The sequence below is a fragment of the Schistocerca gregaria genome, chromosome 6 (assembly GCF_023897955.1).
Source record: "Schistocerca gregaria isolate iqSchGreg1 chromosome 6, iqSchGreg1.2, whole genome shotgun sequence".
Taxonomy (NCBI): Eukaryota; Metazoa; Arthropoda; class Insecta; order Orthoptera; family Acrididae; genus Schistocerca; species Schistocerca gregaria.
The window spans coordinates 588619676-588691764 of NC_064925.1; the positions used below are offsets into that span (position 1 = coordinate 588619676).

The window sequence follows — 72089 nt, forward strand, 5'->3', positions numbered from 1 at the left end:
TAACGATCTGGCTTTAAGTCGACTCGATAACAAATGACGACAACGGACGGATTTCTCAGTTTTTTACTAGATATGAACACTTTTCACATTCTCCCGTGCACGCGGCTTCTAGTCCTCCATTCATGCAAAATCTTAAGGTCCTAGCTCATGTCTAAGGCATCAAAGCCGGCTAAAAAGTCAATAATCGATAACTAAAACTTGAATTGCACTGTTTCTTACTGGCTAATACACGAACTTAGAAACTTCTTCTGTTTTCTGCTATGGTGCATTTAGTGTCTCTGCATACCGCAGCACTCGACATAGCGTTGCAGACGATAAATGTAACCGTTTCAGAGAGGAGAGCGGACAATGTGGCGAACTGATTTTAGTCGATTCGATAACAAATGACGAAAACGGACGGATTTCTCAGGTTTTTCCTACATATGAACACATTCAAATATCCCCGTGCAACGCGGCTGCTTGTCTTCATTTCATGCAAAATCTTTAGGTCCTAGCTGTTGTCCAAGGCGCCAAAGCCGTCTAAAAAGTCAATCATCGATAACCAAAACTTGAATTGTACTGCTTCTTATTGGCTTTTACATTAACTTGGAAGCTTCTTCTGTGTTCTATTATGGTGCTTTTAGTGTCTCCGTATACCGCAGCACGCGACGCAGCTTTGCAAACGATAAACGTAACCGTTTCAGTGACAAGAGCGGCCAATGTAACGATCTGGCTTTAAGTCGACTCGATAACAAATGACGACAACGGACGGATTTCTCAGGTTTTTACTACAAATGAACACTTTTCACATTCTTCCGCGCAACGCGGGAGCTAGTCCCCCTTTCATGCAAAATCTTAAGGTCGTAGCTCATGTGCAAGGCACCAAAGCCGGCTGCAAAGTGAATAATCGATAACGAAAACTTGTGTTTTACTACTTCTTACTGGCTGTTACATCAACTTAGAAGCTTCTTCTGTGTTCTACTATGGTGCTTTTAGTGTCTCTGCATACCGCAGCACTCGACATAACGTTGCAGACGATAAATGTAACCGTTTCAGAGAGAAGAGCGGCCAGTGTGACGATCTGGCTTCAAGTCCATTTGATAACAAATGCAGAAAACGGACGGATTTCTCAGGTTTTTACTACAAATGAACACTTTTCACATTCTCCCGTGCAACGCGGCTGATAGTCCTGGTTTCATGCAAAATCGTAAGGTCCTATCTTACGACCAAGGCACGGATGCCGACTAAAAAGTCAATAATCGATAACTAAAACTAGAATTGTACTACTTCTTACTGGCTATTACGTCAACTTAGAAGCTACTTCTGGGTACTACTATGGTGCTTTTTGTGTCTCCGCATACCGCAGCACGCGACATAGCTTTGCAGATGATAAATCTAACCGTTTCAGAGACAAGAGCCGCCAATGTTAAGACCTGGATTTAAGTCGGTTTGATAACAAATGACGAAAAGGGACGGATTTCTCAGTATTTTACTACGTATGAACACTTTTCACATTGTCCCGAGCAACACGGCTGCTAATCCACCTTTCATGCAAAATCGTAAGGTCCTAGATCGTGTCCAAGGCACGAAAGAAGGCTAAAAATTCAATAATCGATACTTAAAACTTGAATTGTACTACATCTTACTTGTTATTGCATAGACGAATAAAAAGTCAAAAACCGATAACTAAAACTTGAATTGTACTTCTTCTTACTGGCTATTACATCAACTTAGAAGCTTCTTCTGTGTTCTACTATGGTGCTTTTAGTGTCTCCGCATACCGCAGCACGCGACAGAGCTTTGCAGACGATAAATGTAATCGTTTCAGAGAGAAGCGCGGCCAATGTGACGATCTGTCTTTAAGTTGATTTCATAACAAATGACGAAAACGGGCTGATTTCTCAAATTTTTACTGCATATGAACACTTTCAAATTTTCCAGTGCAACGCGGCTGCTAGTACTCCTTTCATGCAAAATCATAAGGTCGTAGCTCCTGTCCAAGGCGCCAAAACTGTCTAAAAAGTCAATAATCGATAACTAAAACATGAATTGTACTACTTCTTACTGGCTATTACATCAACTTAGAAGCTACTTCTGGGTTCTACTATGGTGCATTTGGTGTCTCCGCATACCTTAGCACGCGACATAGCTATGCAGACGATAAATGTAACCATCTCAGTAACAAGAGCGGCAAATGTAACGATCTGGCTTTAAGTCGATTTGATAACAAATGACGAAAAGGACGGATATCTCAGGTGTTTACTACATATGATCAATTTTCACATTCTCCCGTGTAACGCAGCTGCTAGTCCTCCATTGTTGCAAAATCGTAAGAACCTAGCTCATGTCCAAGGTACCAAAGCGGGCTAAAAAATCAATAATCGATAAATAAAACTTGCATTGTACTACTTCTTACTGTCTGTTGCTTCAACTTAGAAGCTTCTTCTGTGTTCTGCTCAGGTGCATTTAGTGTCTCCGCATACCGCTGCACGCGACATAGCTTTCCTGACAATAAATGCAATCGTTTCAGTGAGAAGAGCGACCAATGTGACGGTCTGGCTTTAAGTCGATTTGATAACAAATGACGAAAATGAACGGATTTCTAAGGTTTTTACTACAAATGAACACTTTTCACATTCTCCCGTGCAACGCGGTTGCTACTCCTTCATCATTCAAACACTTAAGGTTCTAGCTCATGTCCAAGGCACCAAAGCCGGCTAAGAAGTGAATAATCGATAACAAAAACTTGAATTGTACTACTTCTTACTGGCTATTACATCAACTTAGAAGCTTCTTCTGTGTTCTAGTATATAGCTTTTAGTGTCTCCGCAAACCGCAGTACGCTACATAACTTTGGAGACGATAAATGTAACCGTTTCAGAGAGAAGAGCTTCTAATCTAACGATATGGCTTTAAGTCGATTCAATAACAAATGGCGAAAACTGACGGATTTCTCAGGTTTTTACAATATATGAAAGCTTTTGACATTCTCCCGTGCAAAGCGGCTGCTAGACTTAGCTTCATGTAAAATTTTACGGTCCTAGCTCATGTCCAAGGCACCAAAGACGGCTATAAAGTCAATAATCGAAAACCAAAACTTGAATTGTACTGCTTCTTATTGGCTATTACATTAACTTGGAAGCTTCTTCTGTGTTCTACTATGGTGCTTTTAGTGTCACCGTATACCGCAGCACGCGACATAGCTTTGCAGACGACAAATGTAACCGTTTCAGAGAGAAGATCCGCCAATGTGACGATCTGGCTTTAAGTCGAGTCGATAGCAAATGACGAAAACGGTCGGATTTCTCAGGTTTTTACTACATATGAACACTTTTCACATACTCCAGTGCACACGGATGCTAGTCGTCCTTTCATGCAAAATCCTAAGGTCCAAGCTCATGTCCTTGGCACCAAAGCTGGCTAAAATTTCAATAATTGATAACTAAAACTTGAAATGTACTGCATCTTACTGGCTATTACATCAACTTAGAAACTTCTTCTGTGTTCTACTATGGTGCTTTTAGTATCTCCGCATACCGCAGCAGGCGACATAAGTTTGCACACGATAAATATAATCAATTCAGAGAGAAAATGGCCTATGTGACGATCTGGCATTACGTCGATTCGAAAGCAGATGACGAAAACGGTCGGATTTCTTATCTTTTTACTGCATATGAACACTTGGCTGCTAGACCTCCCTTCATGCAAATTCGTAACGTCCTAACGCATGTCCAAGGCACCAAAGCTGTCCAAAAAGTCAATAATCGAAAGCTAATACTTGAATTTTACTGCTTCTTACTGGGTATTACATGAACTTAGAAGCTTCTTCTGTGTTCTACTATGGTGCTTTTAGTGTCTCCGCATGCCGCAGCCCGCGATATAGCTTTGCACACGATAAATGTAATCGTTTCAGAGAAAAGAGCGGCCAATGTGACCTTCTGGAATTAACTCGATTCGGTAGCAAATGACGAAAACGAGCGGATTTCTCACGTTTTTAGATGTGAACACTTTTCACATTCTCCCGAGCGATGTGGCTGATAGACCTTCCTTCATGCAAAATCGTAAGGTCCTAGCAAATGTCCAGTGCATTAAAGCCGGCTAAAAAGTCATTAATCGGTAACTAAAAATTGAATTTTACTGCTTCTTACTGCTTATTACATCAACTTAGAAACTTCTTCTGTGTTCTACTATGGTGCTTTTAGTGTATCCGCATTCCGCAGCACGCGACATAGTTTTGGACACGATAAATGTAACAGGTTCAAAAGAAGAGCGGAAAATATGACGATCAGGCATTAATTCGATACGATAGCAAATGACGATAATGGGCGGATTTCTCAGGTTTTTACTAAATGTGAACACTTTTCACATTCTCCCGTGCGATGTGGCTGATAGACCTCCCTTCATACTAAATGGTAAGGTCCTAGCTCATGTCCAATGCACTAAAGCCTTCTAAAAACTCAATAAACGGTAACTAATGCTTCAATTGTACAGCTACTTACTGGCTATTACGTCAACTTAGAAGCTTCCTCTGTGTTCTACTATGGTGCTTTTAGTGTCTCCTCATACCGCAGCACGCGACATAAGTTTGCACACGATAAATGTACCCGTTTCAGAGAGAGAACGGCCAATGTGACGATCTGGCATTACGTCGATTCGAAAGCAGATGACGAAAACGATCGGATTTCTTAGGTTTTTACTGCACATGAAAACTTTTCACATTCTCCCGTGCAATGTGGCTGCTAGACCTCCATTCATGCCAAATCTTAAGGTCCTAGCTCATGTCCAAGGCACCAAAGCTGGCTAAAAATTCAATAATCGATAACTAAAACTTGAATTGTACTGCTTCTTACTGGCTATTACACCAAATTAAAAGCTTCTTCTGTGTTCTACTATGGTGCTATTAGTGTCTCCGCATACCGCAGCACGCTACATATCTTTGCAAACGATAAATGTAACCGTTTCAGAGAGAAAACGGCCAATGTGTCGATCTGGCATTACGTGGATTCGAAATCAGATGTGAAAACGGGTGGATTTCTTAGGTTTTTAGTACATATGAACACTTTTCACATTCTCTCGTGTAACGTGGCTGCCAGACCTTGTTTAAAGCCAAATCGTAAGGTAGTCGGTCATTTCACTGGCACCAAAGCCTGCTAATAAATCAATAATCGATAGCTAAAACCTGAATCGTACTGTTTCCTACGGTCTAATTACATCAACCTAGAAGCTTCTTCTGTGTTCTAGCGTGTTGTTTTTAGTGTCTCTGCATTCCTTAGCACGCGACATAAGTTTGCAGACGATAAATGTAACCGTTTCAGAGAGAAAAGCTGCCAATGTAACGCTCTGGCATTACGTCGAATTGATAGCAAATGACGAAAACGGGCTTATTTCTTAGGTTGTTACTACATATAAACACTTTTCACATTCTCTCGTGTAACGTGGCTTCTAGGCCTCCCTTCATGCAAAATCTTAAGGTCGTCGGTCATGTCCAAAGCACCAAAGCCGGATAATAAGTCAATAATCGATTACTAAAACTTGAATTTTACTGCTTCTTACTGGCTGATTACATCAACCTATAAGCTTCTTCTGTGTTTTACTGTGTTGCTATTAGTGCCTCCGCATACCCCAGCACACAACATAAGTTTGCAGACGATGAAGGTAACCGCTTCACAGAGAAATTTTAAATTTTATGTTTGTGTCTACTGCCTGCTCATATTGTTTAAAGCAGGTTGCTCTAAATGCCCAGTGGATCTGATTCCCTTGATACCCATTCTAAACAATCTCGGATTGGGAAAGACGAAGCTCTGCTTATACTTATAGTCTGGAAGGTTGACATATCTTAGACAGTAAAAAAATGATGGTTAAATATGTCCACTGAGTATTCCCATATTCACTAAAGTTAGCTTTGAACAACAAATTATTAATTGGCCACCTACTCTTGACTCAATAGCTACTAAGATCTTTCACTGGTGAAGGAGGCGACGACGTTGTTACGTCCTTTAGATGCTTCTGTAGTTTGCTGAGAATGATGTGGTATAATTGTGCCTTGTGATTTTCTGCGGAGTTCCAGAGTAAGTTCTGCACTGGTGCAGGACATTCATTCCTGCTGTTCTCATTCGAGGCAATCCTCTGTTCTGAATCTCAAGCACCAGAGGATTAGAAACAGCAATGGAACCTCTGTCTTCCTGGCTGTCCACTATTTGAAAGTGCTGTGGTTGACAGTCTCTTCTCGTTATGCAGTGCTTTTAGATTATTGTAAATGGATAAACTACAATGTTTAGAACATCTCATTCTAAACATTCTAAACTTTCTAAAGAACGAGACTTTTCTGTCACGACCACTTTTTGTGTGAGGTGATAAATACCAGTAATTTGGTTATATTTTGGGAACCTAATGGTGACATACATTAGTGTCTTTGTAAATTAATGGAACTGGATTTTTCCTGGGGTCGGCAGTTTTCCGAAGATCGGCGTTTTTCCCCGAGGTCGGCGTTTTTCCGTAGGTCTGCGTTTTTGCACCGAGGTCGGATCGGCGATTTTTTCCCCAAGGTCCAGAAATCTATCGATGTATTGAAAATCCTAAGTATTTTCATATATATCGAACTATACTGATATGTCATGTCATCTTGAAACATATATCCGACCACTAGATATCGGTATTTATCGAGATAGCGATATATTTCGAGAAAAGTTTTCGAGACGTCCATTTTTTCCCATTATCGATTCATTTCGATATATCGACTTATGTCGAGGCACTCATTATATCTAGATGTCGATTTATTTCGAGATATCTATCTATATTGAGGAGTCCATTTATTTCGAGGTATCGATTGATTTCGAAGTATCCGTTTACGTCGTGATATCGATTTATTTTGATATACCGACACAAATCGGGTTGCCTATATATTTAAGGTATCGATATATTTCAATGTATCGGTGTCCATCAGATATCGATTCCTTTCTACATATCGATATATTTCAAGAATCCTCTATATCTCAAGTAATCCATTAATTTCTAGGTATCGTATTTTTTAGAGATATCTTTATATTACGAGGTACCAATATATTTCAAGATATCGATAGATTTCTATACCTCGATTTATCTCGAGAGGTCCTTGAGTTTCGAGATATCGATCTATACGGTAAGCTGAAATGCGTCTGGATGTCGATATATTTCGGGATATCGAATCATTTCGACGTAGCAGTCTTTTGGAGGTGTCGATTTATTTCGAAGTTTCGATTTTTTCATGGTGTCGATTTATTTCGAGGTTGCGATTTATTTCGGGGTGGCGATTTATTTATAGGTGTTGATTTATTTCGAGGTGTCGATATATTTCGAGGTGACGATATATTTCGACGTTACTTGTCGACTGCATCAGCTTAGGACCTATTTCGTACAGAGTGGTGCGACTGCATACCTCAGAAGGCGACATTAATATCCAGACGACGAATGTAAACGTTTCCGAGAGAAAAGCGTCCAATGTGACGAATTGGCACTACGTCATTATGAAAACAAATGACGGAAACGTGAGGTTTCTGCCACTCAAAGTGCTGCCAACTTTCACCCCACCCCCTCCTCACTCTCCCCAGTCGTGGCGATCAGCTGGTGTGATAGAAATGGACACAGGAAAGTAATAACGTTCCATGAAATCCCATTCTAGGGACGTTCAAGGGTAAATGTTCCAGACGGTTTATTTGCATTAAGACACGCATACTGCACATCTACAATGTCACATCTGCCAGATTGTTTCTATTGTCAGCAGTGGAAAACAAAACAGCGTACTGAAAAAGCCATAGTGAGACGCGGATTTTGGTAGACGAAATAATAGGAATACTCTAGCCACTGATAATGATGATCTAATGAGAATTCTGGTATTGTTTTGAAAGATGCATTTAAATATGCATTGAACGTAGCTCCAAATTATTTTGAGAATTATAATTGCGGTATGATGAATCTACACTGGAGATTTGGTAATGCAAAATATTTCGATCTGAGAATACTTTACGTGATAGAACGGCATTGACCTTGTGTGTCATTAGGGTAAAGTTAATTTGCCGCCATTACAATAAAATTTATCCGCCATTAACATAAAATCAATTTTTCAGTGCACTTCAATAAGGACTCACTTCAGATGATTGGACAATTAAAGAGAACTCAAACCGTTATTTTAATAGTATTCGTAGGTCCAATGCAGCATTTACCGTGGACAGTCCCTCAGCCAAGACTGGCAGTTTTATGTAGGGAGCACTATTTTAAAAAAGCACTCCGTGTTCAGGCCACAAGTGGCCAATCAGGACCATCCGACCGCCAAGTCATTCTCACTAAGGGTGGAGGAGGAGCTGGCTCTCCCACTCGTTGTGGTAGTTTCCTTTGACTGGAGCCGCTACTATTCGGTCGAGTAGTTCCTCAATTGGCATCGCAAGGCTGAGTGCAACCCGAAAAATGCCAACAGCGCATAGCGGCCCGGATGGTCACCTATCCAAGTGCCGACCACGCCCGAAAGTGCTAAACTTCAGTGATCTGACGGGAACCGGTGTATCCACTGCGGCAAGGCCGTTGCCCCTACCACTTTTACATGATATTTTTGATTGTAGATCAGGTCTGATGGCTGGAAAGAATGGACGTTAACCATGTTATGCACATTTATATTTTCACTACGTCGACACAGCTGGTCCAATTTCGACCACAGGTGATGGTAGCCATAATGATGGAGCCAAGCATCCTGTGTACATTAGTTGCACCCATGTGTGTGGGGATCACAGCATTCGTGACATTTAAATTTGTTACTTCTTTGCTACTATATTCGCAATAAATTTTGCAGACAGTATCCGCATATGACGCTGAATGTACCTACAAAATAATATCATTGTACGACACATGTTTCAGGAGATACGTCATAAAAACTCAGGACAAGGCCAGACGCTGCATAGTACGGACGTGGATGCACAGCTGTAAATAAATGCCTGGTCAACACCAAGCTTTTCCGCTTGTCATCTATAAAGATAAAAAATCCCCAATATTGTCCACCAGCGTATTTTTGAAAAACCTTTATTTTGTCATTCATTTTTTTTCCTGTAAAAATCGTAAAAGCCGCATCATTGTGTTTTTAAAAATCGTTTCCTATTGTCATCTCTTTTTATGTATTTTAAACCATCTATCGCTTGTGTAACCTGTGGCTACAAGTCCATTCCCTTTATGGGGTAATCGAAATAATGAACAACGGAAAAAGTGTGGGTCAATTTCTTCCTCATTTTTCGGAACTTCTGATAATAGTAAATCGTTGGCTCTTTGAGGGCGTGGTAGGTACATACAAGAGATTAGTGTAAAATTAGAATTTGGGTTAGATACGGTGCCAGGAGGTTCTGTTTCTATCTGGCTAGCTTCAGAGTACTTCACCGTCTACTAAGTGATGCGTTTCATTGTGAATGGTGTGTTCTGTGCTAGGTCTACCCTTTACTCCACAATGCTGTTCCTTCGATGCTATTAAAACCAGGATGTTACCAAAATATATGCACAGTGGCAGACTGGAGTCTGCAGAAATATTTCCAGTAGTGGGGAGGGGGGAAGGCGCGTCGGGGCTGGAGTGCATGATTCTGAAACTGGCACTCTGTGTACAAATCAGCTGGTCAGTTACGAGGTGCATCAAGCTACAAGACCCTAACTCTATAAGCGCTACAACTGGTCAAAGCTAAGGTTTAGCAGTATTGTGGAGAATTCTTATCTGGAAGAGTATGAGTATACTGTAACGAATAAAAACTCTTCACTCCAGATTCCAAGGATGGTTAGGGGCGATGGGTGAAAGCTCCCTTTTGCCTATCCTCTCCTGCCCACCTCCTCCTCTCCACCTCCCCTTCCACTCCCCTCCCCCTCCCCTCCCCCTCCCCTACCCCCTCGCGGACGCCAATGGCTGGCCCGTTCATTTTGAGAACATCAGAGCTGCAGTAACCTTTCTGAGACACTGTTCTAGATGTCCATGCGCGTCAATCTTACCACTCACAACAGCAGTGGGAATGTCGGTTATCGCTGAAACAACTGGTTTTCGGCTCTTATCAGTTTCCCAGCCTCACTTTAACCTAATTGTTAAAGCCCGTCACAATACCAGTTCTTGTAAAAACCGATTTTCAGTCTTTTATTTACATTATTTCCTCTTGTAAACGTAGAAATCAAACAAAGATTAAAAAATTTTTACTTTCTCAGTTTCTTGATAAATGGAATCAAAACGTCAAATACGTTTATGATGACCTGCAGCCGTCCAGAACAAAATTAGAATTATATTAATTCCGTCAGCTGCTCACGAGTGTCGATATATATCGACGGGGACAGATGACAATGTGTGCCTGTCTGCGACTCGAACCCGGGATCTCCTGCTTACATGGCAGGCGCTCTGCCCATCTGAGCCACCGAGGGCACAGACGATAGTGTGACTGCAGGTACTATCTCGCGCATGTCTCTCGCGAGACTCACATTCTCACCTTGCATGTCCACACACTACATTTGTAGTGTCCCACACCAACACACTCATTACTCGTGGAACACATTCTTACCAAGTCCTGTAACAGTTTGGGGAATACTTGTGCATCTTCATAGAAGAAGGTCATGGCTGGTATTGCCAGAACCATATATTTATATGGATATGGACATGTCTTCCACGAGGAATGAGTGTGTTGGAGTGGGACTCTACGACTGTAGTGTATGGACATTCAAGGTGAGAATGTGAGTCTCGCAGGAGGCGTGCGCGAGATAGTCCCTGCAGTCGAACCATACACTGTGCCCTCGGTGGCCTAGATGGATAGAGCGTCTGTCATTTTAGCAAGAGATCCCGGGTTCGAGTCCCGGTCGCGGCACACATTTTCACTTGTCCACGTTGATATTTATCAACGCCCGCGAGCAACTGACGGTATTAATATAATTCTAATTTCTTTAAATTAAATAGTCCAATAAAACTTTGTCCGATGTTCGCTGCTTCTCTCAAAATATAGCGAGTGCTTCTATACTACAGAAAACTGCCAGTATTATCCTACTGATTTTAGTTTTTAGAACTCTGCTCAAAAATTATATTGAAATCGGTTATCACAGCACTATGCGGGCATTACGTATAGTCCAGCGATAAAGAGTGAAAACTGCGGCAGGAGAACTCTCTTTTTCGTTTTAATTTCTCTGTTAAGGGCTAAAAGCAGATAACGGCATACTACGTAGACACAGGCAGCAGATCAGGCACTTTCTATTTTTATCCTGAACTATGAACGATTTGTAAAATTTTAACTTTTTTCCTTGTATGATGTCGCAAGTCGACCAAATCGACCATTGTGCTTCAGACGTACTGCATATCGTAAAATACTTCCAGGCTTCCAGATGGTGCCATTCTGTGTTACAACTGACGTTCGACAACAACGAGAAACTGCGTCCATTCTCGCGCTCTGCTTGTATAACAGGCACAGTATTGTCTCGGCAATGTTGGACCAATTCATTTGTTGCTCTTTTCTATCAGCAGTGTTATTAAAATGACATACATCACTTTTCCCATTTTTTCTGTAATAACGCAGTATTTCAGTGCTATGGAAATCTTACGAATAAAAATTACTCGTCTTTTTTAAAAAAGGTTTATTTGAAAACTAAAAATTTTACTATGACAGCTGTGGCTAATTGGTATATCTGTCTTTACGTGGTTATCAGGAAAAAATAAAAAGATACTTGTTATAACCGAGGGCAAACAAATACCGAAAGAAATCGGTTATTCAGAACTAAAATACCCATGTCGTTTTAACTGATCGGTTTTTCTATCTCTAAACTGCAGTGTCGCCACAGAAAAGTGTGTCGTTCCATCAATGTCCATAGCAACTTTGAGATATGTAAGTGTTTATGCGCAATATCGGCAAATGGAAACACGAAGAGGTAATAAGCACCTGAGCGATAGAATTTATTTCACAGTCAGAAAAGCCATCAATGTCCATAGCAACTTTGAGATATGTAAGTGTTTATGCGCAATATCGGCAAATGGAAACACGAAGAGGTAATAAGCACCTGAGCGATAGAATTTATTTCACAGTCAGAAAAGTCGAGTGACAGACAAGACTGAATCACTGTAATAGAAATTATATGGAAAGCTGTGTAAAGGAAAATTTCCAGTTCTTTCGTGGATTCCAAAATTGAAGCAAATTCCGGGACATCAAGGTGACATAGTCTTATACGGATAGTATTCCATGACTAACGTAATTGGCCCACATACTGTACTGGTATACTGATAATATTACACTACTAAGGTAATTTACCTGAAATAATTTACAAACATGTTACTATAACATTCGCTACTACTCATTACGCTAATTGACCTTCAGCCATTAAGCGCAAGCGCAGATCTCAGTTATGATACATGCGCCATCCAAAAATTTATCAAGGTGGTAACTCAACACAACTACAAACGATCATTGTGTGCAAAATAAATAGAACACCTCACAAGAAGAACATGACGGGTTTGAATCATTCCCACCGCAAAGGATGAAAAATTCAGGCTTGCACATAAGACCACTTGATAACTAACCAGAAATTCAGATTAGTTGTAGCTTCGGTGACAATCGCTTTTTTACATTTTCCCCGTAAACTAGATAATTATGAAACGTAACAACTACTCTAAAATATCTGCAGCAACGGACTTGCCGCGGAGGTTGCATCGGTTCACGTGAGATCACCGAAGTTAAGTGCGTTGTCGGGCGTTGAAGGCACTTGAATGGGTGATCATCCAGTCCGCCATGCGCTCTTGCCATTTTTCGGGGTGCACTCAGCCTCATGATGCCAATCGAGGAGTTACTCGACCCAATAGTAGCGGCTCCGGTCAAAGAAAACCATCATAACGACCGGGAGAACAGTGTGCTGACCCCCGCCCCTCCTGTTCGCATCCTCCACGGATGATGACACGGCGGTCGGATGGTCCCGTCCCAGTAGGCCACTGGTGGCCTGAAGACGGAGTGCTTACAAAGCAAACTACTCTCCAGTGGATGGTCGTACTACTGAGACCTTGATGCCTGGCATCAATAACAGATGGCAGCACAAGAGGTTGCCTTACGCCTACTGCCGAATTTTGCGATCTGTCGTAAGCCTGCGTAAGTACGTGGGGCCTTCCGTCTTAAGTGCAAGCATATCCATTGCGTTTTCTGCCGCGCGACTTGGGTGGAATGTTTCATTATTTCTGAAATATTATAGAAATGTTTTTCGTTGTATATCCTCACCATCGGTACTGAATTTACTGTAAAATTACTTGCTCACTTTTCGGAACTTCCGTTCATAGTAAATCGATACTATTTGAAGCCGTGGTAGACACGAGTCTAGTGTGCTTCACCTTCAGCACCTTCTGTGTCAGTCTCGGTTCCTATGTCGCTGATTTCACAACGAACAGTTCGTTGTCTACTGAGTATACTGTCTGTTGCACGACACTATCCCTCCCACGCTGCTAAATGTAGGTCGTCGGCAAAATATGACTGCAGTGGAACAAGGGCGTCTGCAGAAATTTCTCCAGCAGGTGGTGGTGGCATTGTTAGTGGTGTGTGTGTGTGTGTGTGTGTGTGTGTGTGTGTGTGTGTGTGTGTGGAGGCCATTACTATGAAATTCACACAGTCCAGACCGCCAAGGAAAATAAACCTTGTGATTTGGAAAGGGTGTTGATCTTATACCGCTTATACTGCATATTTCGAAATTCCACCTCTAAGGGGGATACACAGGAAATGAAAGGATTTTTGAAACATGTAGCTGTTAAGGTAATTTTGAAGCTAGGCAGACGAAAATTTGTTTCTGGTTTCTAGGTCAGAAATAAAGAAATATGTGTTCCAGTATTATTGGGAATTTAACCTCTATGAGGTGAAATAGTGGATGAACATTTTATTTTGAGATAAATAGTTATGGAAGAACTATGGAAGTATTTTTAGGGCTAAATCTACGAAAATTGGTATTTGACTTCAAGATTACAAATAAGAAAACACGTATTTCCGTGTTTTTGGAAGTTCAACCCCTAAGGGGATGAAATAGAGTGAGCTGGTGCGTTTCTGGCGCCAGTTTCCGTCGATCGTTGTTTCGATCTTTGAGTCGCGGTCCAGAGGACACTGCTCCCTAAGCGACTGTAGTAGTTCTCTGTGCAGCCCAACATCGGGCTTACCGCGCTTACACTGGACACAGTTGCCAACAAATCGCCTGCCATCGCCATATAGGTTGGGCCAAAACATGTGTTCCCGAACTCTGTTCAAGGTCTTGTAGAACCCCAAATGATCCCCTACCGCCGAATCGTGGAAATATCTGAGTGCCATGCTAACTCGTTCCTGTGGAATACAGACCTTCCCTTCACCACGGTTGTCTTCCCCTTTACACAAGACCCCACCCCCGAAGACCTCGCCATCCGCCAACTGCTGCCGAATCGGTCCCCACCCGGGGTCCTCGGCCTGTTTGCCGGCTAAGTCGCAGAAGAAGCCGGGAATCTCGGAGAGAAGGAAATTCACCCCAAGATCCGGCTCCACGTGGCCCTTGCCTTCCCCAGACTCTGCCGCGAACATACGGCTGAGAACGTCGCCAATTCATTGTCTCTGCCACTAATATGCCGAACCTGGAGATAAGTCTTGGCATCTTAACTTCGGTATGATTTTTAGCGATCTTATTAATCAAAGTTTAATGGCTGGCACTGGCCAAGTAACTCACGGAGGCTCATTGGTTTCAGTGCAGTTGCATTGCTCACCTGTTCTCCAGATAAGGTTGTGTAGTTTATGTCTCAAAAAAGTGTCTGCCCATGATGTGTTTTGTGTTAGAGATAATTGGCAGCGGTCGACGCTAGCATACAGGGAGCAGAGCACCACGGCGGCAGAGAGATATTTAAGGCCATGTCCTCTCCTTTACATCTTGGGTTATGTTGTCACTTTTGCGTGATTCCATTTTTCCGGTGCTGAACTATAGCATCCAAAGTTCAATTGCATTGCCAAGTTGAGTATATTTCTATGTCATTTTGTGCCTCGTGGATCTCTTGTATTGATTTGAATCCTTGGTCTGCTCGCGTCTATCGCCAATTCACACGAAATATTGAAGCAACCTTATTTTAAGGGTATTGTCATATAGTCATGTTATAGTTGTAATCTTTCTAAGAATATTGTTGATTAATCAACTGAGTAAGTAAATTTGAAGGTCCGTTTGGTCGAAATTAAAGGACCCCCTTAATTGTTTTAGTCACTTTTATATAGTTTTGTTTAGGAAAGTTGGCTATCCGAACGTTAAATTGCTGTATTCTTACGCTTAATCTGTTTCTCCCCTGATTGCAAGTAGTGAGAGTTCTGCTATGAATTTTATGGACATTTGTGCTATTTAAGTAAAGTTTTACCTAAGTATTTTTACCTAGTCATATTCAAATTTCAAGTTTTACGGGTCTCGTTCCACTTAACGAAATTTATTTATTATTTGTCCAACTGATCTGGCCTTGTAAGGCAGTCTCCTCTATTATTGTGATTGTGATTTTATAATGCTTTTGATTGTAATAAAATATGTAGCAACTACAACGGATTACTATTGTGATTTTGGTGTGTCACTACCATACCCCATTTCATAGAGGATGAAATGTTTCATGAAATATATGAAAACCTGTTTTTGATACATTCAACCATTAAGACGGGTGGAATGTAGGATGTAATGTTTTATGAAAGTATTTCAGTGCGAAGGAATTTTTAAAGCAAAATCTATGAAAATTGTGTTATTGAAAAATACGTGTTTCACTGTTTTTGGAACTACAACCTCCAAGAAGGTGCAATAGGGGCACAGGTTTCACTGACCCATAGCCTTCCAGCCCAACCTGCAAAGTATACGGACTTGAAATTTGTGGAAGGTGTAAATCTTACGCTGAAAGCGTCATTTAAGAAGAGATTGTTCGAAATTTCACTCCTAAGGAGGTGAAATATGGGTTGAAAGATTTTTTTGAATATGTCCCTATGTCCCTATTGAAGCTATAACTACAAAACTACGAAAATTGACATTTGGTGTCTCAGACAGAAACAAAAAAGAAACAGGATTTTAGCATTTTCCGAAATTCTTCCAGTGGGGGATAAAATAATTAGTGAAGGTTTTTCGAAAATAAATCATTATTAAAGAACTACTGAAGCCTTTTTATAGCTACATCTATGAAAATAGGTACTTGACATTTCGGTTGGAAGTAAAAAAAATGTGTTTCGTGGCTTTTGGAAATTTATCTGACTAATAGAGTGAAATAGGGGATGAAAAGTTTTATGAAATATTTCACTATGAAAGCATTTTTAGAATTAAATGGATGAAGATTTGAATTTGGCTCCTCGGTTCTAAATAGAAGAATACGTGTTTAACTGTTTTTGAAAACCCAACGGTGTGAGATGTTTCAGAAAAAGGTTCATTATGAAAGCATTACTAAATATATCAGACAATTCGTATTCGGCTAATGTGTTACAATTTTTAAAAACTACGTGTTTTTCTGGTTTTGGAACTTCGAGCATAAGGGGATGAAAATTTTAATGAAATATTTGTTGCGTTATATTAAAATATTTTAAATCTGCATCTATGAAAACCGGTATTTCACTTCTCAATTAGATATAAAGAAATATGCGTTAGGGAATGAAAGACTCTATGGATATCACCACAAGAATACAAAACGGCTTGATTAACAAAAACCTTGGACTCCAGCTGTCAGCATTGCCTTTTGGGCATTCAGTAAAAGACCATGCTTCAACGGCGTTAAGTTTAGAAAGTTTAGAAAGTGTTGCAGTTTATAAAAGACATAAGAAAACGATTAAAGAAAAAATTCTTTGCAGACCATGAACGGTCTATGCAAGTAAAGAAGCGGATGATAAGCTAGCTCTTTATGCAAATGAGTTGGTCAGTTTAAGTTCCGAGACATGTCATGCAGCAGGAACGGAATCCTATAGTTGCTACGATTGGCTAAAGGAAAAGTTTTGCAGAATCACGCAAAATCACTTCTGCAAGTGGCTGAGAATCTCGTAATGAATAAAAATTCTGTACTGAGAATTCCAAGGTGGGAGATGCAAGATTCCTCCCCCCCCCCCCTTCCCCCTCCTCACAATGCTATCCTTCTTTACCTACAGCAAAAAATAAATAAATAAATAAAACTAGAGAAATTTCTACTGTGAAACTATTTGCATACAAGAGAACGGCCCTTGAAATTTAACTCTTCAAAGTTTTAAGCCCTGATCATTCCGGATATTGATCAGAAAGTGTTAATCCACCTGTGAAACCTGAGTATATAATCCCTGTGACATTTGATCAACGGTGTTCCATAAGGACAGGTTCTCATTCAAAACGTTCGAAAATTCAATTTCTTTGTAGTTGCAATTTTTAAAGGTGTACTTGTCTAGATCCTTGGAACGGAAAGGTTTTTATTTTTTTAATCCGTGCTTTACAAAAGTTTCTACAGCCCATTGTTTGAAGCAGTGTCATGGCCGCCATGAGCCGCGCGGGGTACCCGCCATGTCTCCAACGCCTTGTCACGGTTCGCGCGGCTCCCCCCGTTGGAGGTTCGAGTCCTCCCTCGGGCATGGTTGTGTGTGTGTTGACCTTAGCATAAGTTACTGTAAGTAGTGTGCAAACATACGGACTGATGGTTCAAATGGCTCTGAGCACTTTGGGACTTAAGATCTGAGGTCATCAGTTTCCTAGAACTTAGAACGACTTAAACCTAACTAACCTAAGGAAATCACACACATCCATGCTCGAGGCAGGATTTGAACCTGCGACCGTAACGTTCGCGTGGCTCCCGACTGAAGTGCCTACAACCGCTCGGCCACATCGGCCGGTCTATCATGTATTCTAGAAGAGCTGCACGGTCGTCAGTGGCGCCTGTTCTTTCGAGAACAGTTACTATCTTCATATCTATGGTTAAACGTTTCCCAGCCATTGACCTTCGTCTGTGCGAATGCGCACAGGCTGCCGGAACTCTTACGGGAATCGTCACCTTAGTGTGAGCCAGTAATGAGTGGATGGACAAATACCTATTAAGTACATTACTTAATCGGATTGTGGACGGTTTGGGATGTGAGTCTCACGGGAAGCGTGCGAGGGATGAATTCCTGCAGTCGTGCTGTTCATTTGTGCCCTCGATAGCTCAGATGGATTGAGCGTCTGCCTTGTAAGCAGGAGATTCTGGGTTCGAGTCCCAGTAGGGGCACACTTTTCAGCTGTCCCCATCGAAGTATATCAACAACACCTGTCGGCAGCTGAGGGTTTCAATTAATTATCAGTTGTGAAGGTGATTCGATGAACCCTTTGCCAGGCACTTAAATGTGTTTTGCAGGGTATCCATATAGATGTAGATGATAACTCGTCCCGTGTCGCACGTGCTCAAAATGATTCATACTGCAGAATGCATGCAAACATACTCACCGAAAATACGGACGAATATCAAGTGCAGGCTGCCGAGTGCTGCATATCCAGCTTTGACAGATCGGCTTTTCCTGCCAAGAAGAACAGGAAGTTGCTGTCTAGGAACAATCAGAGGTAGAGGAAGGGTTGATAAATACTCCTTGACTTGCAGACTAAACGTAAATAACGAAAATACATTTTTGGTAAAAATTGGTCAAAACATAATCGGTTGCCCTCCGTATTGGATTAGCTGTTTTGAATATTGAAAATCTGACTTCAGATTCGTTTTCAGCGACATTAAAAATATATATGTAACACTCAGTTCATGCAAATCGAAGTAATAATATAGCTAAATGTTTTCCCTAAACTTTGAACACATTTTTTTCGGGTAACTATTTTCTCAGAACGGCATGCAGCATAAAGTAAAAGTGGTTCGTTCTCTTAACATCTACCTCTGACCCCTAAAAGTAAACACTTTTCTTAGGAACTTATAGCTATAATATGACATTTGTTAATATTAACTAATTTTTGTGTAGGCATAAGGAGTGAAACAAACCCTCAAAAATCGAACTCAAAGTTCGAATTAGCACTGTATCGTTAAATTTAAGGTTGTTTCATTGCGGTTAGGTATACGCTCCCATAAATTTTATGTTTTATCGACTGATGTTGTCCATTTTCAATTTCAGAGGAATAATGTAGTATCAACTGATGTTACCCATTTTTGAATTCAGGTAACATATGAGGTGCCACACTGCACGCGCTCTGCGTACTCCAGTCTCGCAGGCCCTTGATCAAATCATAATTACGGGCGCCATTTTTTATTGAAAATCTAAAATTAAGCTCATAGTATTATCACTCGTAATTCCCAAACAGATCTTTCGAATGTATTTTCATTGTCTCAAAATGAATTTCAAATGTACCCTTTTTTGCTCATTTGTATGAGAACCTGGCCGTAACGCCGGAATATAGTCACGAGATTTTTTTTTCAGAGACGCTGTACGTTCGCGAGAAGACTTTCGTTCTGCGCGTGTCGAAGGACATTCCTCAGATATTACTGTGTGTGTGCTACTCAGTCGTGCCATTTAAGTGTACATCTTTGCATAGTTTTCCTTTCACGATGTAAACAGTGTTCCGCTCAGTTGCTAACTGGCCAGTGAGTGGTTCCGAAGGTATCGGATGTGCGGTGCGTTCGGTCTGCTAGGACAACAGCAGACTAGCGTGGTGCGATGGCAGAAGCAGACACTGAGGGAGCTAGCTGCTGGGACGCCAGCGAACAATTTATGCCAAGTAAGACGAAGAGGACTATTCTAAAATTACGAGCCGTCTCAAAAGTGTTTACCATTGGTAAATCTTGCTGTTGAGTCTGACAAAACTGGCAGTTTTGCCTAGAGATACATTAGAGAGAGCTACAGGAAATCCCCCCACCCCCCTCAATGAATTTTTGGTTGTGATGACAGGCCGATTGGTAGTGTAGCCCGAGATCTAAGTTAGGTTGGAAGGTGGTAATTTGATTGAGAGTTGTTTACGCCAACGATTATGAATGCCGACTAAACGTTGTGCGAGCAGATTGCCCTGTAGCGTAGCCTAGCGTTTCCGTCCGCGCCACATTTAACACACTTTCTCTAACTGTGTACAAAAGTCTCACAACAGCCACGATAACTACGTTTCTGGTGGGGGGAGGGTAGAGTCCACTATGTAACTTTCACTTTAAATTTTAGTAACCGCATAAACTAACCGAAATAGAAGCGTAATTTTAACTATATTTCCTTTTGTGGGAAAATAATGGTTCTCCTCTTTTGGCAGCAACTGTAATATGTAGGCGACTTATTAGTTTTTTTTAACTCTGAATCATGATCTCAATAGACGCAGTGCTTTTTTTACGTTACTTGATTTGTGGTCTATAGTAAACAATGCAACGAATTGGTAAATTCTTTGAAGTTTGACGTGTGTTACATAGACGACGTCTGCAATGTTCGTAAGGCCAAGTTTGCATATATTCGGTATCTGTTTTTTTGGCCATGTACTGTATAATTAAAGGGAGGAGGATTATGTTCAAGGAGCAGTGCATTAGCGGTCTATGGAGAAATTGAGAATTTGGATCTAAAGAACGGCATGCTCGGGCTGTTCGTGCTATTCTGTTGACCACTGTGTAATTCGGACACAGTGATCATTGCCTCTCCCTCGTAACCAGGGGACTCGGGTGCTAATCCTGGTCTGGCACAAATTTTCAACAGTGCCCATTGACTAAAGTCTGTGCCCATTGTCAGCTAATGTCATTGTTTCGGTGTTAAATTGTATTTTGTTCACGATACGTAGTTTGGCTTTTTCATGGATAACAGCTTTGAAAAGCGTACAGGTTATATTGATATTTGCTCGTCGTTAGTCCAAGGCAACTATAGCGATTTATAAACACAGTTGTAGTTCGTATTAAGCCTACATACGTAATTGTGTCCTGTGTTTCTTTACCAAGAACTACTTCGTAAGTAATTCCCCTGTAGTGGTATTTTGTTTAAATATTTATAGACTGCAGGCTTGGATGAAATATGAAACACATGTCCGAAGTTCCTGTTGATACTGCAGATACTGTTTCATCCGTACTAGGGGCCAAAACATTTCATCTAATACAGAAGGACACAATTTGTCTCGAGATTTGGCAATTTTTCGTAATAGAGGCCTTGCTTCGATATATTTTTCTCTAATTCTTGTTTGGATTTAATCTTAAAACACACTAACTCTTCCACCACTTATTCGATATGTGGTTTTATCCATTTCGTAGCCTAGAGTTCCTAAACGGTCGATAATATTAATGATTTCCTTTCTGAATTATATTTTCTGTAAATCTCCTGTTTATGGTTATTGCTAACATGTTTCACGTTCTCACTTTTATTATTTTTATTTTTCTAGTTTTGTGCCTTGTAGCCAAATTTTCTTTGAATCTGGTTTTTAATTCTGAAATAGTAACAGTTGAAGGTCAAGAGAAGATTGCGGTCTATTTGAGGAGAGTGGCTTGGAGATTTTTTATAACAGACGTATACAGGTCATGGGGATCCTTACATATATACATTTACTTCGAGTGTGATGTAGCCCATTCTCTTGTCATGATCTCGGCTGTATCGTAGCACATTGTCTCGGTTAGGTTGGAGATTTCTGTTGAGAGTTGCCGAAGGCAACGAAAGTGATTACAAAGTAAAGACTGTGCTAACAGAACGATCTGTAGCGTAGTCCAACACGTTCTTTCTGTCCTTTTAAAGCCTCTTTTAATTAAAAATAACTAAAGCTGCAAGATACAATCACAAAAACTGTATTACGTAATAGAGTAATCCCAGACTATTGTTGTGTAAGTTGTGTGCGTACACTATTTTTTTTGTCAGTGAATATACATTTTTTTACTCATTTGCTGGGTTTCAATTTTCCCCGTTTTCTGGCAAAAAACCTTTTCCTGTGAAGGGCCCATTTGCTTGTCGGTTATATTTGTGACTTTCTCGATGGTCAGTAATTTCCTGATAGTCCATCCACCGGCGTCATTGTTAACATCGGATATAGATTTTAGTATTAGGAAGGCTAATATGAAGCTAATGCATAAGTAGGTCTAATAATTAATAAAAATAGGAATGCGGGTAAGCTACTACAAACAGCATAGTGAACGCATTGTTGTGGCCAAGATAGCCACGAATCCCACGCCTACCAAAGTCGTAAAAGTAGTCCGCAGATGATGAAGAAATTGATGAAATGTGTGATGAGATAAAAGAAATCATTCGGATAGTGATGGGAGATGAAAATTTAATATTAATGGGTGACTGGAATTCGACAGTAGGAAATGGAAGAAAAGGAAACGTAGTAGGTGAATATGGAATGGGGGTAAAAAATGAAAGAGGAAGCCGCCTGGTAGGTTTTTGCCCAGAGCATAACTTAATCATAGCTAACACTTGGTTCGAAAATCATGAAAGAAGATTGTATACGTGGAAGAGACCTGGAGATACTGCAATATTTCAGATAGATTATATAATGGTAAGACAGATTTTTAGGAACCAGATTTTAAATTGTAAGACATTTCCATGGCCAATGTGGACTCTGATCCCAATATATTGATTATGAACTGTAGATTAAAACTGGAAAAAGGTGGGAATTTAAGGAGATGGGACCTGAAAGAACTGACAGAATCAGAAGTTGTAGAGTGTTTCAGGAAGAGCATTAGGGAACGATCTACAGGAATGGAGGGAAAGTAATACAGTGTGATGGAGGATCTGAGTGGTGTACTGTCAAGGGGGAGGGGGTTCCTCAGGGATCAGTGTTGGGGCCGCTCCAGTTCCTTATTTATATAAATGATATGCCCTCAAGTATTATGGGTAACTCTAAAATATTTCTGTTTGCTGATGACACTAGCTTGGTCGTAAAGGATGTTGTGTGCAACATTGACTCTGTTTCAAGTAGTGCAGTACATGACCTCAGTTCATGGCTTGTAGAAAATAAACTAACGTTAAATCACAGTAAGATTCAGTTTTTACAGTTTCTAACACACAATTCAACAAAACCTGACGTTTTAATCTCACAGCATGGGCATATGATTAGTGAAACTGAACGGTTCAAATTCCTAGGTGTTCAAATAAATAGTAAGGCTTTGTGGAAAGCCCACGTTCAGGATCTTGTTCAAAGACTTAATACTGCCATTTTCACTATTCGAATGGTTCCGAAAGTGAGTGATACTTCGACAAGTAAATTAGTCTACTTTGCTTATTTCCATTCACTTATGTCGTATGGTATTATGTTTTTGGGTAACTCTTCCCATTCTAGAAGGATATTTTTGGCTCAGAAACGGGAGGTTCGGGCAAAAAGTGGTGTGAGTTCACGATCCTCTTGTCGACCTCTGTTCAGGGAGTCTGGGTATTTTGACATTGGCCTCTCAATATGTATATTCCTTATTGTCGTTTCTTGTTACCAATATTAGTTTATTTCCAACAATAAGCAGCTTTCACTCGGTTAATACTCGGCAGAAATCAAACCTCCATTTGGATCGGACTTCATTAACTCATGTGCAAAAATGTGTGCAGTATACTGCTGCATCAATTTTCAATAAGCTGCCACTCGAATTCAAAACTCTTAGCAGTAATCCACGCGCTTTCAAATCGAAACTGGAGTGTTTCCTCATGGGTCACTCCTTCTATTCTGTCGAGGAGTTAATTGAAAAATTAAGCTGATTCTCATTGTACTGCTGATAGCGTTTGCTTAAACTTATCCACTGATTTTCTCTCAGGTTCATGAATATGTATTTTTATCTGTTATTACTTTTATGTTGTAAGTTCATGTGTCGCCCTAACCGCCGTCTGCTTCACGTCTGCTGTGCAGCGAGCTACCTTAATTTAAGTATTAACTGTATTTTTCTTACTTGTCACTTCTTCTTCCGTGTGTTTTTGCTTTTAGGAAGCTTTAATTGTCGAGTGCTAGTAATAGAGTTACATAGATTTCGTGTTTGTTTTGGATACAGTCAGAGAGAGTCCTTGTAGTCAGCCATAGTGCCAGTAGTGCTAGTGTTTGTTTTGAATACAGTCCAGAGACAGGTAGTGCTATTTTCATTGTTTTCCACAAGAAGTGGTTAGCAATCACAGTTTAGTCAGTAATCAATCGCCTTTAGTGAATTAGCAGTCTACTTAAAAGTTGATTAAGTCTCTTCGGTAAATTGATTCCTTAGGATGGATAGGATGTGTGACTGCTGTGTACGGACGCTGGCCACTCTTCGCGAACAGCTGAGCGTGTTGATGGCCGCGGTCAGCCGTCTTCAGGCTGCTGCCTCGGAGTGTAGCGGCAGTGGGGAGTCTGGTGTGTCACATGGTGCACCCCAGGTATTAGATGCTTCACCCACTGTCCCTGCTGTCGAGAGATCTTCGCGGGTACCGGGCGCGGTTGGGCCACCCTCTCCCCAAGGGGAGTGGCGGGTTCAGTGGCGTTCGCGGCGCACGAGGCGGAGGGCCAATGTGGAGGCTGGCCGTGTGGCATCGCCCGCTCTGCCTGTGAATGGACATGTGGCTGCTCCTTCAGCAAGGTCCGAGCAGGCACACGGGGGGAGGGGTTTATTAGTTATTGGGAGCTCCAACGTTAGGCTAGTGATGGAGCCCCTTAGGGAAATGTTATAGTTCTGGGAGGAGATTTTAATTTTGCTGGATATAGACTGGGAGACTCAAACGTTCATAACGGGTAGCAGGGACAAAGAATCCATTGAAATATTTTTAAGTGCTTTATCTGAAAACTACCTTGAGCAGTTAAACAGAGAACCGACTCGTGGCGATAATATATTAGACCTTCTGGTGACAAACAGACCCGAACTATTTGAATCAGTTAATGCAGAACAGGGAATCAGCGATCATAAAGCGGTTACTGCATCGACGATTTCTGCCGTAAATAGAAATATTAATAAGGTAATAAGATTGTTCTGTTTAGCAGAAGTGACAAAAAGCAGATTACAGAGTACCTGACGGCTCAACACAAAAGTTTTGTCTCAAGTACAGATAGTGTTGAGGGTCAGTGGACAAAGTTCAAAACCATCGAACAATATGCGTTAGATGAGTATGTGCCAAGGAAGATCGTAAGAAATGGAAAAGAGCCACCGTGGTACAACAAACGAGTTAGAAAACTGCTGCGGAAGCAAAGGGAACTTCACAGCAAACATAAACATAGCCAAAGCCTTGCAGACAAACAAAAATTACGCGAAGCGAAATGTAGTGTAAGGAGGGCTATGCGAGAGGCTTTCAATGAATTCGAAAGTAAAGTTCTATGTACTGACTTGGCAGAAAATCCTAAGAAATTTTGGTCCTATGTCAAAGCGGTAGGTGGATCAAAACAAAATGTCCAGACACTCTGTGACCAAAATGGTACTGAAACAGAGGATGACAGACTAAAGGCCGAAATACTAAATGTCTTCTTCCAAAGCTGTTTCACAGAGGAAGACTGCACTGTGCTTCCTTCTCTTGAAGTCGCACAGTTGACAAAATGGTAGATATCGAAATAGACGACAGAGGGATAGAGAAACAATTAAAATCGCTCAAAAGAGGAAAGGCCTCTGGTCCTGATGGGATACCAGTTTGATTTTACACAGAATACGCGAAGGAACTTGCCCCCTTCTTGCAGCGGTGTACCGTAGGTCTCTAGAAGAGCGAAGCGTTCCAAAGGATTGGAAAAGGGCACAGGTCATCCCCGTTTTCAAGAAGGGACGTCGAACGGATGTGCAGAACTATAGACCTATATCTCTAACGTCGATCAGTTGTAGAATTTTGGAACACGTATTATGTTCGAGTATAATGCCTTTTCTGGAGACTAGAAATCTACTCTGTAGGAATCAGCATGGGTTTCGAAAAAGACGGCCGTGTGAAACCCAGCTCGCGCTATTCGTCCACGAGACTCAGAGGGCATTAGACACGGGTTCACAAGTAGATGCCGTGTTTCTTGACTTCCGCAAGGCGTTTGACACAGTTCCCCACAGTCGTTTAATGAACAAAGTAAGAGCATACGGACTATCAGATCAGTTGTGTGCTTGGATCGAGGAGTTCCTAGATAACAGAACGCAGCATGTCATTCTCAATGGAGAGAAGTCTTCCGAAGTAAGAGTGATTTCAGGTGTGCCGCAGGGGAGTGTCATAGGACCGTTGCTATTCACAATATTCATAAATGACCTGGTGGATGACATCGGAAAGTCTCTGAGGCTTTTTGCAGATGATGCTGTGGTGTATCGAGAGGTTGCAACAATGGAAAATTGTACTGATATGCAGGAGGATCTGCAGCGAACAGACGCATGGTGCACGGAATGGCAATTGAATCTCAATGTAGACAAGTGTAATGTGATGCGAATGTATAGAAAGATAGGTCCCTTATCATTTAGCTACAAAATAGCAGGTCAGCAACTGGAAGCAGTTAATTCCATAAATTATCTGGGAGTACGCATTAGGAGTGATTTAAAATGGAATGTTCATATAAAGTTGATCGTCGGTAAAGCAGATGCCAGATTGAGATTCATTGGAAGAATCCTAAGGAAATGCAATCCGACAACAAAGGAAGTAGGTTACAGTACGCTTGTTCGCCCACTGCTTGAATACTGCTCAGCAGTGTGGGATCCACACCAGATAGGTTTGATAGAAGAGATAGAGAAGATCCAACGGAGAGCAGCGCGCTTCGTTGCAGGATCATTTAGTAATCGCTAAAGCGTTACGGAGATGATAGATAACCTACAGTGGAAGACTCTGCAGGAGAGACGCTCCGTAGCTTTGCATGGGCTTTTGTTGAAGTTTCGAGAACATACCTTCACCGAAGAGTCAAACAGTGTATTGCTCCCTCCTACTTATATTTCGCGAAGAGACCACGAGGATAAAATCAGAGAGATTAGAGCCCACACAGAAGCATACCGAGAATCCTTCTTTCCACGTACAATACGAGACTGGAATAGAAGGGAGAACGGATAGAGGTACTCAGGGTACCCTCCGCCACACACCGTTAGGCGGCTTGCGGAGTACGGATGTAGATGTAGATACTGACACGTTCCATGACCTTGAAGATTTGCTCCTCAATTTGGGCCTACGGAACTTGACATGCGCAGAGAAAGAGGGTAACAGAAGATATATTGAATTTAATTTATGAAAGGAGAAAATACAAAAATGCAGTAAATTAAGCCGGCAAAAAGAAATACTAATGTCTCAAAATGAGATCGACAGGAAGTGCAAAATGGCTAAGCAGGGATATCTAGAGGACAAACGTAAGGATGTAGAGGCGCATATCACTAGGGGTAAGATAGATACTGCCTACAGGAAAATTAAAGAGACCTTTAGAGAAACGAGATTCACTTGTATGCATATCTAGAGCTCAGATGGAAACCCTGTTATCAGCAAAGAAGGGAATGCAGAAAGGTGGAAGGTGTATATAGAGGATCTATACAAGGGCAGTGTACTTCAGGACAATATAATGGAAATGGAAGAGGATGTAGATGAAGATGAAATGGGAGATGACATACTGCGTGAAGAGTTTGACAGAGCACTGAAAGACCTTAATCGAAACAAGATCCCGGGAGTAGGCAACATTCCATTAGAACTACTGACAGCCTTGGGAGACCCAACTCTGACTGAACGTTACCGTCTGATGAGCAAGATGCATGAGACAGCCGAAATACCGTCAGACTTCAAGAAGAATGAAATAATTCCAATTTCAAAGAAATCAGGTGTTGACAGATGTGAAAATTAGCGAACTATCAGTTTAATAAGTCACAGCTGCAAAATACTAACGCAAATTCTTTACAGACGAATGGAAAAAATGGTAGAAGCCGACCTCAGGGAAGACCAGTTAGGATTCCGTAGAAATACTGGATCATGTGAGGCAATACTGATCCTACGACTTACCTTATTAAGTAGATTAAGGAAAGGCAAACATTTGTAGACTTAGAGAAATCTTTTGACAATGTTGACTGGAATACTCTCTTTCAAATTCTGAAGGTGGCAGGGGTAAAATACAGGGAGCGAATTCAATTTACAATTTGTACAGAAAGCAGGTGGCAGTTATAAGAGTCAAGGGATATGAAATTGAAGCAGTGGTTGGGAAGGGAATGAGACAGGGTTGTAGACTATCCCCAATGTTATTCAATCTGTTTATTGAGCAAGCAGTAAAGGAAACAAAAGAAAAATTCTGAGTAGAAATTAAAATCCATGGATAAGAAACTAAAACCTTGAGGTTTGCCGATGACTTTGTAATTCAGAGACAGCAAAGAACCTAGAAGAGTAGCTGAACAGAATGAAGTGTCCTGAAGGGATGATATAAGATCAGCATCAATAAAAGCAAAACGAGGATAATGGAATGTAGTCGAATTAAGGTGGGTGATGCTGAGGGAATTAGATTAGGAAATGAGACATTTAAAGTAGTAAAGGAGTTTTGCTATTTAGGGAGCAAAATAACTGATGACGGTCGAAGTAGAGAGGAAATAAAATGTAGACTGTCAATGGTAAGAAAAGTGTTTCTAAAGAAGAAAAATTTGCTAACATCGAGTATAGCTTTAGGTATCAGGAAGTCTTTTCTCCGAGTATTTGTATGCAGTGTAGCCACGTATGGAGGTGAATAATGGACAATAAATAGTTTGAACATGAAGAGAATAGAAGCTTTCGAAATGTGGTGCTACAGAAGAATGCTGAAGATTAGATGGGTAGATCACATAACTAATGTGGAGGTATTGAATAGGATACGGGAGAAGAGAACTTTGTGGCACAACTTGACTAGAAGATGGGGTCGGATGGTAGGACACGTTCTGAGGCATTAAGGGATCACGAATTTAATATTGGAGGGCAGCGTGGAGGGTAAAAATCGAGGAGGGAGTCCAGGAGATGAATACACTAAGCAGATTCACAAGGATGTAGGTTGCAGTGGGTACTGGGAGATGAAGCTTCCAGACGATACAGTAGCATGGAGAGCTGCATCAAACCAGTCTGTGGACTGAAGACAACAACAACAACAACAACAACAAGGTATTTGTGTGATGTGTAACCTTCAACAGAAGTGGGGCAGACAAGAGGGTTAGATTATATGTACTTTCCATTGAAATTGATCCATAATGGGGAGATACTCAATGGGAAAATAATATGCTAATTTACTATCCACAGACCGCAAATGGACTGATCATGAACGAGGAATGAAAATTTAGTCACACTTCTGATTGTACACGTATTATTTGACCCCCCCCCCCCTCTCTCTCTCTCTCTCTCTCTCTCTCTCTCTCTCTCTCTCTCTCTCTCTCTCTCTCTCACACACACACACACACACACACACACTCTCTCTCTCAATCGCGCGCGCGCGCTAGTTCTAATAAATAATTCAATTCATTAATGGTGTCGGAGGAGATGGTTAGCAAGAAATACTTTAGGCTCCTCGTAAACTGAAATCTGTCAGTAGTAAAGCTTTTTGTGGCTGCTGGCAAGTTATTGAAAACATCGTTCTCCTTAATGATGGAGACTTTCTTGCACCAAAGTAATTAACTTACCAATTTTTGTGGAGATTATTCACTTCTAGTTATGACTTCATGAAATGAGCTGTTGATTTGAAAATATTCATTTGTTTTTAAACACAATATTCACGGGGAGAACGTATCTTCCATCTCCACCATGTTAACTGATCTATTTATATGATCCTTATTCTAAGTTGTGTTATATTAACGGTAAAACACAAAACATTACTTACATGCATTTCCACTGTTTTCCAACAAGCTGACAATTTTTCATGAATAATATATTAATACTGAAATTTTTAGAAAAATTTTGAAAGAGAGGTTTTGCAGGCAAATTTCAAAAATAAAAAGACCATAGTGTTCATTATAATACAACTTCTCCATGGTTTTTAATTCCTACTCCGAAGTTTTCTTTTGTTTTCTTTACTGCTTGCTCAGCAAACAGATTGAATAACATCGGAGATAGGCTACAACCCTGTCTCACTCCCTTCCCAACCGCTGCTTCCCTTTCATATCCCTCGACTCTTCATGCCCTCGAGTAAGAAAACTGACCGTTAGAATTCCATGGTTCTGGGATAAATGGTTTGAGAGGAAAGGTACATTTAGTTAGAAAAGTTACGGAAAATTTAAAGTTGCATTGCACTTAACGTCGTACATGCACTCATTTAAATTCATAGTTTCTTTCACTTTCCAATAGTATGCATGCTGTACAAAAACATAACATTTGTTTCATGATATTTACTTTTTTATTTCTTGCAAGTCTTCTAGAACTTCTCTCGAAAACTTTGTGGGTAGATCTTGGCATTTGTTTTGTTCAGAAACGTTATTACTGTAGCAAACAACTGACTACGAGACAAGAAAAAATGTATTCAATAGGTGAAAGCTCAAAAAATACGGGTAAAATGTCCCTAGGCTTATCATCTCAAAGAAGAGATGGCACAGAGGAACAAGTGGGCATGTCTTACATAGCAAGCTGCCATTTAAACCGACATTTTAGTACCTTCAAATAAGGATTTGGAATAAAATACTTTCATATTCGCACTAAGTGTAAATCAAACTGGTACAGTCACCAATAAACAAAATTATTTTCATTGTTTTCGGGGTTCCTTTTGCCTTTCGGAATAAATATATTGCGAATCAGCAGTTAACATGCCTGGTTCCCCAAACAGGAGACGACTAGAAACTTCCGAAATGTGGTGGTGTAGAAGAATGCTAAAAAAGTTTTGATCGAATAGCTGATGGGGAGATACGAAATCAGATTAGGGAGCAGAGAAATTAATGGCACAAATTGACAAAAAGAAGCGATCGTGGGTAAATGTCATATTTCGATTCAACCCATCCGCTGTGACCCACGACGTTCTGCATTACTTTGATTAGTTGCATTTCGAAGGATACCAGTGGCCTTATTAAATGTTAACTGGGATTGCCTTCGTTTCTAGAGCAATTTATAACGTTCGTTAACTATGATTTTTTTCGGAATATATCGTGATGAACTCTGGGAGGAACCACAGAACACAGCTTAAATTGTCGTTGAAGAAACGAGTAGTGATTGTATTTTTATCTTTCTTATCCGACACGTTGGGGAATCCAAGGTATAATGGGGTACACAGTTGAAAACTTTGATTAAATGTACAAAATTGATAAATAAGAGAGTTACAAATTTTTATATGAACACATTATGATGTATTAATCACAAAAATATAAGAACATTGCCATAAAATAAAACAACAATATTTTCTCACTCAAAAACAGAAATTTATATCATTTGCACGCGGCAGAATGGGGTGGTAAATACAAGTGATTACAAAAACGTGTAAAATTATCGGAAATGCAGAAAATATTGGCTTGCTCGGTATTTTTTTTAGTTTAAAGTGAGTATTAATGTCAAACTACAGTTTTCATGTATCGTATCCTTTTCTTGAGGCTGTTTACAAAATTCACACACGGGGAGACACTCATCATCTTCGCTATCTATTCCTGCACAAGAATCGTGTGTCCATTTTTTGCACGTGGAACAAGCGACCCAACCTCCAACTGATTTTGAATATAACCCACCACAATATACACACTGACAGTCAGAACTTACCTCATAATCACTCTCGTTAGTATAGTATTCTTACTCCTTTCTTCCATTTATCTTCAGGCTCTTTCTCTCGTTTTTGAGTTCTTAATTTTATTCTCTTTCGCAAAAAGTTTTCTGTTTGCTCTTTCTTCTTTGTCAAAGTTCTTTTTTCTATTTCTCCCATTCATGACTTTTAACTCTTTTTTGTACGGCGAATCAGTTAAAACAACGTTGTTCCCCCTTTTCAGTCTCGCTCTTTTCTTGCTTTCGTTAACTTTTGACAAGAAAATCAGAATCTCAGGTGAAATATGAAATGAGGAGGTTGTGTTGTCAGTTGTCATCCAAGAGCACCCAAGATTAGAACAATTAGCCCCAATAACTTTGTTATTCTTAGGCTACAGTTCATTGTAACAATTCGCTGAAACCTCGTCCCCTTGATTATCCAGCCCGTTTGAGTCGTCTTTTTCAGCTGGTGTGCTAGTTGGAGGCAATTCCAATTGTTCAGATATAATAACCCCTTCATCTGACGGCCTATCACGTCCGCTGTCAGTTGTGTGTGCCGATAGGAAGTGTGCGTCTTGAATATAGATGGGTCCGTGGGCCATATTGCAGTAGCTTCGAAACCTTTAATAGCGGTTTTCATTGTTGCGCTTTAGACGAAAGCTGAACCAAAAAGCGTTGAAATTTGAAATATAGTTACGACTTTCGCTGCATGGTTCCGTAGCCATTTTCGAAGCTGATCACTATAACGAGGATTTATAAAACAAACATCAAGCGGCTGAAGTCTGTGAGAGCAATGTGGTGGTAAAGAAACGCCACTCTCCCTCGCGTAGTCCATAACGTCATTGTTCGTGGTATGAGCTGAGTGGCCATCTGATATAAGGAGAACTGGGACGTGCTTTGATGTCTTAGAAAATACCACTAATTGTGGAAACCATACAAAGAATGACTTTGTGGCCATCCATGCGGTGCTGTGGACCTCAGCGCAACCTCCTTCTGTCAGTCCTAACTCAAATTCTTTCTGCTTCTTCTTTAGTGGAAAAATAATCGTAGGAGGAATGTCAGCTCCGCTTGCTGACGTACTAATGAGGATGGTTGCAGTTTCGCCCCTTTCTGCAGAGGTTAACGATCGCACTGGACGGTTCCCTTTGCAAGCTGCGCTGTTCGATTGGTTTTTAGCATTAACCGAGACGCCTGTTTCATCACAATTAGTTATTTGAGAAGTCATTAGTTTGTGATTGTCAGTTACATTTGTTAGCAACGAAAAAAACCTATCGACAGCTACTTTATTAAAATCAATGATTCTTGTACCAGATAATGCTTCGGGCTTGCGAACAAACCCGCATTTGCTTCTTCATTGTTTCGTGATGTAATAAAGATTTCGATTTGTTTTGCTCGAAATTTTCGAAAAGGTATCTGTAAAAACGTGCAAAAATTGAAATGGCAAAACTGTGCACCTGCCGAAATACGAGTGCGTATACTCATTTGAAAACATTTTCCTACACCGCTTCTGATACGCTAGAGGTTACCGCACAGTAAACAACAATTGTAGTTGACCGTTTGCCTGCATCGTATAAAGTACGGCCAAAAAAATATTTTTGTAGGGGGGACACATCATCTCATCCTAAATGGAGAGTTCATCTATACGTGTAAAAGTAACCACTTGTGCCAGAGGGAAGTGTGTTGGGAGCCTTATTGTTCCTGTTGTATATTAACATTACAGATAATATAAGTAAGCTCACATATTTCGAAAATGATGCCGATATCGACATTGAGGTAACAAAGGTCGTGTGAAGCGATATGCACATACAGGGGATAGTAAAAATGTGACCACCTATACTTGCATCTACATGGATACTCTGCAAGTCACATTTAAGTGCATGGCAGATTGTTCATCGAACCACCTTCACAAGTCTCTATTATTCCAATCTCGCATAGCACCCGGAAAGAATGATCACCTGTGTCTTTCCATACGAGCTCTGACTTCCCTTATTTTATCGTTGTGGTCGTTTCTACCTACGTAGGTCGGTGTCAACAAAATATTTTCGCATTCGGAGGAAAAAGTTGGTGATTGGAATTTCGTGAGAAGATACTGTCGCAACGAAAAACGCTTTTCTTTTAATGATGTCCAGCCCAAATCCAGTATCATTTGTGTGACACACTCTCTCATATTTCGCGATAATAGAAAACGTGCTGCCTTTCTTTGGACTTTTTCGATCTACTCCGTAAGTCCTATCTTGTAAGGATCCCACATCTTCCAGCAGTATTCTAAAAGAGGACGGAGAAGCGTAGTGTAGGCAGTCTCCTTTGTAGGTCTGTTACGTTTTATAAGTGTCGTGCCAATAAAACGCAGTCTTTGGTTAGCCTTAACCGCAACATTTTCTATGTGTTCTTTCCAATTTAAGTTGTTCGTTATTGTATAATAATAATGGCGTGTGACGAGGGCCTCCCATCGGGTAGCCCGTTCGCCTGGTGCAAGTCTTTCGATTTGACGCCACTTCGGCGACTTGCGCGTCGATGGGGATGAAATGATGATTAGTACAACACAACACCCAGTCCCTGAGCGGAGAAAATCTCCGACCCAGCCGGGAATCTAACCCGGTCTTTTAGGATTGACAGTCTGTCGTGCTGACCACTCAGCTACCGCGGGCGGACGTTAGTTATTGTAACACCTAGTTATTTAGTTGACTTTACGGCTTTTAGATTAGACTGCAACTTCTCTGATAGTGATTCGTCCATTCTGCTTCACCAGCAATATTGCGGGATCAGTAACGACCTGATTTGCGGATATTGCGGGCGTACCTTAACTGGCTTCTGTCTTTATTGATTAGCGGCTACCTTTGAAATGGTTGTACCACTCCTTTAGCCCTGCAGTACCCATTACTTTGTCCACAAACACACGATGGTTTCAACTTGAGAATTGCCAAGCTTGGAGCCAAATGTGATGTAAAGACGTCATTTTGCTCAGAATACTAAATCCAACGTGTACCACTTGCAAGCGTTCCAAAGTAGTGGAGAAAATCAGGTATGTGTGCTAAATATGCCTGAAAACATGAGCGCATGCGCGCCCTGATACCATTGTTGATTTCAACAATTAAAAAAGGTCGGATATTTTTTGAACAGCTCATGTATATAAGCCATCGCCAGTGATGTCGAAAGAGCAAGATACCCCTAACTACGGCAGTTGTATAGGTAGTTCTAATGGAGCGGTCTATTGTCTGACGTATCTCCATAACAGCTCCGAACCGAATACCCCAAAGTTCGACAAATGGTTCAAATGACTCTTAGCACTATGGGTCTTAACATCTATCGTCATCAGTCCCCTAGAACTTAGAACTACTTAAACCTAACTAACCTAAGGACATCACACAACACCCAGCCATCACGAGGCAGACAAAATCCCTGACCCCGCCGTGAATCGAACCCCGGAACCCAGACGCGGAAAGCGAGAACGCTACCTTCACGTCAGGAATCAAGCTGAGCTCAGAAGGGCGCAAGTCCGGGGTTGTCTCTGGCTGATACTGATCTTCGGCCTGACGTGGCTGCTTGTCCTGTTCCAGGGGTTGCCCCTCAGTCTGCAAGATCCGAGCAGTCGCAGAGGGTGGTCTTACTGGTAGTTGGGAGCTCCAACGTCAGGCGCGTAATGGGGCCCCTTAAGGATATGGCAGCAAGAGAGGCGAAGAAAACCAATGTGCAATCCGTGTGCATACCGGGGTGGGTCATTCCAGATGTGGAAAGGGTCCTTCCGGATGCCATGAAGGGTACAGGTTGCACCCATTTGCAGGTGGTCGCTCATGTCGGCACCAATGATGTGTGTCGCTATGGATCGGAGGAAACCCTCCCTGGCTATCTGATTTGGTGAAGACTGCCAGTCTCGCTAGCCGGATGAAAGCAGAGCTCACCATCTGCAGCATCGTCGATAGGACTGACTGCTGACCTTTGGTAAAGAGCTGAGTAAAGGGTCTGAATCAGAGGCTGAGATTGTTCTGCGACCGTGTGGGCTGCAGATTCCTCGACTTGAGCCATAGGGTGGTGGGGTTTCGGGTTCCGCTGGATAGGTCAGGAGTCAACTACACGCAACAAGCGGCTACACGGGTAGCAGGGGTTGTGTGGCGTGGGCTGGGCGGTTTTTTAGGTTAGATGGCATTGGGCAAGTACAAAAAGGGCGGCAGCCTCAACGAGTTCGGGGCAAAGCAGGACATGCGGGGACCAAGCAGCAATCGGTATTGTAATGGTAAACTGCCGAAGCTGCGTTGGTAAAGTACCGGAACTTCAAGCGCTGATAGAAAGTACCGAAGCTGAAATCGTTATAGGTACAGAAAGCTGGCTGAAACCAGAGAGAAATTTTGCCGAAATTTTTACAAAGGTACAGACAGGTAGAAAGGATAGATTGCATGCAACCGGTGGTGGAGAGTTAGTCGCTGTTAGTAGAAGTTTATCCTGTAGTGAATTAGAAGTGGATAGTTCCTGTGAATTATTATGGGTGGAGGTTACACGCAACAGCCGAGCTAGGTTAATAATTGGCTCCTTTTACCGACCTCCCGATCCAGCAGCATTAGTGGCAGAACAACTGAGAGAAAATTTGGAATACATTTCACATCAATTTTCTCAGCAAGTTATAGTCTTAGGTAGAGATTTCAATTTACCAGATATAGACTGGGACACTCAGATGTTTAGGATGGGTCGTAGGGACAGAGCATCGAGTGACATTATACTGAGTGCGCTATCCGAAAATTACCTCGAGCAATTAAACAGAGAACCGACTCGTGGAGATAACATCTTGGACCTACTGATAACAAACAGACCCGAACTATTCGACTCTGTATGTGCAGAACAGGGAATCAGTGATCATAAGGCTGTTGCAACATCCCTGAATATGGAAGTTAATAGGAATATAAAAAGAGGGAGGAAGGTTTACGTGTTTAGCAAGAGTAATAGAAGGCAGATTTCAGTCTACCTAACAGATCAAAACGAAAATTTCTGTTCTGACACTGACAATGTTGCGTATTTATGGAAAAAGTTCAAGGCAATCGTAAAATGCGTTTTAGACAGGTACGTGTAGAGTAAAACTGTGAGGGACGGGATAAACCCACCGTGGTTCAACAACAAAGTTAGGAAACTACTGCGAAAGCAAAGACAGCTTCACTCCAAGTATAAACGCAGCCAAAACCTCTCAGACAAACAGAAGCTAAACGATGTCAAAGTTAGCGTAAGGAGGGCTATGCGTGAAGCGTTCAGTGAATTCGAAAGTAAAATTCTATGTACCGACTTGACAGAATATCCTAGAAAGTTCTGGTCTCACGTTAAATCAGTAAGTGGTTGGAAACAGCATGTCCAGACACTCCGGGGTGATGATGGCATTGAAACAGAGGATGACAGGCGTAAAGCTGAAATACTAAACACCTTTTTCCAAAGATGTTTCATAGAGGAAGACCGCACTGCAGTTCCTTCTCTAAATCCTAGCACAAACGAGAAAATGGCTGACATCGAAATAAGTGTCCAAGGAGTAGAAAAGCAACTGGAATCACTCAACAGAGGAAAGTCCACTGTACCTGACGGGGTACCAATTCGATTCTACACAGTACGAGAAAGAACTTGCCCTCCCTTCTAACAGCCGTGTACCGCCAGTCTCTAGGGGAACGGAAGGCTCCAAATGATTGGAAAAGAGCACAGGTAGTCCGAGTCTTCAAGAAGGGTCGTAGAGCAGATGCGCAAAACTATAGACCTATATCTCTGACGTCGATCTGTTGTAGAATTTTAGAACATGTTTTTTGCTCGAGTATCATGTAGTTTTTGGAAACCCAGAATCTACTCTGTAGGAATCAACACGGATTCCGGAAACATCCATCGTGTGAGACCCAACTCACTTTATTTGTTCATGAGACCCAGAAAATATTAGATACAGGCTCCCAGGTAGATGCTATTTTTCTCGACTTCCGGAAGGCGTTAGATTCAGTTCCGCACTGTCGCCTGATAAGTAAAGTAAGAGCCCACGGAATATCAGACCAGCTCTGTGGCTGGATTGAAGAGTTTTAACAAACAGAACACAGCATGTTGTTATCACTGGAGAGACGTCTACAGACGTTAAAATAATCTCTGGCGTGTCACAGGGGAGTGTTATGGGACCATTACTTTTCACAATATATATAAATGAGGTAGTAGATAGTGTCGGAAGTTCCATGCGGTTTTTCGCGGATGATTCTGTAGCATACACAAAAGTTGCAGCATTAGAAAATTGTACCGAAATGCCGGAAGATCTGCAGCGGATAGGCCCTTGGTGCAGGGAGTGGCCACTGACCCTTAACATATACAAATGTAATGTATTGCAAATACATAGAAAGAAGGATCCTTTATTATATGATTATATGATAGCGGATCAAACACTGGAATCAATTACTTCTGTAAAATATCTCGGAGTATGCGTGCGGAACTTTTTGAAGTGGAATGATCATATAAAATTAACTGTTGGTAAGGCGCGTACCAGGTTGAGATCCATTGCGAGAGTCCTTAGAAACTGTAGTTCATCAACAAAGGAGGTGGCTTACAAAACACTCGTTGGACCTATACTTGAGTATTGCTCATCGGTGTGGGATCCGTACCAGATCGGGTTTGCGGAGGAGATAGAGAAGATTCAAAGAAGAGCGGCGCGTTTCGTCACAGGGTTATTTGGTAACCGTGATAGCGTTACGGAGATGTTTGACAAACTCAAGTGCCAGACTCTGCAAGAGAGCCGCTCTTCATCGCGGTGTAGCTTGCTCGCCAGATTTCGAGAGGGTGCGTTTCTGGATGAGGTATCGAATATATTGCTTCCCCCTACTTATACCTCCCGAGGAGATTACGAATGTAAAATTAGAGAGATTAGAGAGAGCACAGGGGCTTTCAGACAGTCTTTCCTCCCGCGAACCATACGCGACTGGAACAGGAAAGGGAGGTAATGACAGTGGCACGTAAAGTGCCCTCCGCCACACACCGTTGGGTGGCTTGCGGAGTATAAATGTAGATGTAGATGAGTGTGGTGCGTGATGCGGCGCTCCCCATCCCCATATACGGATCAAATCAGTCACGACTTGAACCGAGCGTGCCCGAACATTGTCCTACAAAATGATGTCCGCCTCCTGCAGAAACCGACCCCGCTTCTTTCTCTCAGTTGCTTTTCTGCTTTGAAACACAGTCTGTTTCGTTTTCGAGTCCAAACCGCTTAACAGATATTGTTCAAATTTGGCATGGAGACAGTTTGAACTCTGAGAAAGAACATAGCCCACTTTAAAAAGCAAGAAAATTTTTTTTTTGCATCAGTGAACGTAAACTACATTAAAACTTACTTATTTTGCTTGTATAACTTAAGAATTCTATAATGTATAAGTACTTCAGTAGTCGCCGTGCGGGATAGTCTCTCAAACGAAATTGCTCCCACGTCCGAGGCCTTTCAATATCACGTCTTCCATTCCGTTTGTAGTTCAGAATATTTTGGGGAAGTCTGGGACGTAGCATTCTCACCAGTCTTCACTTTTTTTTGAATTTTTTAGTTTCTGTTGAAAATACTTAATTTTTCTCTAGTATCTTCATTCCTAATCATTTCTTGTTGTGCAGCTCTTCGAATTTCTTAGGAACCTCATCTCTGCCGTGTGATTTTTTTTTGCTTTTTTTTTTAACCATGTTTTCGCTTTCATAGCATAATACAGTAACCGGGACCACGTTATAGAATTTCGGAACAATCTTTTTGTACTTTATTGCCCAATATTCAGATAATAGTGTCACAGACAGCTTAGAATTTGTGTAATTTATTTTAAGTATCAGAGTAAAAATCAGATCTTACAGCGTAGCCTAAGTGAAAGATTAAGAGACCAGTTCTAAAGCAGGATTATCCAAAACTAGTTTTAAAATGACTGAGTATTTTCCTCGGAGTGCACTTATTTTCGTTTTATTACTAGAAATTTTAAAGTTGTATTCATTGCATATTTCGTTCAGGTGGTATATAGATCTTTGGAGGTCATTTCGTGAACGTGAATCATGTCATCTACAAACAGAAGCACAATCAGGTATTTCTCATTCGTTATCCCAATTCTTTTGTCTTGTCGTAGTTCCTGCTTTCATTTATGAAGAACGAAGTCAATGTAAATACTAAAAATGCTGACTTAATCTGCTCATTTAAATGTATACCGAACGAGCTGCCGCAGTGGTTAGTACATGGTATGATGATGATGATGATGATGATGATGTTTGGTTTTTGGGGCGCTTAACTGCACGGTTATCAGCGCCTGTACAAAGCCCCAACATTTACACAGTCCAGTTTCGCCACCTTCACGAATGATTATGAAATGATGGCATCACAGACACCTACTTCCCGGGCGGAGAACGCAACCCAGCCGTGAATCGAACCCGGAATCCCATCACCAGCAACGCTAGCTTCTACACGACGAGCTGTCAACTAGTACACTAGACTCGCATTCGGGAGGATGACGTTTAAATCCGCATCCGGCCATCCTGATACGTTTTCCGTAACTTTCCTGAATCGCTCCAAGCAAATGCTGGGATGATTCCTTTGAAAGGGAACGGCGGACTTCTTTTACCCTTCCCTGACGCATTGCCAACTCCTGCTCCGTCTCTAATGACCTCGACATCGATAGCACATTAAACGCAATCCTCCTTCCGTCCTTCATTTAAAGGCATAGGTTTACGCAATAAGTCGGGCGTTAAAAGTTAAAAACTGCGTACTCGTCTAAGGCAGCATAATTTCATGGCGCGCAAATTATCGAGACTATATTCACCGAGCATTTGTGAAAGGCAGCACGTGGCGACTTCCAACAAACTTCACACATAATTTCGAAACTTGGCGAAACTTTTTTTCCCTCTGACATCCCTGACAGAATGATGAAAGGAAAAAGACTTTTATCACTTCTACATCTTCGCTGTTCGTGCAGTAAGGTGTCAGCATCAGGCTTGATGTTTCACTTTATTACTTCTTTACTACTCACTTTATTCGCAACACATTTGTCAGACAGCATCCACATACGTCGCCGAATGCACCTGAAAATTATAGAATTGTACAACACTTAGTTCAGTACATAAATATTGAGACGTTTTCGAAAAACTAGCTTCTCTTACAACAGAGCGTCTTCAACTGCAAAGGGTTATGTTTCTTCAGGTCACGTTTTTAACACATTAACTGATACGGAAAGTGAACGAACTTCTGAAGGTGGTTTACATATGGGACTTTCCGTTTTCAGACAGCAATTTGGAGAGGAGAAGGGGGCGGTGGTTACGCGGTCTATTTGGAACTTCAGTGTTTCCGCAAATGATGCTGTTGCCTGTAATAAAGTTCTGTTTGAAAGAAGCCACGCCCTCATAAGATTTCAGTGTAATGCAAAGCATGACAACTTAGTTTAAATGTTCCCGAAATGTAAAATTGTTCGGTTCACAAAACGATATAACCTTATCCTACGAGTATAGTGCAGCGAGTCACATTCGCAATCGCTCAACCCACATGAATACCTGGGTGTAAAAATTTCTAGAGATTTGAAACGGAACCGTCACATAGTCGCAGTCTTAGGGAAATACGGTGGCTGGCTGCAATTCGTTGGTAGAATTCTAGGAAAATACAATCGGTGTACAAAAGAAATTGCTTACAAATCACGCTTGCGACCCATCCCCCAATATTGCTCGAGATTCTTGGATCCTAATCAGATACAACTGCCCGGCGATACTGAATGTATACAGAGAAGGGCGGCACGAATGGTCACAGGTTTTTTGACCCGTTGGAGAATGTCACACAGTTTCTGATCAAATTGAACAGGCAGGCGCTTGGAAACAAACGTAAAATATCCAGAGAAAGTCTACTTGGAATATTTCCGGAGGAATCCTTAACTGTTGAATATAGGCGAATGGTGGTCAATGGAGGGAATGACTGCGAATGCTCGTTCGATTTGCGTTCTCTTCCGTAGGCTGCGATGCAAACTAATCCTGGTAATATTCCCGGTGTGAGATGTAGTTGGCAGCTCTGTAAATGCTGACCGGTGAGTCGCTTAAAGCCCAGGTGAAATTAATCTCGGAGGGACACATCACGCTCTCAACCGATGAAGCATATCCTCTAAGGATCGCCCAGTGCCTGTGACTAGTGCATTGAATGTAAATACGGAAAACTGCAAAAACTCACTTTTTGAAGTATTTGTAATTCCATTAACTAGTTTTGTAACCTTTACAGACTCATCTTCAAATGTGGCACACAGAATTTCCGTCTCTCTGACGTGGAGACAGGGCGACAGTAACATGGTGACATGTGTCGGAAAACCAATTATTCCACTTACTGACTAACGGGCAGTTCATGGTAGACACAGACTATCCCGTGGAAGAGCAAAGTATCGCGAGGAGACCTAATTAGAAAGTTTCTAGAACTGACGTTACATGATGAAAGTAGGAATGGAATATACTTAAACCGCCTACGTATTGTAACTGTAGGAAGCGTGAAGACCAGAAGAGACTAAGCACAGCACGCACAGAGGCTTTTAAGCAGCCACAGTTCGCACGCTCCATACGTCAGTGGAGTGGGAATAAGTCCTAATAACTGGTATACTGGCAAGTTCCATCTGTCACGCAATTCACGGTCATTTATAGACTACAAATTATAAGCTGCCTATGTTTTGTTTAAATTTGGATTACAAGAAAATGGGCGTTTTGCAAAATGTCCTACATAAGTCTCCTCTTCATCAACACCACCACCATGAGTGTTCTGCCCTAGGGCAGGTCTTCACATGTAGCTCTCCATGCAGTCCCATCATTTGTTACCCTCTTGTTTTCTCACAACTATTTTCTGTTCTTACGCTGTCCGCCAGCTGGTATGTTCTGCGTCTTCTTCTTCTTCTTCTTCTTCTTCTTGCATTCACCGTTTCCTCCATACCATCAATAAACAATCTCTTCTCATTCAGTGTCCATGCCAATTGTGTTTGCTCATCCTGCAACCTTTAAAATTTCTCTCTGTTCTCCCACTCAACACCACCTCATTTCTCACTGTGCCTGCCTATTTTATCCCCTATCAACGCACCCACATAAAAGCCTCCTGTTATGAAACGTCTCGTTGGCAATTGCTATACGTATTTTCACCTCCATATTACTTCCAATGTCGTCCATAATAGCACGTCGCAGTTATCTAAAAACACTAAATTGTTGTGTATCTTCCTGCCTAACATTATAGTTGTTCTTGCTTTTCTTGCACCTATCACCGGACATTTTGCGATTTTCTTATTATTTCTCATTCCAATTTACTCACGCCTCTTGTTCAATTCTTTTAACATTTCAGTCATACTTCTTTCGCTCTCTGCCAATAACACCACATGATCCGCGAGTCTAATACATTCTGCTCTCCTAACAACAACCCGCTCCCGTCTATGTCGTTTCAAACGTTTTTGAATGACATGCTCCAAATATATTTACACACTAAGGAGAATAAACGTATCCCGGAGGACTTACCCCAGCGCGATGGAAATCGATACACGTGATGTTCATTCATGCCCAATGGTATCCGAACGACCTGAATTGAAATTCGCCTGATTCACATGCAACCCACATAGCGCAACTGTCTAGCAGGTCTCCTTATCGCTCCTTGGTACAGTCGTTTGACTATTGAAAGTGGTTCCAACAAGTCACCACGAGAAAAAACTGTTCTGTATCGCAATAACTCAAGATGTAAAGTAATACCACGATACTACAAATATCACGGAACACCTTATCACAGATAAGACTGCCCTTAAGGCTTGTAGCTCACATTTATTACAATAAATGACATACCTGACATTTTACCACTCTCATTATTACGTCAGATAGGTAATGCACGTAGTAAATTCGTCGTATTCATGATTTACTCTTCAAAGTAACATACCGTACTTATTATTTAACACAAAATAAGATTAAAAATTAAAGGTATTCACGAGCAGCTAATTGAGAATATTTATGTACTTCAAATGACACGACGAACCGTCTCGTTCTGCATATGGATGCAAACTCAGGTCATGCAGACTAAGCAATGATTTCGTGCCTGACGGATACTAACTGCCACTCCTGATTAGGCATACAGAGAGTGATATACCTCGATTTTAGACAAAGCCAGTTTGCAAATTCCATCTTTAAATTACATATCGCAAGTATTTTTGCCGGACGCGAATTTATTGTCCCTGTAACGAACGACGAGAGATGTTGAATCTTGGTTCTTAACAAGTAACTTACGTGAATTGCCGTGAGGTAAGGCTTTGTATTGGGCAGGGATTCGAACTCGGAACTTAATAGGATAGATATCGACGCACAATCAACTGTGACATTTCGGATATTCTCGGCAGTAGCTAGATGTTTTAACTGAAATGACGAGACGAAACATTAATTTTTTTCCTTCCCAAGACCCCAACCCGGCATCTATCGCTGTAATATTCTAGAGAAAACGAACGTTAAATATGGGTTTGTTGCACCAGCAGCGACATGTGAGCGTGTTGGAACTAGAAATAATATGACGAAGAGTTCGGTGCTCACTGGGAATACAGCTCCACACATCATATCGCTTTTGACTACACACAAAGATACGTCAGCTTCCGAATTTTTGTCCAGCTCGGACTAACATCTTGAACTTACAGTGATCTCGCAAATAGTTCTGTGTCTCACTGGGTGTCAAAAACGTCACATATCGTTAGTGTTGACAACGAATGAAAATACATTAAACATTAAAATAATTATCCACCAGCAGATAGGTGTTCTCATGCTAGAGCTTGATAATACATAATGAAATCTATAGTGCCGGGCCAGGATTCGAACCCATTCACGCGCAGTATGTGGAGACGTTGAGGAATCTGCAGTTCTGAACAAACAACAAATAGTAGCCGTGCTGTATTCTCACGAAGGGATCAAATTGAGCGTTAAGTACGGTCTAAGTTGCATTCCCAGTTCAGAACGGATTTTATCGACATACAGAAGCTCAGATAAAATATGGACTAAATGTCCTGTGAGCCTACATAGCGTTTGTTTCGTCACTAGAAATAAATAACAAGTATAAGAAAGGTTTCTACGTGTCGCCGCTCCAGTCTTTATTGTGATTCATCCTAACGTCTACTTTGTAGAAAAGGAATATCATTTTTCATGTCAATTTCAGACCACAATGTCATTATATCTTCTTCACTTGGTGTAGCCAGAAGAGAATGGAATCTGTCTCTTCTTATCTAAAATCATTGACAGAAGTTGGAATCGAACCCAGTCCATAGATATTCAAGCATATTATAAGTATGTGGCTCATTTTTCTATCGTAACGCCGTTGCACCACACTGGATGAGAATTGACACACAGGCTTCCTGTAGTAATTTGCAGCAGGTTCAGTAAATTCATTTACTTGGTTGACCGAATCACAATGAACTAGCTGCCTCGACTACCCAGTGCATAAATTCGACCGAAATAAAATCACGTACCTGCCACCTACACAGAACAGCCAACAGTGTAGGATGCACAAATTTGAAAAGGAAGTGTTTCTTTCCACTTGAGCTACTGTATTGCGCCATCTCTTTGTTGAAAACGTCGTGCAGTACAAATGTCGCATTTCATAAGTAAAGTTTTGTATTCCTAGAAACCCAAAATTTGCTTGTCAGCGGCGGGAAGAGGAGTTACCCGTTGTGCAGCATTGTAAGTTTTCACCATTGAACTATGAGCCGAAAGTATTTTTTTGCGATTTCCTTATCGATGTTTTATCTGACTGTTAGTAGCTCTTTCACAGAAGGGATAAAAACGTTACAGTCAGTGAGACTGGAAGTGCGAGCCATAACAGATGCTATTTCTCAGGTCAGCGCATTACCATAGAGCTGGAGTAGAAGTACGTGTCTTAGCTTACTGTTACGAGATCGATAATGTCTAGCACTCGTAAACCGCTATTTAAAGGACGAGATTAGTTGCGATTTCCACGTGCAACGACTTTCCTGGGCTGAAAACCGTAAATTTACAATCTTTTGTTACACGTAAAGCGATAATAAATCAGATTATTCAATGGAAATGACAGGTAAAATCAAGTGAACTTTGAGGATAAATTCCGTGCACACCAGGAAGCAACTGGTCGATCACAGAGTTGCCAAACATACGTTGCCTTGTTGTCAAATCTCAGTTACAGTACCAGCAGAAAGAAGACGAACCGATGTGATCGTACAGCGGTCTGGGAAGTGACCATAGCTGGTGTCTCCAAGTCGCTGTTGCTACGGCCTGGAATACGTAATGCGTCTGATTCGCATTTCTGTAACTAGGTTTAGGGACTGGAGCGTGGTTACTAATAATACTCGGAACTGACTGAAAACTAAGCATCATATATCAGTAACTCTCACAGTTATTTTTATATTTATTTCGTAAGTGTACTAAAAACTAAGAAGCTCATTCAGAGACGTTTTCATGCCTCGCCGATAGTCGAGCAAAACAAACAAATAAAGAAAAAAAGAATGTGTGTGTGTATGATAGAGAGAGAGAGAGAGAGAGAGAGAGAGAGAGAGAGAGAGAGAGAGAGAGACAGAGACATCAAAAAGAATGAGAGAGAGTAAGAAATTGTTGTAAAGAAATTGAATCATGGTATGTAAAGAAATCTTTCATTAAAATTACACGTTACACGTCATTACGAAATATCGTATTCATGATCTATGAAACAAGAATTGATCTAATGTAATCTAATCATATCATATTAATGGCTATCCATGAAGAGTCATGAATTACCGAAATTTTTGCCAATACCAGTAATGAAATCTAAACTTGAAAATAAAAGACGACAATTTTTTTAATAAACCGGGACTCCTAACAAGACAATTTCGTCCCTGTTAACTAACCACGAAAGATGTCTGATATACCTCCATGCTCAAGTAACAAAGTGCGCATGCATTTAAAGATTAAGTGCATGATGTGAAGTTATATGACGGAGATACGAACCCAACACGTAATCGTATTGTTAATTAAGTAAAATCAAATTTACGTATCGGTTTTTCTTACCAGCTGCTAGGTGTTTGAATCTAAACTAAGGATACAAACTTTTGTACCTAAGCGACAATCTAACTACACGCCTACCGTGCATCCACAAATGTAGCTTAAATATCAGTTGCTTACTCACCAACGGTAATGTGTGTGCGTGTTTGACAAGAAATAATGACACCTATTGCGATTGTTGGCAACACATGAATAGACATTAAAAGCGCACGTTGGTTTTCACTAGCGGGACGGTGTGCACGTTATAGGGCTTGAACTGAAACTATGAATATTTTTGTATTGGATCAGGATTCGGACCCACATACTTACCTTTGGAGGAGACCTAGAGAAGGTTGCAGTCTTGCGAAAAGGGACGAAATGGTTGAACTATAATGTCCCGAGAGATTCAGATCCTCGAAGGAGGAGAAACGAATTCGAATCACAGTCCAGCACCAAATTTTTCAACGTCTCTAGTTCAATCAATTACAAGTAAAATAAGAGCCCCATCCTTTAAATGGCTATCGGTTCATAAAATAAAATAAAATTTTCTAATGTAAGTAAGTTTACTGGCGACTGTATTTCTGTGTACGATGACTTCCGCTATGTCATTTCCCAACGTAACCTGGCTCTGCCCAGTTGGTAATGATGGAACGTGATTTGTATTGCGAATTCTGGATTATAACGTCTTTCTCTTGAGGTTACCAGACGCAAAGTAAATCTGTTTGAGCTTCTTAAAAGTAAATGTCTGAACCCACGCATTGCTCCTGTGATAGTTCCACCAGGCCATTGTGCCCATATTTCCCAGCCCCCGGAGTGAGCTGCAACGGATGAAGTGCTGAGCTTACAAAAGTAGTCACGGTGGATAAAACGCGAGTCTATTAAATGTTTAAGTAGAAACAAGCTTCTGACGCGGAGATTATGCTATTCTCATGTCAGCAGGATGTAAAGACCCTTGTAGGCATCATAGGCTCGATGTGAAGCCATTTTGAAATGTTCACAAATTCAGATATTTTCTTAGTTCGTGAAGATCCACTGGGAAGTGTGAAGTTACCGGATAATTGGATTATTACCGTCATTATTACTATCATTTTCTTCATGCCGCTGCTGGAACACTGTACTTGAATATAAGTTCGTGCCTTTTGGTCACTATACAAGTCTGAGTTTATCCGCAGACTGTAGCGATTTTATAATACTGAAGCTAGACTTTGTATCCTTGTCCTCCTTGAGTGGGCATTGGAAGGCGTTTGCACACACGAACACAACACTATGAATACTTCGAACGCCATAGTTAACGTTGCTCTCATAAACTACTTTTGTTATTTTAATTCTTCTAGGTGTTCAGGATGCAATATGTGTTGTAGATACAGCCTTAGAGCAAAACATTGACCGCCGAGCCGTCCACATAAGGTGGACAACACAGTCGTGCTCCTCTCAGGATACTGTGTCCGGCAGTAAGTTCGATCTGCAACATTGTAGACTGCGGCACCTCCCAGAGGAAGTCTTGAGTTCAGTCTTAGTACATTATTCTTGACTAAGGCCGTAGTCTTGAGGTAAAACGTGAGACTAGCTAATATGACGTCTGGCGACCGGAAGCAGACAACGACAAAATTTTTATCGCCCCTTTCCTCTCGGTGCTGAAGCTATGCGTGTAATTCAAGCGAATCTACAATATATTTCGCTTTGTGTCACACTGGTAATAATAGTTTGGTTCAACAATGTTTTAGCGAAAGATTTCTTTACCGAGCATCTGCCTCTGAACACCGCATGCGTCTGAGTTCTCTGGGACCCGTTTGCTGCCTACCGGCGGGGGCTGAGGCACTGCGCTGCCTTCTGCCGACAACATCTGCTCCACTCCACACTCTCAACCATGTAAAATGCTTTAATGTTGTTGAGTAGTGACCCATAAAATCTGTCTACGATTTGTGTTTCACTCTTGATAGCAAAGGAGGCACAAAACCGTTGTTATTTGATGATTATTTTATTACATTAGAATGCAGTACATCAATGTGACACAGAATTAATTTCATTGTTTCTGATCCAGTGCGCTATAATTAAAGCGTCCCATTCTGTTCTTTTCCTTGCACAGGAGATTCTTCAAATAATTTATTATTGTCATGGATTCATATGTATTACTCAAGGCACAGGGAGTAAATGCAATGTAATGTTTGGTTTCTTTCTTTGATTTTCTATGGTAAATGGATGAAAAAGATTGCGTCAATTCCTATCAGAACCTGCTCTATAGCTACTAAGGCAAATTGCTTCTTTTGAGGTCCATAAATTAATTAATGGAGAAGTGAACGCTGTTCACAAATGATATTTAGAATATTCAATTGGATTTAAGGCGACAAAACTGCCACATTTGAAGCTACCCAGAGAAAAAGCAAGTTGCTAGAGACACTGTCAGCACATGTCTGTAGGAAAGTTTAGCATAGAGTAATCAAGAGGCTCATTTCCTTCATACTTATCACCCTGGAATGTGAGTCTTAAGTGAAGAACAATATTGAAATTCGTATCGTTGATGATCGATTCGAATTTCTTCAGAGACGCTGGTATTGCGAAGCAGCTTGGAAGTCAGAACGCCATGATCTATGACGATTAACACAACTTACTGAGTCGAGCTACCAAGAAGATTTGATGTGTAAAGGTTTTCTTCCGATTTCGATACAGAATTTTTTCTGGAAATTCGCAGCTCCTTAAAAAAAAAAAAAGCTCGCACACGATGGTCCCTACCTCAGTTGGAACTGACGACTGATTGAGCCGTTCTGACACGAGACATGGGCGGTACCACCGGGTTACAGACACACTGCTACCTTTGCACCACTCTCATCATGGTATTGGTCGCTCAGCCTCATAACGCATCGTGAAAGATAATAAAAGTTGCCACTTATGTGAAGAATAGCATTTCTTTAGCCAAAAAATTGAATTTTCTGCCTCAGTATCTTAGTTTACGTAAGGATTATACAGCATGAGCCATTCAAATGGAAAGGTAATATCAAGTAAATTTAGTGAGCCAATTCAGTACCATAGGCGGAAGTGATTGCATTGTCACAGTGTTGCCTATTGTTTGTGACGATGTTGCCAAATCTCAGGTGTGCTAGGAACAGCTGTGTAGCGGTATGCGTGGAGAATCCCCTGCTCGTGTCTTACGGGGATATGGAGAGGAACCGCAGGGTTTGGTTAGGATGCAGCGTTTTCTCCTAGCAGTTGTGTCAAACATTAAGGTGTATAATCTTCCATCACGATTACAGTTTCCTACAAAATATATACAAATAAAACACTTACCTTGTTTCTTTCCGACAAAAGATTATTTCAGTACGATAAAAAGTTTTTGGAAATCTCTTATGCCCACCTGTCACCAAAGTAAGATAAACACTTTGCACCTCGAAATCGATTGCATGTATGTGCAGTCTTGTGATGCTTAAATAACGCTCAAAGGACATTTAGTCCATATTTTATCTGAGCTTCTGTATGTCGATAAAATCGGTTCTGAACTGGGAATGCAACTTAGACCGTACTTAACGCTCAATTTGATCCCTTCGTGAGAATACAGCACGGCTACTATTTGTTGTTTGTTCAGAACTGCAGATTCCTCAACATCTCCACATACTGCGCGTGAATGGGTTCGAATCCTGGCCCGGCACTATAGATTTCATTATGTATTATCAAGCTCTAGCATGAGAACACCTATCTGCTGGTGGATAATTATTTTAATGTTTAATGTATTTTCATTCGTTGTCAACACTAACGATATGTGACGTTTTGACACCCAGTGAGACACAGGACTATTTGCGAGATCACTGTAAGTTCAAGATGTTAGGCCGAGCTGGACAAAAATTCGGAAGCTGACGTATCTTTGTGTGTAGTCAAAAGCGATATGATGTGTGGAGCTGTATTCCCAGTGAGCACTGAACTCTTCGTCATATTATTTCTAGTTCCAACACGCTCACATGTCGCTGCTGGTGCAACAAACCCATATTTAACGTTCGTTTTCTCTAGAATATAACAGCGATAGATGCCGGGTTGGAGTCTTGGGAAGGAAAAAAATTAATGTTTCGTCTCGTCATTTCAGTTAAAACATCTAGCTACTGCCGAGAAAATCCGAAATGTCACAGTTGATTGTGCGTCGATATCTATTCGATTAAGTTCTGAGTTCGAATCCCTGCCCAGTACAAAGCCTTACCTCACGGCAATTCAAGTAAGTTACTTGTTAAGAACCAAGATTCAACATCTCTCGTCGTTCGTTAACAGGGACAATAGGTGCTGGGTAGGAATTCGCGTCCGGCAAAAATACTTGCGCTATGTAATTTAAAGTTGGTATTTGCAAACTGGCTCAGTCTAAAATCGAGGTATATCACTCTCTGTATGCCTAATCACGAGTGACTGTTAGTTTCCGTCAGGCACGAAATCTTTGCTTAGTCTGCATGACCTGAGTTTGCATCCATATGCAGAACGAGACGGTTCGTCGTGTCATTTGAAGTACATAAATATTCTCAATTAGCTGCTCGTGAATACCTTTAATTTTTAATCTTATTTTGTGTTAAATAATAAGTACGGTATGTTACTTTGAAGAGTAAATCATGAATTCGATGAATTTACAATGTGCATTACCTATCTGACGTAATAATAATGAGAGTGGTAAAATGTCAGGTATGTCATTTATTGTAATAAATGTGAGCTACAAGCCTTAAGGGCAGTCTTATCTGTGATAAGGTGTTCCGTGATATTTGTAGTATCGTGGTATTACTTTACATCTTGAGTTATTGCGATACAGAACAGTGTTTTCTTGTGGTGATTTGTTGGAACCATTTTCAATAGTCAAAAGACTGTACCAAGGAGCGATAAGGGGACCTGCTAGACAGTTGCGTTATGTGGGTTGCATGTGAATCAGGCGAAATTCAATTCGGGCGTTAGGATAGTTTTGAGCATGACTGTACGTGTAGGGGCAAATGAATGATTAGAGTTGAAGAAAAACTGGATGATTAATTCAAGACAAAAAGATTCACAAATTGATAAGTCGATAATGTGTTGGGCCACCTCTGGCAGTTACTAGGCTTGACATTGACTGATAAAGTTAGTGGATACCCTCCTGATGGATATGGTACCAAATTCAGTTCAGTTGGTTCATTACATCGCCAAAATCGCGACCTGCTTTAAAGAACCTGCCCATTGTGCTCCAAATGTTCAAAATTGGTGAGAGATATGGCTATCTTGCTGAGCAATGTATTGCCTTGCATGTACAAACACGTAGATACGATCTCCGTGTGTGGTGCGTAAATTGTCGGCAGGCACCTCACTTAGTGTCCCGAGCAGAGTTCAAGCCGCCATAGAGACAAAGGTTGGACACACTGCATATTAATGTCCACTAATAGGTGTCTGTACACTCATTGATAGGATAGTGTATTTCGAAATGTTAGCAGATAAAGCTTACGTGGGGCGAGTCGTAGAATCTCTAAAAAGAGACACCTCTGGCAACACTAGTTGAAAGTGGCCTTCAAACTAGCCGTGCTGCGCTCTCTACCTCCGGCTATTCTCGTGGCCGTCAGAGCGGCCGTAGCCGAGACGCCCCCTGGGTAAACGCTACGGACGTCTGCAGTCGCGCCTCACGATCTGTCACAAATTATGGAATGTATTCGCAGATACCAATTGTAACACGACAACGGCTATACAGTTTGCTGGAAACGTACAGGATGTTCTGAAATTCCCATCACTACCTGCTAGAAATTGTAGAGGGGACTGAGTACATAATACTCATATTTTAAATTGTAACCCGTCTCCCGAGACGTACCGTATACTAGAACCATTTGAAAACATGTTGGTAAGGCTGTCACATTGACAAGTAATTTGTTACACTGTGGAATCAAAGAAATATCGTTTATGGCCCCCGCGAGCACGCAGAAATGCCTCAACACGCCGTGGCATGGACTCTACTGATGGCTGAAGTCGCGCAGCAGGGAACTGACACCATGAAACCTGCAGAGCTGCCCATAAATCCGTAACAGTAAGAGGGAGCAGAGATCTCCTCTGATCAACACTTTGCAAGGCATTCCAGATATGGTAGTTAATGCTATAAAATTTACTAGAGACGTACAGTATGTTTGGGGAGTTTGGTGGCCAGCGAAAGTGTTTAAGCTCGGAAGAGTGTTCCTGCAGCCACTCTGTAGCAATTGTGGTTGTGTGGGCCGCTCCTTTGTCCTGCTGGAATTACCCACTTCCGTCGGAATCCACAATGGACACGAATGGATGCAGGTGATTAGACAGAATGTATCTAGACGTGTCAGGGATCCCACATAACTCCGAATGCGCACGCTCTACAACGTCACAGAGCCTCCACCAGCTTGAACAGTTTCCAGCTGACATGCAGGGTCCATGGAGTCATGATGTCGTATTCATACCCATACACTTCCATACTGTATATACATTTTGAAATGAGACACGTCCAACCAGGCAATATGTTTCGAGTCATCAACAGTCCAATGTTCGTACCGATGGGCCCAAATGAGGCGTAAAGCTTTGTGCTGTGCAGCGAGCAAGGGTACACGAGTGGGCCTTCGGCTCTGAAAGCCCATGTAGATGATGTTTCCATGAATGGTTCGCATGCTGATACTTGTTGATGGTCAAGCATTGAAATTTTCAGTTATTTTCGGAAGGGTTGCACTATCGCCACTCTGAACGATTCTCTTCAGATTCCATTCTTGCAGGATTTTTTTTCTGGCCGCAGAGATGTTGGAGATTTATTGTTTTACTGGATTGCTGATATTCAGGGTGCCCTCGTGAAATGGTCGTACAGGAAAATCCCCACTTCATCGCTACCTCGTAGATGCTGTGTCCCATCGGTCTTGCGCCAAGTATAAAACCACGTTCAAAGTCATTTAAATCTTGATAACCTGCCATTGTAGCAGCAGTAACCGATCTAACAACTACGGTAGACACATGTCTTACATAGGCGTTGCCGGCGGCAGCACCATATTAAACCTGTTTACATATCTCTGTGTTTGAATACGCATTATTATAATAGTTTCTTTGGCATTTCAGTGTAGATGTGGCCGAGTACATCTATTGTTCTACAGTTTCACTCTTTAATAACCAAAGAATCAAAAAAATCGGTCTTCAGAGACACTGTTTTTACAGGAGGGCCTTTTCCAATTTGAAATTAGAATGATATTATTTCCTTCAGCTGCTGACGGGCGTTGATAGATATCAACGAAGACAGGTGAAAATGTGTGCCCCGACCGGAACTTGAACCAGGGATCTCCTGCTTACATGGCAGTCGATCTATCCATCTGAGCCACCGACGGCACAGAGGATAGTGAGACTACAGGAATTATCTCGCGCACGCCTCCCGCGAGACCCACTCTCTCACCTATGTATGACCACACACTACATTCGTAGCGTCCTTTCGGACATGTCCGGAAGAACAGACACAATATCCATATAAATATATTTTCCAATTCGCGTGCGCTGCGTCTCCACGGGCACCACACACGCACCTGATGACGTTGAAGGCACCCTTACTCGAAGACGTTGTGCAATGGTAACGAAAAGCGTGTGGGGAGGAGTCAGACGCTGTGGACAACGATCTTGATAAACGCGACCAGCAGCTCTTCCAGTACTGTGAGCTTCGCCACACAGAATACTCGTGTCGGTATATTCGGCAAAAGTGTACTCAGCAATGTTCCTCTAACACTCACAGAAACATGAACGAGACTCGAACCAGGTCAGAGAGGAGACAGCTGTCAAATGACATCATACGATCCGACGTAAGTAACCCCCCTCCCCCCCCCCCCCCCCCCAGTGATTATAACCCTGTTGCATACCACATTAGCGAAGGTGTATTCATACGGCTGTAGCACGGATATACCTTTCCATACATGGGCTCCTCTTCAAAATATCATTACTCATTTCCCTAGAAGTTTTTAACGTGATTTTGGAACATCCTGTATCTCTCCAGTCACTATACAGCTGTTTCCAGAATTAGTTCCCTCTGGAGCGGAGTGTGCGCCGATATGAAACTTCCCGGCAGATTAAAACTCTTTGCGGGACCAAGATTCGAACTCGCTACCTTTGCCTTTCATGGGCAAGTGCTCTACCATCTGAGCTACCCAAACAAGACTCACGCCCCGTCTAAACAGCTTTACTTCTGCAGTACCTCGTCTCCTACCTACAGCTGTTGTACCACATTCGAAATATACGGATGTATTTCAGAATTTCGGCGTAATGCTACTTCGCAGAAACATGGCTGAATTTTCCTGTATATTGTTATCATTAAAACCAAGCACCGTCTCTGTCTCCATATCAAAAAGTATTAGGTAATATTTTCATCATTTCTAGCACTATTAAAGTTGGTAGGTGTAGGAAAAAATACTACTATCATTCTGAAAATATCGTTGAGAAGCGATAGAATTCCTACAAACAAATTTAAGAAAATCATTTTGGGTACTAGGCCATGTCATTATACAACAGTGAAACAACTAAAATAACGACATTTCGACCATCATTTGAACGATCCTCTTCAGAGCGAATAAATGCCACGAAATTTCAAATCAGCAGCAGCGAAATGAAAGGTCGATTTGGAAACAATTTCTATTTCTTCTTTCTTATCTTCGATTAATTTCCCAAATATCTCGTTCGTTTCGTATGTTGCTTTCTTTATACAAGGTGTTCAACATTTCTAGAGCTTGCAATTTTACCTAGTAACTCATGCATGCAAACGTCATCTAACGAGGCTACAGAGCATCAAAATACAGGCACCAGCCCCGGCGAATGTATGTAAGTAGAGTGTGATGCCGTGATTATTTATCAATTTGATCATGTATCATGTTCCGGAAGTTACAAGGGAATATCGTTATCATACCTCTGACGGCGGAATACAAGTACTGGTACTGTTGTTGCTAACTTTCATAGGTGGTAGTATGGATCAAAGTAAGAAAAAAATGTCCGGTAAACATGGGCTACAAAATGCATACCTGAGGCGCTATGAGCACTTGTTCAACAGTGGAGATATGTTTTATGCTAGCGAAGATGAACAAGTCCTCACAGCTCTTAAGGTATGCATTTTACAGCCCATGTGTACTGGACATTCGGTCCATACTACCACCTCTGAAAGTTTCCTGCCCTACATCTTAGCTGCAACACTACCGGTACATACTGTCACACGTAACAGGAATGTCTTCTCTTCCAATTTTTCGTTATAGGGACATAACCTCAAATTTATCCATCTCCATCATCATAGAAAATTGCTAACTTCTTCATTGGATCTCCCTGTGTACACACATTTTACAGACTACAGCGCCTGTAACTTTGATACTCTGTAGCCTCGCTGGATGACGTTTCCAGACATCGATTCCCAGGTAGGTCCCCTCTACAAACGCGATAAGTGTGTCGCACGACGTGTGAAACTTTCTGTATGCAAACTCACTCTCTCTCTCCCTCCTCAACTATCAACTACCAGCTTTCTTATAAGTCTTACATCTGCTGGCTGATTTTTGGCAGAGCTCTAGATAACATGCCGCTCACTGTATTTTATCGCTGGTTGCATCTTAAATTCAAACTATATTTTGGTCAAAACTGTGAAAAGTTATTTTCTACATCTATAGATGTTATATATATGGGTTGAATTTCTTCAACCAATCTCTAGCGGCTAGTGTGTTCGATTTTCCTATAGCTCATCTCCTCTAATGTGTTCCATTCCTCTGTAAATATTTTGGATCAGTATTTTCAGCCAGGACGTATGAAAGAGATGGTTCGGTAGTATTCACAATTATCACTATTTGCCATATTTGGTGTTGGTGTTATTTTTTTCGTTTATTCTGAAGATTTAGCAGCATATCAGCGAGCATAGATGTTGAGCAGTGAAGCAGCAAACGCCGACAGAGTGAGTCCTCGCCGATGCTGATAGAGCATTGTCTGTTACCGTATTTTTGTGTATTTCACACATTACAAAATAATTCTGTTCTCGTAACATATAATGCAAACTAGCGAAGCTCTGCACTACAGGCAATGAAGTGTGTGAGGTACTAGTAGCGACACGTAGCAGCGAAGTGCAAACTAGCGAAGCTCTGCACTACAGGCAATGAAGTGTGTGAGGTACTAGTAGCGACACGTAGCAGCGAAGTGATGAACCGCAAAATGGCCGCGAATATTGAGTGACTTAAATGTCTAGTTGCTGTTTATTTCTTCCTTTACACCATTATTACAAAACAGACTACTGCATCACTGCTCGGTTTGTCTGTTACCGTATTTTTGTGTATTTCACACATTACAAAATAATTCTGTTCTCGTAACATATAATGCAAACTACATCTCGAGCGACATTAATGTATGCAGCATGTTACATTCATCATTCCCTCTTCGTAATTTAGTATTACTAATAGTTTTGTCCACAGTTTTAAGCATTAAAAATGGATATGTGGCTCGGAACAGGGCTACTGTTATATTAAATGTTAACAAAATAATCGCACGGTATAGTGAGTTAAAGAATATTGAACAGCAACGAGAACTGTAAGTAAGTTTATGCAATGCAACGTTAGTGATATAATAGTACAACAGTAATAGACGTTTGTCATCCATTTTTCCTATTTTACAGTTTCACTCATTACTGATGGCAAATGCCTTGCAGAGAAGGTAACATTCTGCATCTTCGGCTAAGGCCTTTACAATCTCTTTCATTCAACCAGACTTAACTCATAGAAGTAGTAACATAATTTCTTTTCTGATCCAAAAGATACTTTTACATAAAGTAGAGGCAGAGAGGTTGTCATATAACTATTAATCGAAATATTATATCAAATATATGGGCTTGTTAGTGAAATCCCCAAGAAATTCCTCTTGTTAACGTTAAGTATTATCTGTTTGATTCAGCATTCAGCTCACATAAAACCACGAGAAATAACGTTTTTCATACAAAAAAGAGTTTATCTCTTTAGTGACCTGTGTCACATCAAACATCTCATTTTGATACTAGAATAATTTGAGGAAAAAGAAGGCCTTTGTTCGTTTTTAAAATGCAATTAGTGAAAAGTATTTTTAAAAGATATTGTCAACTATTATGAAACGATTTCTTATACAGGATTTATTTATCACATAGTCAATCATGATACTAAAAATAACACAGCATTGGCTTGTGATTTGCTATTGATGTAATATTTTGTATTTTCTTATGACGTTGAAATAATTATTGCTTTTTCAGCACTGAGAATGTGTGAAATACAGTATGTAATATATGAATCAGTATGATAACCTTTTTTTCGAATATTCACTGGTAACTACAGGAAAATGGCACATGTTTGGGTATTAACCTCAGCAGTATTCAGTACACGAAGGAAAACAGAATTTTTTTTTTTTTTGTAAGGGTTTTATTTCATAGTTGTAATCCTACAAATATACCAAGCAGTTTCTTTTGATAGTGAGATATATTAAATACCTTAAAATATATGTAGATGAAGTCTGGTGAAGAAAGTGTGCGAATTAAAATTTTAAATGTTTGTAGCAGCATAATCAGGTACAGTTTGTAGTGTGGGAGTGAGCTCCACGTGGGATCCAAAGCACGGACCCCACGGGGGTGCCTGACATGCGCCACATGCCAAGGCAGAGGTGGAGGCTAGTGTTCGGAAGTCTGAAAATTCCAGCGCCGGCCGGGGATTGAACCCCGGCCCGGCTGGGGCGAATAGCCCCAGCCGAGGCGCTGGAACGTTTCAGACCCCCTTACCACTAGACCACCGGGGACCCCGGCTGTTTCCTGCTCTGGAGTCCAGCTAGTGGTCGTGCACTTCCTGCTGTCCTCCGTGTTTACACCGAGGCAGCAGTGGCGTGGTGTAACAGGAAGTGTTTACCTGCGTCCGCTGGATGTCCACTTAGTGTGGGACTTATTTACCCGGCTGACGTTCGTGTCGCTATAAAGTCCTTAGTTGAGTTACAATTATTTCCAGAGACCGAAATCTGCCTATGCAGTTCCACACAGTCGCGTCTCACTATTTGAACCTCTGTAATTCGATCGTGTTGTCAAGACCCATGTAAGAACTTCTGTTTACCGAAGAAACCTCCTGTGTTCGGTACATTCCATAAACGGAAGCGACTGTCATAACAGACAGCCCCGTAAACATTTCGTAATGAAGTGCCAGCCGGTACGTAATACTCGATATCTGGAATTGTTTTATCGGTTATTAAGATAATCGTTTCATCTCTAAACACTTTGAAAAATTTACGTGTTTTCTCAATAAAGCATAAGCACAGTACATAGATCCGCCGTGAAAATGACATCGAAGAAGTACAAGTGTTCGAGTGCCACAGAAAAGAAGTTTGTCCTTGAAGGTGTGGAACGAAGAGCAGTACAAAAGTAAGATGTCACGTTTCGGGATTCCCTCATACTCGCTGTAGACACTCCAGAAGCAGGAAAATAAGTTTGATGATGTCTCATGAGGAGCGAGGAATAAATTCACTCTCATATAACTACTGTACGAGATGCCTCGCCGCCTCTTAAAGGGTGTCATGGGCTTCTGCGGCCGTGAGTCAACGTGGTGTTTCTGGCCACATACATTTTAGCTGCAGTTTCTCCGACCTGCAAAGGAAGCCGCGACAATGGGGAGGCTCTGCCTGTTGTTTTGTAATAAGATCGCTCCTCCACATTTTATCTAGGCTTAAGGCTGTGCATAGCCGTGTTTAAAAAAATATTATTTTTTACATTTTCTGTTCTACAACATTACTTCTGTCTTATTTTACGAACTTTTCGTACGAATGACGTAAATTTTAAACTCCTTAAATCCACCAAGTCATTATGTATTCTTAAAATATCTTTTAACTCCTTTTCAACACGGATTTATTTTTAATCTCTTTCACTGAAGAGGCTAACCGACGGATTACATTTTTTTAAATTTCAGGTATTGATTTTATTACATTCTCCTTTAGCATATTGATCAGAAATTGTAGGTTCAGATACCTTTGCCTGATTGAGTATCGTTTGCTATGCCAAACTTCGACAGTATTCATGGTCCTGTGCATCGAATTGGTAGATAGCTGACCGAAATCACTTCGAAATAAATTCTCTGAACGCAGATGTGTTAGCTATCGAGGTGTTACCTAACGCAACTGAAGACAAGTTAAGAATGAATTTATTTCGATATAATTTCGGTCGACTGTCTGTCTTCACCAATTCCACATTTCAGATGGTGTACTAGGATTTTCCATCTATTGACTGACTATATAGTCTACGAATTCATGACCTTTTCGTCACCGGGCATTTACTACGCTGTTACCATCCATGCATCATCAAGGCAGTCCGGTGGAAGATGTGCTCTACAGCATACATGCGGCAAGACAATCGAACTACTTCTTCATCCCTGTATTTCTCCACTAATCCATTGCAGTTAATATCCATCTGACAACTTGGTTTTAGTTGTATATTGGCCACTGGTCAATCTCTCTTCATTGTAAATATAAATACGCATTGTCACCATATATCACCAGCATAACGTTTAATACAGATGTACATTACAAAGATCATCACTTAAAAATACAGCATACTTTGCTCTGAAACAATTTTTTCGATTTTTGTGCTTATAACACGACGGCGTGCTGAGAAGATAATGACTCGGTCTATTTTATTTGATGAAGTCAGTAACATTCTACATCTTTACTTTGGATATCTGCAGCCCTCTGATTTTGCATAAGGAGCGTTTTGTAACAAGTGTTTATCCTTATTTTGGATAGTTACCTCTCTTATCTGAGTGACTATGTTGGTGGGTGAGAAAGAGCTCACAAAACTAAAAGAACGAATTCGAAGACTTCGTCCGCATGTGGAGCACACTCTCCTTGAGCACGGCAGTGCCAAACTACACACGATCGCTGCGGCATCTGCAGCAAGCCGACGTCCTTGCACTGCCGTCGATCATCCTACACACAGTCTCGATTTTCGTCTATCGCAAAACTAAGAAAACCTTTGAGCACTTCAGTTGTTTCAAGCGGTGCAAGCAGAGGTAAGGTTGTGGCTCTGTTAACATAGTCAAACAATATACTGTGACGGTGTCAACAAAATAGTATCTAGTTGGGGAAATTGTGCTGGTTCCGAGGGTGAGTGTGTTGAAAACTAAATTTATTGACGTGAAGAATACCGATGCAGAATGTTCATGAAGTTTGTTTTATTTAAAAAGCTTTGAGAGTTTTCACGTAAAACATCTGTCGACATTACTTTTCAGTGCGTCCTCGTACGGTGGATGTCTGAGAAAATAAATACATTGATTAAAATAAGTGGTGACATGAGTGCTGTTAAGAGCACTAGGTTCAAAAAATTTTAACTGTATGCCAATTGCAGATTAATTTTAATGGCAGCTAGCGCGATTATATGAGTGGAGTATTAAATTTAATGGTGAGCATTTATGTAATTTTTAAGCATTGTCATTCTTCCTCTCTTAAGTACCTCGTCCTCCAGTAACACTGCCGATCGATAGCATGATCTGTTGTCCGTCCATGGTTTTTCAGAACATTGATTCAGTGCTGAACCCAAACTGCTGGTTTGAGTTATTTAGCCTGGATAATCCTGTGCGTCGTGGGTCACGTATGCCATTAATCTTTCAAAGAAATGGTTCAAATGGTTCTGAGCACTATGGGACTTAACATCTGAGCTCATCAGTCCCCTAGAACCTACAACTACTTAAACCTAAGTAACCTAAGGACATCACACACACCCATTTCCGGAGCAGGATTCGAACCTGCGACCGTAGCGGTCGCACGGTTCCAGACTGAAGCGCCTAGAAACGCTCGTCCAGACTGCCGGCCATTAATGTTTCCTTGAATTATTAATTTCAACAGGTTTTATTTGTTGTTGCGGAATTGCGATACCAAAACAATCGAGTTCTGCTCTCTGGATGCTGTTGAGAATTTCTACATTTTCGTACCGCCGTACTTTTGACTAAATCTGTCGATGGTATCCTTAATATTTTTCCATACGATCGCATTTCAAATGCCTAATACAGTCCATGACTCAGCTCCATAGAGTAGGACACCGAACGTGTAACATCGAAGTAGTAGAGTGCGAATCCTAATGACTGCTCTGAAGGTTCTCAGCAGTCGCTACGGACTAAATGACTTCAGGGGACTCGGTTCATTGGCTACAAGTCTTTTAGTAATTCTGGAGATTTTCCTTTGGACTAAGTGCGAGGTAGTCCCTCGTTGCTTAGATCGTGCAGTTTTCAGACCGTTTGTGTTACTATGGCTACACTACTAACTGTGTGTCGACCACCGTATCAGTAGATATAATGAAACGGCGGCACTCTTTCGTTATGTCTTACAAGGAGATTTCTCCAGGGGTAGGATCGACTTTCTGTAACCATCTATACGGTTATGTAGGTTAAGCACCCAAGTATCACACAGTGCAGCCATTCATCCTGGTGGGTAGACGTTTTCGAGGAACTGACGAGAAAAGAAATTCGGAATTTTGTGTGAGACTCAATAACGTGAAGAAAGCCGAATGACCTAGGTAGGTTGTGAGGGTATTGGAAAGGATACTAGCTTCACATGCATGAGGTTGTGGGTTCGAATCTCACCAGAGGAAGAAATCTATGCTAGGTGTTTATCGAAGTGATATTGATAATCATTTTCATTCAACTGATGTAAATATTTTTTTTTTTATTTCCGCTCCTCGGTCACGTGATTCAATAGTGATATGAACTTCTTCATTTGGTCTAATTTTTCTTCTTATCATCCATTTTCCACTGGAAATATTTGTTCGTGAACTCTTAATTATCTTCATGTACTAATTCCGATTTAATTTCTCCTATTTTTATGGCCCTGTGTTTTCGTTATTGTGTTCATTATATCGATTTCTCACATTGCTTGAATTTTGTTTTACTTAGAAAACCTTCTCTCATTCATATCATCATCTACCATACATTTCCATAGCACACAAAGAATTTAGGTAATGTTTTAAATATTTGTATGTCGATTACCATGCAGAAAAAGGCACGTCTTGTAATGAAAAATACGTTTTTCACGTTAATGCACAGTCAATATAAATAGATTATTTCGTCTTTTGTTTTTTTAATTAATTTATCGGAGTTTTGAAGTAATTGAATAGTCAAACAGATAGGTACAATAAAATACACATTCACAAAAATTCCGATTGGAAGAAGAATGATGCACAGAAAAATGAAACAAATGGAAAAGTTCATACGGTGATTAAAACGATGTGACAAAGGAATAGAACGAAAGAAATTACATTTAAAACAATAAATTGAGTAAAAATAGGCACCAAAGTCATTTCGATAAGGATTTAAAAAAAATTTTACTGCACCTGACGAGGCATGGTTAAGCTTCTGTCCTAACCATTATGACACGCAACAAGACTATGGAATAAGACTTCCTTAACGCTATATAGCATGACGCAAAATTGCAAACTCTTCTGCGTCAGTTACTTGCAAACGGAGGCCCACCTGGATGCAGGGTCTGATACTGGGGGGTCTTGAGTTACACTACCGCTTATTTGGTTTCAAAAAGTCGACCCCACCGCTGGGGAGCTCTCCATGTTGGTTTTAAGAGTAACAAACGGCACATTTCGAAAGAACAGTAATGTCGCAGTCCAAAAGAAGCAACTAGCGGTGGCTCCTGCAAACTTAAAAGACGGCTCTAGCAAAGGCAAAAAAAAAAAAAAAATATTGTAGTAAGTAACCTGGCAACGCTACACACACGTTTAACCAACAGAACAACAACGAAATAATAATAATATCAAGCAACAAACCTAGCAACCAATACAACTGGATACAGATCACAAGTATACACAACATTTCCTACCAGATGCCCAGATTTAAAATTTTTAACAGAACAACGACTAGCTGATCAGATCCGTGTAATAATCAGAATTAGAAAACATCAAACAACGAGTACAACAAATACTGGAACAAAATAATGCCCAATCAGAAGAAGAAGAAAATAATACAGTAATGGACTCACACATCCCAGAGCAAACAAACAAAGAACAACACGCATCAATTAAACAATCAGAGGAAAACGAAATCTTAAGACTGCCACCAGAACAAGTACAAATAGAACACGAAGTGACACACATGTTAGATATAAAAGAAAAATTTCAGCTGGCATATATAGAATACAAAGACACAAATACAGACATTAGACCATTCTTGCATACACCGCCAAATAACCCACAAGTCGAAACAACAATAAAAACTATCAACACAATCATACACAATAAAATAAATGGAAACACAACTATGGGAGAGTTACAACTACTGGTTTAAATAGGAGCACTCTCTACACTAAATTTACACACTAGACAGACATCAGAACCAACCAACACACAGAAGAAACCCACAAAACCTGCATGTCAACACAGGCTACAGATCGGAATAGAAAAACTGAGAGAAGACATCAGACAGCTAACACAATTTCTAAGAAAAGAAATATCATATAAAAAACCAAAAAGGTTAGGTAAAATCTCACAACAAGAAGCGATAGAGCAATTAGATGAAAAGAAGCAGAAATTAGAAGCATTGGCCAAACGACTTAGAACATACAAAAAAAGTGAAAATAGAAGGAAACAAAACCAAACATTCAACACAAACCAAAAGAAATTTTACCAGACAATAGATAACACACGCATTAAAATAGACAATCCACCAAACATAACAGACATGGAACACTTCTGGAACAACATATGGTCAAACCCGGTACAACATAAAAGACATGTACGGTGGATACAAGCGAAAACAGAGACATAAAAGATGATACCACAAATGCCTGAAGTGATAATTTTGCAACATGAAGCGACCAAAGCAATTAATTCTACACACAATTGGAAAACCACTGGAAAAGATAAAATAGCAAATTTCTGCCTAAAGAAGTTCATGTCAACACATTCTCATCTAACTAAATAATTTAACAGTTACATTGCAGACCCATACACATTCCCTGATACACATACACAAGGAATAACTTGTCTGAAACCTAAAGATCAAGCACACACAGCAAACCCAGCAAATTATTGCCCCATGACATGCCTACCAACAATATACTAAATATTAACTTCAGTCATTACACAGAAAATAACGATACATACAACACAGAACAAAATTATAAATGAAGAACAAAATGGCTGTTGCAAAGGAGCACGAGTATGTAAAGAGCACCTGATAATAGATGCAGAGGTAACATATCAAGCTAAAACTAAACAAAGGACGCTACACTACACATACATTGATTACTGAAAAGGTTTTGATAGTGTACCCCACTCATGGTTACTATAAATATTGGAAATATACAAAGTAGATCCTAAATTGATACAGTTCCTAAACATAGTAATGAAAAACGACACTTAATATCCAAACAAATTCAAATAATATCACATCACAGCCAATACAGATTAAGCGTGGAATATACTAAGGAGACTCATTAAGTCCTTTCTGGTTCTGCCTTGCTCTGAACCCACTATCCAACATGCTAAATAATACAAATTATGGATACAATATTACTGGAACATACCCACACATGGATGATCTAAAACTACTGGCAGCAACAAATCAACAACTCAACCAATTACTAAAGATAACATAAGTATTCAGCAATTATATAAATATGGCTTTTGGAACAGACAAATGTAAGAAAAATAGCATAGACAAGGGAAAACACACTAAACAAGAAGATTACATATTGGATAACCACAGCGACTGCATAGAAGCGCTGGAATAATCAGATGCCTATAAATATCTAGGATGCAGACAAAAAATAGAAATACATAATACAAATATTAAATTTAGGAGAGTCTATTTTATGATGTACAACTTCATGTGGTTGTCCCATACCTCATATTGTCACATTATGACAGTTCACCTCTCCGTATAAATGGAATGTTGCCTCCTCATTAAACATAAACTGTGGGAGAAAACAGCCATGCTCCACCTTGCCAAGAGTGAAATTACGGAACTTCACACGATGTTAGCACCCTCACGAACAGCTCGCAGTAGCTGAATTTAATATTGTTTGATGCAGAAACGTCGACGCATAGACGCCAGACGGACGTCGGGGGCGTGCTGAGCTGTCGAGCTGCACGGCGAACAGAATTCTGCGGACCCCTCGTGAAACTATGGCGGATGCGTTCGACGTCTGTATCATTCACTCGGGGACAGCCCGGCGGTTTGCCTTTATGCAAACATTCTGTTTCTCTTAACGCTAGGATGCATGGTGCCGAAAACACACGTGAATGCATATGCAGGGCCTCCAAGGCCCTGACCTAATTTAAAATTTTCCTCTTTCCACGTATTCATTCTTTGGAGTTAAATTTCGTTCTGTCAAATTTTTTGTCATATTGCAAGATTCCTAAGATACAGTGACAGGATCTGGTGGGCCTGATTAACATTTTTTATATAAAACTCTAAGAGTGAATTTTTATTAGTTACTTTCCTTTACAAACAACATATACAAATTATTTTATTAATTCACTTATAACTTGCAGTTTACATCTTAAAACACTTATTACAACCAATTTCTTCAATTAAAACATGCTCATTATTCACAGTATTATGTGTATAGGCAATATTTTTACAAAAAGTTATTATTCATTGTTCACATAAAATTGCATCTTTCTTAGTTTTCAACATGTGACAAACAAGAAGCACAAATAACGCCACTATGTTCCTTACAAAAGTTGGGTTTGCACTTAATGCATGTCATAGCACTTTTCCTGTGTTTCTTATATGGACAATAATTGCATCTTCTTCTTTTTCCTGAAACATGTAGTTGGTTTGGCAATACGACATCTTCGCATATCATCAACGATTTTCTTTGGAAGATTAGGGATCTGAATATGAAGTTCCATTAGAGGTCTTACCATTTCCTCTGCTAAACCTCTTAGGAACAAACGCCTTTTATTACTTCTTCCACTATGGTATGTCAGATGTTGGGCGGAAAATAAAATTTCAGTGGTCATTGCTGCGATGTCCATCATATTCATCCATAATGCAAATGGACATCTTCTCGTTTGTCTCTTGCAAGTGTAATAACGAATATTCTGGTCCATTTATCTACTCCACCCTTCGTAGAGTTATAGAAGTTTATTGCATCTGGTTTCTTTTTTGCATGAGTTTCATCAATGTTTCTGTCGTATTGCATTGTGCTAATGAGAACTATAGACTTCTTCTTATTGGGAAGATAACTCACCATTGTAATGACACCTATAAATGCAAACAAAGAGGAATGAATTGCTCTTGAGACAGATGGTTTCATCTCATTAGGAATTTCTGGTTTATTTTGTTTGATTGTTCCCACCACTGTAATTTGCTTCTGAAGCACACTAGTAAAGAAGTTGTCAACGGTAATATTTTTTGATGATCATTGAATGCTTTTAGCAAGATCTTTCACTACATTCAATCCAAGATTTTTCTGAATAAATTCATGGGGCTTCCTTCTCGTGTAAACAGTTCCCTCTAAAGCATATGATCACATAACAAAAATATTTTTATGCCACACTTGGCTGGTTCAGAGGGCATATACTGGGTGAAGCTGCATCTTCCACGGATTAGGACTAGCTGTTCGTCAACTGTGAGCGAATGATTGGGATTCATTCTATTTCTACACTTGTCAAGAAATAGTTCCCATACATAGCGAACTGCTGCGTCATCTGCAGATCGAGCTTCACGGGTACGCCTGTCATCAAATCTAATCATTCTCCTTATATCCTCGAATCTATTTACTGGCAAGGTAGCCTTCTATGTAGGATTTTCCTTTTCATCCTAGAATAATTCTCTAATAATGACATCCCAAGTCTTCTCATCACCAGAAAGCAGTAAAAGACCAAGAAAACCCACCATTCCAGGAAGCAAAACGTTTTTCCACGTAAAGCAGCCACTCTTCTGCCTTCAATATTTGTGCAGATGATCATTTCCTTGGAGATGAAATAGTCCCAGGCATCCTTAGGTTTACAGGTATTCAAACCAAGGGCTGGACTAGGTGCCTTCTTTACGATGTTATGGACAGGCGTACGAAAAGTTGCAGGAGGATCTAATTTCCAAATCGCTCCATTCCGACTAATGTATGTGTGGTCTTCTATACCTTTTTGTGGTTGTGCTCCATTTTCAGACTCTGATGAAGTAATATTATCGGAAGGACTGCCATCTGCCTCAATATTCGCATCTGCAGGTTCATTGGCTAATTCTTCACTACTTGCATCTTCAAATATATTTCCTTCCTCGCAAGAATCATCTTCTTCAGACCACTGAGCCACAACACTTCTAGAGATTGCAGTTTTACTTAGAAACTCATGCCTGCAAACGTCACCCACCGACGCTGTGGAGCATCAAAGTCACAGGCGCCAGCTCCGGTAAATGTATGTATATGCAAGATGATCCGTGATTGTGTTACAAACTTCCTAGTATGATGGAAACAGACAAATGTATCGATTTGAGGTAAGGGCCCCTGTACCGGAAACAAACGTGTCGAAAGTTGTAAGTGAAAATCGTTATCCTGCCTCTGACAGTGGAATACGTGTACTGGTACTGTTGTTGCTAGGATTGTAGGGTAGGCAACGTTCAGAGGCGGCAGTATAGACCGAAACAAGAAAAAAAGTGCAGTAAACATGGACTCTAAACTGCATAATTCTGGAGCTGTAAGCACTTGTTCAATAGTGGAGATGGCTTTCACGCAAGCGATGATGAACAAGTGCTCATGGTTCATGATGTATGCATCTTACAGCCTATGTGTACTGCACATTGTTTTCTTCTTTCGTTCCATACCACCGCCTCTGCAAGTTTCCTGTCCTACATCCTAGCAACAACGATAACGTTACATGCTGTCAGAGGTAACAGAAAGGTTTTCTGTTATAATTTTCCGGTGCAAGGACATAATCACAAATGTACGCATTTATCCATCTGCATCATCTTAGAAAGTTTGTAACATCTTCGTGGGATCCATCTATTTTTGTAGATGCCGGTTCCTATAACTTTGACGTTCTGTAGCATCGCAAGATGACGTTTTCAGAAGTAGATTCCTATGTAAAACTTGATCAGTTAAATCGCCTGTACAGTCCCGAGTAGTGTGAAACACCCTGCATATAGAATGAATAACATCAGGCAATGGACTAGAACGCTGTCTCACTCACTTCTCACGTATTGCCTTACTTTTATGTCCTTCGACTTGTACAGCCTCTGTCTCATTTCTGGTGGAGTTCTAAGTAATGTTTCTCTCGCTATATTTTATTCCTGGTTGCATCTTAAATTCAAACTGCATATTCTGGTCAACATTGTCAAAAGTTTCTGTATCTAAAGATGTTATAGATATGGGTTCTGTTCCCTCCAAATGGATTTTCCTCTAGATTGGCTTCGGTAAGGTGCTCCCTTCCGCTCTAAATAGTTTGTAGCAGTATTTTCAGCAAGCAGTTATAATAGTGGTGGTTTCGCTGATCACGATTTGCCTTATGTAGCATTGGTGCTATTACGCTTCTCGTTTAGTGTGAGGATTTAGCGGGTATCTCAGCTGGCGTACTCGTTCAGGAGTGGAGCAGCAAATCCCGGCAGAGTGAGTCGTCGCCAGCTCCGCTAGAGCCCTCTGGTAGCGAAGCCCTGCGCTACAGACAACTGACTGTGTGAGGGACCAGTAGCAACACCTAGCAGCGATGTGGTGAAAAGGAAATAGTATTGCTAAAAGTTTATCCACGCCTTTTAGCATTTAGAATGGAGATATGGCACGGAATTTAATAGCAAAAGAAAACAGCTATAGTAGCAGTCTCTCTCTCTCGCAATGCAACAGTAGTACAACAACAATAGACCAACTGAATCTGTAGAGGTAGTAATAAAATTTCTTTTCTGACCTGCAAGATACTTTTATATAAAGCTGAGCCTGAGAGGTTGTCATGAAACTACCAACAGAAATATTATATGAGACATGCAGCCCTGTCAGTAAAATTCCTTTTTTTTAAATGTTAACTGTTTAATTTAGCATTCAGCTGACATAAGACCAGGAGAATTATCCTGTATCATACAAACAAAGAGTTTATCTCATTAGTGACCTGTATCCTATCTTAATCTCATTTAGACACTTGAATAATTTGAAAAAAAGGCCTGTGTTCGTTTTGAAACTACTATTGCTGACAATATACACTTATAAATGGCACTGAGTGTGAACGGTTACGAAACGATTTCTGATACAGAATTTATTTATTATCGTATAATCAATCAGGATAATAAAAAGAAAAGGCAGACTGAGACACCTGAAAATATCTTGTGTGATGGTATTGATATAATATTTTGCATTTCTTTGACATTGAGATAATTTATTCAGTATTATAGCCAAACTTACTTTCATAATTACCTACAAGAAAATGAAAGCTGTTTTGGTATTTATCTTAGCAGCATTTAGCACAAAAAGGAAAATAAAACTTATTAGTTTTTTTAGTGAGGATTTCATTTCATTGTTGCAATCCTACAAATGTTCATGATACTATGCAGTTTCTTGCGACAGTGAGATGTCTTATGTAGAAAGTACCTGGAAAATATATGTAGATGTAGTCTGGTGAAGAAAGTGTGCGTATTGAAATTTAAAATAAGTGATTGCAGCAGCATAATGAGGTATATTTTGTAGTGAGGGAGTGAGCTCCACGTGGGATCCGAAGCACGGACCCCACGGGGGTGCCCGGCATGCGCCACATGCCAGGGCAGAGGTGGAGGCTAGTGTTCGGAAATCTGAAAATTCCAGCGCCGGCCGGGGATTGAACCCCGGCCCGGCTGGGGCGAATAGCCCCAGCCGAGGCGCTGGAACGTTCCAGACCCCCTTACCACTAGACCACCGGGGACCCCAGCCGTTTCCTGCTCTGAACTCGGTCTGGTAGTCCTGTCACACTTCCTGTTGTCGGCTGTGTTTACATCGGACGCTGAGTGGCATAGTGTAGCCGGCAACATTAGAACGCTGTGAGGGGGAAGTGTTTACCTCCGACTGGTAGCTGTCCCCCCTACCCAGGTGAAGTAGCTTTACAGTTACCAAAGACATTTGAAATCAGCCTTTGCGACTGTATGCAGTCGACGGTTGTTAATCGTTTGTTTCAACCTGTTCCCAAATGCCTCGAGAAAACCGAAGCAACTTCTTCACTAATCGAGTCGACTGTCATAACAGAGCGACCCGCAGACATTCTGTAATTACAAGTCAACGCCTAGCTTACACCAGATAATTCTGTCTGTTTCATCAGTTGTTTTAACAGTGCACGAAATACCACAGCATGTTATTAATCCGTTGCAAATAAATTTCTGTGTGTGCAGTTCAGGTCTGGGCCGTAGAGTTTTCGTGAAAACGTCGGGATAAAATCGTAACATGTGTTTCATATTAATATGAAATTTAGTTAACAATATCTTTATTACAGTGGTCACACTCACAATTTTGGACTTTTCAGTGGCTGGGGTACGATATAGCCTTTGAGAACGTTATCGCGTTGCGCAATTTCTTCCTTTTTTTCCGACTCTGAGGGAGCTGTCACCTTCTCACAGCGCTGCCCTATTTAGGCTTCTGGGAGGGCTTTTCTCACGTTTTCTGTAATTTAGAGCATATTTACAAGTCCTGAGACGAACTCTTCCTATGTGTCGTAGGTTTAAACGCAATATAGATTTTCGTTTATATTCCAGCGAATATTTTTATTTTCTGTTACTCCTAGCGGCGCTCCCTAAGCTGTTCATCGCAATGACACACAAATGAGAATCCTAGCTAACAGCTTCACCAGTTTATAATTTTACATAAAGATGATTCCTAACAATGACCCGCATATGCCAATACAGGCAATAAGTGACAACCACGTGGACTTAACCTTTGTTTGCGCACTGTCAGTCTCGTAATTAATAGTGATTCAAATCTGACGCCATTTTGTCACACAAGGAACTTCGACCACGGAGAAAGTAGACGTTTTTCACTTTAGGATATTTTCCAGGAAGTTTCCGATATTCGTAAAACAGAAACGAGTTTCGACGCTGTGGAATGCAACGAGAAGTAGCAGGTAACGAATTGTTTCGGGATTCCACCATCCAAGCTGCAAACGATCATCGAGCGGAAAGATAATGTTGCTCATAAGTATTAAAAAGCGGGAGCAAGCAGACCGGGCGAGGCGAAAGTTTATAGTATTGCCTTACTCAATGCAGGGTACAAAAGGTATTTGTCGGAACGCTAAGACATTTACGGTTAGTCTGGGAACAGAAGTCTCAGATACAAATAAGGAGTGACACGCTAGCTCCAAAGACATAAGGTTCATTATGAGAATCTTAATTGACAAAAAGCAACCATTCGTGACAGTTGGTTCAGCATTGAAAAATGAATGAAGCTGAATTTATGTATTTTCGAACATTTGTGTGTACCTTCCGTTTCAAATACTAAAGCAAAAAAAAACATGTAAGAAAACTGGAAATACGTTAGTAAAAAAATCAAAATTTTATTTCGATTTTTCCTGATTTCATCTAGAGTAAAGTCGAGTTAATTATTCGAACTTCGAATTGTGCAGACTCGATTGTAACGGTCCCTTGCGCTTCGAATTTTCTAGTCAGGAGTAATGTCTAAAAAGTAAAAACAAATCTTTTCGTACTACTATCCACGTTGCAGTGGATGCTGGTTTGGTTGTCCTTTTTAGTATATCAGTATGATCATAGAGTCATAATCAACGTACGCAACGGTGTTACGGCATAAACGTACGTTTATTTTTACCAAAGTCGCGTAAGAATGCGCTTTTGCCATGCATCCCAACTCCCTAAATCCGCCATCAGGCAAAAGAAAGTAAATACTCTTTCCTTTGCTTTCACCCTTCATCAATGACAATTG

At 40.8% G+C, this 72089-nt stretch overlaps 1 non-coding gene across 1 annotated transcript; it reads left to right on the forward strand.

The window, feature by feature from the left end:
* Nucleotides 1–18067: 18067 nt before the first annotated feature.
* Trnat-ugu (transfer RNA threonine (anticodon UGU)) lies at nt 18068–18142 on the forward strand. The gene has a single exon. It is a non-coding gene; the product is annotated as a tRNA-Thr (tRNA).
* The last annotated feature ends 53947 nt before the right edge of the window (nt 18143–72089 follow it).